Source organism: Cyprinus carpio, chromosome B15 (genome assembly GCF_018340385.1).
Source record: "Cyprinus carpio isolate SPL01 chromosome B15, ASM1834038v1, whole genome shotgun sequence".
Classification (NCBI taxonomy): domain Eukaryota; kingdom Metazoa; phylum Chordata; class Actinopteri; order Cypriniformes; family Cyprinidae; genus Cyprinus; species Cyprinus carpio.
The window spans coordinates 14,834,317-14,906,405 of record NC_056611.1 but is presented as its reverse complement, the minus strand read 5'-3'; the positions used below and the strand labels follow the sequence as shown (position 1 = coordinate 14,906,405).

Below are 72,089 nucleotides of genomic sequence, written 5' to 3'. Positions count from 1 at the left end.
AACTGGTTCCTATGAAGGCCACTGTGAAAAAGAGGTGCTTCTGTGGTAAAGAAGAGAAGAGTACAGGCTAGAGGACAACAATAGTATTTCTATTTCCACAGTAGTACTTTCACTGAGGGAAACATATTAATAAATGTCTGAATGGATGAGTCATATGAATCGAAATCAGTTCCTCTTATCTAAGCAAACAGTCTTTTGTTGAGCTATATTTGCTTTCTTTTATAATGGGACTATAAAAAGGATTTGGTTGGTACAACAGGCCAGACAGGCAAATCTAAGTAGAAGATTCAACTTTGAATAAGATTGTCTCATATCTAAAACAGGAATAATATTCTCTTTACATAATCTAAATTTACTCAGTGAGGAATACCATTAGCCAATCATGATTACAAGCCAGATTTATGAATTAGGGTAAAACTTTCAGTCTCATCAAACATATTCCTATTTCCTATAATGGAGGGAACAATCAAAATAATGAAAATATGCAAATTACTTCTGCGATACAAAAGCAAAAAAAAAAAAAAAAAAAGTTGCATGAAGACAGTTTCTCACTACAAATAAATCTAAACTCAGACCAGCATTTATAGCAAAATGTATAATCAAAACAATGGTCATCAATTGAAGCGCAGATTTCTCAGGGGGCAAAGGGTGATTTTTTTTTTGGCAGCAAACTGAAAGAAACCCACCAGCTAAACTAGTAATACTGGGTGTGACATTGCAGATGGTGTGTTTTGGGGGAGGGGTGGAGAGAGAACAAAAAACAGATGCCGCACTAAACTACTAGCTGTAAACTGAGTTTGGCTCTTAAGCCAATTTAGAAGACAAACAGTTACAGGCGTAAATTAAACAACATCATCTGCTTAGAATGTTACAAATCACAGGATAACCATTATATGTAAATTTTTAAATCATTAGAACGATAGTAAACTAGTTGCATTGCATTGAACAGTAATAAAACGTTTCAATATTTAATATTTTTAACTTTTTAATTTTAATTAGTAAAATCGAACTAGACCACTACTAGTTTAAAGAAGTACACTCTTTGTTTCTCACAGCTAAGGACAAGACAAGACGGTCACAAATCACAACACGTTTAAGTTTGACCCTCAACCCAACAATCTTTCAGCACATCACACTATCATTACGCTTTTGGTCTTCCGGCCCAAAAGGTGAATGAGTCTCTTTAAAGTCGTATTGACAGACTGGCTGGTGCCTTACAATAACAGATGTTTACCAGCCGGGCTTTTGTGTCCTTTATTTCATTACCTGAATATACAAAGAAGCACGAAGATACAGGCTCAAAACTATTATTAATTAATTTTAACAGCAAAAGTATCAAGGGTAAAACATGTAGCCTACAGCATAATATATTTTTTTTGTTCACTAGCGAAACAGGTGCAAGCAAAAGGTAGTAAAAAGAAAGGGGGCGGGGACAAAGAGAGCGTTTCTAGAAATAAATGTTACTTTTATACAGAGAAAACCCTTCGTTAATTGATATTTTGTTTCTAATAAAGATAGCATATTATAACTGCATCAAATTAAAGGCTTTGGGAAGAATTCCGAGTGAAACTGTGGCGCGCGTTTTCCCTTTAAAAGACTTGATATATAATTTCTTAACATGTTTGATCATTCTCAGATCATATAAGTAACACTGCTCGGTTCTTTCATTGGTCCACCTCACTGTAAATGTCAGAAGATACGTTCTAAAATAACGAAAGTTCTAAAATTCAAATGAAAAAAAAAAAATCGAAAATGAATTTTCTGTTACCTTGATTCATCAGTGATACAGTGAGCAGACACGTTAAAAGGGCGATCCGGTGCATCTTTCGGCAGTCTGGGTCTCTCAAGCTCGAGAAATAAAATCCTTGCGTTAGCACGTCCTTGCTGGATATTGTTCTAGAAAGCGCAACACACGCAGCATGCGTCAGTAAATTAAAACTTTTTAGGTTGTTCCCCACGTGTTACATTTGTTGAAGCCCTGGAGGGCGGTTATAGGTCTGTCTTCAAGCTCCTCCCCTGCCCTGTGTAATATCTAAACTAATTTAACCTACTAGAAAACATTTGATGACACATCCCTTATCTTATCTATGATCTTCTGCGGTTCTACTTTACAGTATCGTTTTCGTAATATTTGATTTGGATGTCCTGGAAGACAACATGGCTTTCATATGAAGAGTTAGGGTTAGGTACTAAATGCTTAGTCTTACAAGGTGAAAAACTTACAAGGTGGCTGCAACATTATATAGAATTATTTAACCTAATTAAAACACTAAAATCGCAGTATAATTGGCCAAAATGTTGACCTAAAACATGTAAACGTGATTTGCCATCCAACTGCAATTTTCTTACCACACCCAGCAATTTTTCAAACTGACTGTAAAAATTTGAATATTGGCTCAAAGAATGGAAACCTTGGAGTTAGATTGGTTGAAAACCATTAGTCTAAGGATTTTTAAGCAACACCTGAGTATAGCTACTATTGGTTTTATTTGTTAAAACAGTCCAGTATCCAGCTGTTAACGAAATGTTTTGCTGAAGATCCTAATAAGTTCTGAAAACAATTATTGAAGTTTTTAAAAAAATCTTTTTATATATATATATATATATATTTTTTGGTTACATGAATGTTAAGAGAACATTACATTTGATCATTTTGCATTATTATAACATTAAAGAACAGGTAACTCTGAACATTTGTTCATGACAAGTCAACATTCTGAGAACATTCCTTATAAAGTGTTATTTATTGCTTGACAAACCAAAAAGCATAACATAATTTCCAATGGCTTTACATGTCTTGACATGCTTTTTACACCTCAAAGTTTTGTGTGCCTAAGGCTGCAATAGTATAGAACTAATAATATTAGCTATATGCTCGTTGTTTAATTAATCAAATCATGGACAAAACATAAAATCAGTCAAACAGGTTAAACTGGTAAAGAACCTTTAGATAAGAGAATCTCTTTTAAAGCCTGATCAAATCTGAACCTGGTACATGAAGAGACGTGAATCATTTGCATCTTTCTCTTTCTTTCTTTCTCCCTCCATTATCTATCCCTCCTCCCTGTTAGCCACCAAGCCACTTTTTCTCCTCTTTTGCATTTTATTGCCCCAATATTAGCTGAAATCCCCCTCACACACACACTCATCTCAGTGGCAGGTGGGCTCAAGGGGTGGGGTGTTCCCTTCCCTCATCTCATTGGGTTTGTATTGTACTTCCTCACACCTCCTAATGGCCTGCCTGATAGATACGAGACTGAATGCATGAAGAACAAAGGCAAACCATGATGATTCTCTCTCAAAGGAGAGCCTATGATAGCTCAGAGAGAGTTCATAAACAGGGCACTATTTCATTAACATCTTAAGGTGTTTTACTGGTTAGTTTTGTTACTAATATAGCAGGTCCCTTACTACGAGATATAATTATGCAAATAAAAAAAAGATTTTTTTTTTTTTTATTGCATGCATTCATCTGGTATTAAAGTTACATTTTGATGTCAAAAGCATAGTTTGCGAGCATGAACTCTGTGAGGTAAAGATTTGCCTGAAGCAAATGAACAAAGCCATGAAATTTTGCATTAGACAAAGTCCTAAACAGTCAACAAAAAGATGGGTGACACCTCAGATAGGGTGAAATGAAGCTGACGAGGAGCGTTTGCTTCAAATTAGTACAAACCAACAAGAATTAGATGCTTAAAAAATGTGTGAGCTTCGTCTGCAATTAAAAGTGAGAGAGGGACGCTCTCCTCCAATATGTTCAAAGGACATTCACTCGTTCCAATAATGAGTCTCTAAGCAGCAGAGCCTCGTTATATTGAATGCATTGGAGGGAGGGGGCCGAGAGTGGAGGATGACACTTTGACCCTGACGTAATCTACAGGTCTGTGGGAGGTGTGGGTGCCCTTCATGACCTGCTCAGTGTCAGTCAATAGCCAAACTCAAACGCATGAATGCTTCATTAGTTCAGCTGTGCTTGGCAGTGAAGACTGGCTAGAAGATTGGCTTGGTCTTTTACATTTGCTTTTAATACCACAGAGTTGCAAAGAATATTTTATTTTATTTTATAGTTTATTCAAGAATTTATTTTGTGAACAAAGATTTGTATTTTTTTGCATTTGCATATGCATTTATATATCTTATTTTTAATTTTAATAATTGTATTTTTATCAAATTGACAATTTTAAGATGTTCTCTGTCAAATGAAAAGGAACTCAAATAATGAATCTATAGAAATTATTACCTTTATTTATTGATTTACTTATTTACTCAAATCAGACCTTCAAAACCCTGTTTATGAGCTTATTTATAAAGGGAGGGATATTTAAACTGAGGTTTTTGTGACACTATTCAGGTGTAACCAGTACGTGATCATTACATCATCCTGCAGAAAATGACCTCACAGGCCCTGAAAAAGTGAAACAGATCATTTTCACAGGGCCTTTATGGTCAGATAATCGTTCACCCTTTGAGGCAGAGACATGTTAAAACAAAACAAAAAAAGAGCTTCAGAATAAAGGTTAGCCTACTTACCCATCTTTCTTTGGGGCAGGGAGTTTTGGTTCTTTTTTTCTCCTTATTTTGATGTGGTTTGAAGAGTTGGAGAGCTTAAAATAATCACATTATTGTGAAAAATGACAGGTTCATGAGGCAGTTTCATGAAATGACTTTCTTGTGCAAAAAGCTGTTGAATTGTACTGTTTTTATTTCTTACTATTGTGCTGTGAGCTCTGAGGGACTGATCCAGCACAAGATCTGGTCCAGGTGATGTACAAATCTCAAAGATTAGAGCCCACAGCCTTGGGCTGTCTTCCAGTTTCTGTGTTTTTCAGAAAGAGACCCAGCGAGAACGACTCTCACCCTCAGGTTTGAATAACAAGGTGTCTCCCATGTGCACATGCTCCTTTTAGCAGTGCCATTTTTCAACATATTGCTTACAAAATATTTTGGTGTGTAAATGAGGAAGGAGGAAACTCAAACTGGAACAATCGGGTCAGAATGTACATGTCTTCATAACTTGAGTGAAGTTATCTAAAGCTATACATGAATGTGTCTGAACCACCATTAGGGAGAGTATGTGAATTTTACATTATTGACTTTAGAACTCATAAGGAAGGTAAAGGAGGGCCAGTAATTGTGTCCTTTTCAGTAACATAAGTAATTTAAGCTTCCTAATGCTTACAGGAATCAATCAATTTGTGGTCCGTAATGGTTGTGGACCATCTCACAAGTTGTGAGAGCTTTAGCATGACCCGGCAAATGCAAAGCGTCCATTAACCTAAAGCGTCAGCTGAGAGCCCCCACTTTCTCATGCTCTATATATGAGTTTATAGCCCCACTTTTCCCCAGGGTTCCCTTTCCCCCTTTCTTCTCTCTTATATAGATTGTAGCATATCAAACAGTGCCATTATAACATTTTCAATGAAGAAGGGCTTTTTATTGAACCTCTTACACTACAATTATGAGGTGTTTTCCTTTTCGGTCATTTATTTTGCATTTTAAATAGGGCTGAATTATATAATGTAACATAAAACAGTTTGCACTTCCTTTGTAAAATGCTAAAGGGTACAGAATTCGTGTTTTTATTGTTTTTTTGTGGTGAAGTAATATATGAGAGCCTTTTATGAGAGGATTATGATGGTATGGGCATGTAAATATTTGATAACTTCTAAAAGGACCTAAAAGGCAGACCACATGTAGAGAAGCTTTGATTTCTTTGATGTTCTGAAACTATAAAGTCATCATCCACTTATTGACTAGTCATAATATTAACCTACGTACAGATCGCGTTCCGTGTTCCTCTCGGTAAATCGCGTTCCGGGGGGTCCCCCTCGGTAGAAATCACATTTCATCATCGGGCCCTGAGAATCATCCTAACCCAACTCCCCCCTCCCCCCTTACAGCGCCCCTGCTTGCAGCTAACTATTTCTCCTTCTCCACATCAAACCAAGTTTAGCTGCAGGTAAAAGGTTATCTTTTTTTAAAAGCCAGATTTTGTGAGAAAACCTCAAAGGCATTGTGTAAGGGGAGTGCTGTATCTCTGCGCAACTTGGTCCTTTTTTAAAAACCCAGACTCATTTCATAACAATCTCCAGAGCCACTAAAGCCCATTTTCGAATCATTCTAATGAAACACCCGGATGACATATCAGTCTCCTTGATCCCACACATTTACTCTGGATAATGTTTATCACTCTTGTTGTACATCAAAGCATGCGAGAGATTTCAGATGCTCTGGTTTCCTGATAACTGGAATCCTGGAGTCTGTCAAACCAAGACCAGACGTCCAGACAAAGACCTAATATCTGAAACCGAGATCAAGATATCTGACAAAAAAACAGGCAGAGGCCCAAATGAACAATAATGCAAAGCAGTCTCAGTAGGAGGGTGTCGTTGTTGTCGTTTTTCTTTGATTAGCACCCCCTTTTTTTAGCGACAGAAACCAAGACCTACATGACAGAGACAACAAGCCCACTGATCACAAAGATCTAGACATGAGAACCTCAGTAGTTATACTACTTAGTAATGAAATGTTTAACTCCCTTTAACAATTTGAGACTCATACAACAATGCTTAGATAGCAGGGTGCGGCTAAGCTAATAAAAATAAGCAGAAAACAAACACTATTACTGTTGGGATTAATTGACAGGCTGCGATACCCTTTATCCCACATGCATTTTACCACAATAAATGCACTGAAAATCAAGATAAAAAGGCCTGAAATGCATTATTAAGTAGCTTTAGTCATAACACAAATGAAATGAGCATCTACAGAGGAAGCAAAGAAGCAACTTGTCAAAGAGCATGTTGTTCCTGTTTAATGGAATGGATTGAATCATGGTGGGAGGTTTAAGAATTTCTTAGAAAATATGAATGCTATGAGTTTCCTCCCATTCAATTAGCAAGATGCAGAACAAAGTCAAAAAATATCAAAAATGATAAGAGGTTAATGGCTACATTTTTACTCTTTAGGATAACACTGGAATTCGCTTTATGCTTTAAATTGCAGTGACACAGAAACTGAGCAGAGCAGAGACTGTGAAGGATCTGAGGATGTACAATACACAGTGTTATTTACTGAAAAAAAAATAAACTGAAATATATTGGATGAAAAACTTAAATGAAAAAATAGAAGTGTTGCCTGAAATAACTGAAAATAAATTAAAACTATATAAATATTAAAATAAAATGAATACTGAAAATATAAGAATAAAAATGAATTCAAAATATTTTATTATTATAATGAAATTTTAATATTATGTAATATACAATATTAATAAAAATATAAAAGAGTATATAAATAACACTGCATACAACTTGGTAGGAAACAGCATGAAAAACGTTGTAAAGATTAAAGGAAGATGCAGATGTTGGTTCTGCTGAGCATGTTTGGTCCTGTTGGGTTTGTAAATCTTAGCAGGTCTCTGTTGTGGAACTATGGAAGTCTGTTTGAGATCCTGTCATGCCATTGACTGAATTTCACAAGCCCTTCAGCAGATTTTCAGACAAAAAACGGCACTTTGCGCTTTTCAGACATGGTCACATTCCAAGCGGGGTCAAACCGCTCCAAATTTCCAAACCCCAAACACATCCGCAGCCAAAAAGATCTGCCCAGACATCATCACAATTGTCACTTGTCAGTCACAAAACACCCCTCCCCGTCTTTCAGGCTCAGAGTGTCTCTTACAAACATCATCATTATTAGATAGCTTTCATATGTCCATGTAGACAGACAATTTCCTCTTGCAGAATGTATATGTATCTAAACCTTTGTAACTACAAACAGGAGTAAACCTACAGCGTCTGAAAGAAACTCAGTAATATAAGGCACATATTCTTACTGAATACCCTGGACAATACTGGTGTTTGTATTCTGAACTGAAATGTCTTTGCGTCTCTTGAGGCTATAAATCTTTAATGAAGTGGTTGTCTCTGACTCAAAGTGCTCAGATCCCTTCAGTCTTCACAATAAAAGAGTGTCTAAGCCGCTTTGTGAACCAGTAAGACTCGTATTGAGTGACTCACAATGACTGCATGAGTTACTGCTTAGAAACATAAGTCCGTTTGAGCACTGTGACTAACTTAATGTACAAAAAAGGTGATGTTCCAGTAAACCGGATGTAGGCCACATTTGCCTGAAGACAGTTCAATGTACTAGATTTGTTCAGAAATGAACTGTCTGTCATTATTTACTCACCCTCGTCATTCCAAGTCAATTCACATCATGTTTTTATATAACAATGCAGGTTGTTTCAAAGCAGCTTTACATTAAGAAAATAGTAGTATAAATGTTGCAAATTAATTCAATTTCAGATGTGAAACATCTCTAACCTGTTTTTGTCTAAAAAAAATTAAAAGGAGTTCACTCCAAAATGAAAATTTGCTGAAAATCCCATCACTAACCAACAAAACGATCCCCTGCAGTGAATGGGTGCCGTCAGAATGAGAGTCCAAACAGCTGATAAAAACATCACAGTAATCCACAAGTAATCAACACCACTCCTGTCCACCAATAAACATCTTGTGAAGTGAAAAGCTGGATGTTTTGTAACAAACAAATACATCAATAAGTCATTTTGACTTTTAACAATTCCATACATATTGCTTTGCCAAGTGAAAAAGTGAATCAGGAGAGAAATCTGCACAGATCAAATGACCGTACAAGTGAAAAACAGTTATAAACGTATACGTATGTCAGTGGACCTTTTCAGATAAGCAACTCATTTTTTGGCCAGAAGTGATGGTTTAATGTTAAAACGCCTTAATGATGGATTTATTTATTACAAACATGCAGCTTTTCACTTCACAAGACATTAATTGATGGACTAGAGTTGTACACATTGTGGATTACTGTGACATTTTTATCAGCTGTTTGGACTGTCATTCTAACGGCACCCATTCACTGCAAGAGGATCCATTGGTGAGCAAGAGATGTCATGCTAAATTTCTCCAAATCTGTTCCTATGAAGAAACAAACAAATATTAAAAATCGAATTTTAATTTATTTTTTGGGGGGTGAACTATTCCTTTAAAGTCAAAGTTAAGAACAACATGAAGTAGACGATGACATGACATTTTACAACACAAGAGCATATCTTTTTAGTTTTATCCATTTGGTTAAATCTCATGTCCAGCCTTGTGTATAATTCAGCATGGTGACAGTTTTATGCTGACTTGACGTGTTATGTGTGAGGAGCATTTTCACAAATCATCTGGGTCACCACAATACAAATTGACATTTGCCCTCTTTCCCAATCACTCAGTGATTCAGAGGCCAGACCTTTGCTTGGTCTGAAGCGAAGAACATAACATATCCTATGCATAATGCAGCATTTTTTACATCATAGCACAGGCTGCAGGCAGCTGCATTGTGTCTCGGGTCTCTGTAATGAATTATGAAAGATGAGCAGCTCCTCTACAGCTGGAGCAGGTCAGAAGACGTGTGTCAGGAGCTGGTCTGTGCTCAGCAGGGGGTCTGTTATAGGATGCACTCAACCGTCCAGTCCCCTACTGCTGGTAGTATCTGGCACTTCTGCCCTGGTCTCTCCTGTACATCTGGGTCAGAGGGTGTAAATGGCACTGCATTCCACTGGTGCAGTTTTTCCTGGTGAAGCTATACCCTTATGTTGTCCAAAATCAGAGCAATTTAAGATAAAAAAAAAACAAAAAAAAAGTCTGATTGCCAAAAAGTCGGGGAGGCATTTCCTGTCTAATTCATAACTGTAAACACCAATTTCTACACTGACGATAAACACGATTTCATGTTTCAAGCATGGGAGTGTCTATAAAGTTACACAACTCCTTGAACAAAACCAGCTTTTCCTAGACAGCTTTGTACATTTCTTCTTCACAGTTTTTGTGCAATATCTAATTGTAATTGTAATATTTAAAAAAAAGAAGTTTCATTAGTAACCTAGCCATCAAAATAAAAAACTTGGTGCATTTTTAATGTTTTAAAAGGTCTTTCTCCATGAAAAGGTACATTTTTACAAACATGCTGCTCAGAGGCACATAAATGCATTTACAGAAAAATAACAATTGTTAATGCAGTTTTTAAACATTACATTCATTAAAGAATTCTGAAAAAATATATATAATTTATAATTTATATCATTCTTTCCACAATAATATGAGGCAGTACAACGGTTTTCAAAATTGATGATAATAATAAATTAGCAACACATCAGCATATTATAATGATTTCTGATTCTTCATGTGACACAGAAGACTGGCATATATTTAATACTCATAAAACATTAAAATAGTAAACAGTTTTTATTAAATTCTAAAAATATTTCACAATATTTTTTATCAAATAAATGCAGAAAAAGAGACTTCTTTCAAAAACATTAAAAATCTTACTGATCACAGTAGTGAACAGAAATGTCATAAAATTAATGTTTTAAGTCTGACATTATAAATATATATATGCACTCAGGAACTTGAACACATGAATAGAAATGTGAAATTAAAAATGATAAAATATATGCTCTGTCATGACAACAACAAAATTTAAAGCTGCTGTTCTCTCAAAATCTAAAGCAAAAGCTACTCTGATTCATCATTTGAGCAGAACAACAGGAGCATGTGCATTTAACAGGAAAAACAAAGAAAAAGACTCTTTGGACAGAAAAATGGTTAAAAAAAAGCTTTCCAAGTGTTTTAAGAGCCGGTAAACTTTTGATACCATCATCATTGGTTTCTCAAACCGATTAACCCTGGTCTTAAATTAAAGGCTGTTTTCAGAGGGTACTCTTCATTCACATTGTTATTTAGTCTATGGGCTCTTCGTCTGGGGATTTGGCCCTTAATGTTTTGTTTGGTTAAAAAATATGAGTTAATTTTCCAGCAGCTGATTTTTTAATTTCCTCATACTCCGAACAAAACAATTGCCATTATCTTGCCAAAAAAACAAAAACCTTAACCCAACATCATAGCAATATTGCACAGTATCTAATAGACTGAGTGTTTCATTCACTGCTAATGTTTTACCCACAGTCTCCAGAGACAGACAGCGGCAGAAAGGCCCATCTGTCTGGATATGGTACAGTGCATCAATGTTTCATGATTCCTTTCCTGTCTGGTAATTTCTTGCAAACTCCATCTCCCAAAATGACATTACTTGTCTATTTTAAATATATCTTCTCCATTAATTAGCTTAACCCTGCCATGCAATTTAACATTACATGAAATTGCATCATAGAGAATTCCATTATGACACAATTAATCACCGCTCATATATTACTTTTAGCCATTGCAATTAGCACATTGCATGGCAGTTTAAATGAAGTCATCGTTCTCTCTAACTAATAAGGTCGCCCGCATCCTCTGAAGATCCTCTGCATGGCCTCATCTCACCAGACGAGATCCTTTCTAAGGTACTGCTCCTGATGACAACCTCACTCACACAAAATTAGAGATTTACCCACTGGAGGGCTGGCATATTTACTTCTCATATCCCACTGTCCCTCCTCATATTGTATTAATATCCTCATCACCATATAATGAAAGTCATTTTTCTATGCATTTATCATGACATACTTAGCAGCATGTAAATTTTTAATTTGCATTGGCTCTGACATTACAGCAAGACATCTCTAATATATCTTACTGTACTAACTGAATTAATTTGAGGGGATATATGCCGTATGAACAAACATTAGGCTAATTTACCTGTTTGTTCAGAGTGAATAGAGAGTTGGTACAGCACTGCAGGACATATGATTAAACTGCATTAGAATATGACTAAAGTGCTTTCATCTGAAACAAGAGCTATGCTTACACAGGCATCAATTATCAAACAATACTCCTCACTAACACAATAATCTAAAAAAAGGAAATCGCCAAAGCATTTTCCAGTTGCGTAAATATGGTCATATTTGTAATAAGAATGCAGAGATGCAAGATGCAGAGACTTTAGTTTTGTTACTCAAGTAGCCTACATATAATCTGAGGCTTTACACTAATCATTTTGGCACACCCTAGCACAGCAATAGCCTGTGCCTATACACTTAACATTTTGTATTTATTTCTATTATCAATTAATACATTATAAGAGTTTTTAGCTTTGTACTACTGTTCCTATTGTTAGCCCTATAGGCTACTACAATTCTTCACCGCAATGATTTAACTTATTTTTAACTTAATTTTGAATTGAATTGAATTAAATTAATGAATTTTATTGAACTCAATTGTAATTTATTGTAAATGTTATCCTGGCTCATTGTTTCTTATTTTTCTGGTGTCATGCGCTTCAGTTGTTTTCGTTGTACTGCTATTTTTTTTACCATATAATTTTAATTCATTGTCGTATTCATGAAAACATTAGTTTAAAATGCAAATAGTTTACTGTCTCTCACATATCACAGAAAAAGGCTTACTTCCGCGACAGAGCTGGTTGAGCTCTCATCTTATCGTAGATTCATCTTGTCTGTTGGCGCGTTATCAGATTCTTTGCTCCGAGATGATTATTTATTTTATTTATTTTTTTCACTGCGTGAAACGTTTGCGTGAGAACAATTCAGCTTAAAATGTGGCACCCTTGTGCCACTTGCAAAATAATGTATCCAAAAAAAATATAACAGGAGAACACAAATTCTGAATAACGTGTAACTTTTGTACTGAAACATTTTAAACCTTGCAGAAACGAAATTATAGAAAGTATGTAGGCCCTTTATGTAAATAAAACATAGTGTAGGCTACTTTTTAAAGTGGAGCAGCAATAAAACTATTAAAAAAATCTCCTAAAACAGTGCTTTGTCAAATTAACTGTAACACAACCATAAAGAAACACTTTTGCAACAAGACTAAAACATTATTCTAGCCAATGTGTTTTCTCAAACAATGGTGAGGCTCCCCCTAGTGGTGACTGCGTTTTAACAGGAGAGGAAGTCGAGACTTTTCTCACAATCCTACAAGCTTTTATTAATGACATTGCACGCAACAAAAGTACAAACTCAAAAAATAAAAACAAACACGTTTCACAAAACAACTGTCTGATTTTGTAATATATAGCTTATGCTGAAGCATCTGAATTAAAATAGGCATTCTTACAATCACTTTTCCGAAATGACACATTCTTTCCTCGTTAATAAGACTCAAGTTCACTAAATCAAAGCGAGGCTCTTCATGAAGCTGTAATAACTTCATGAAATGTTTTCTTTCCCCTGTTCTTTCAAAGCTGTCAATCCTAAAGCATTTAATCTTGCTGTAATGTGGCACAGCTTGAGCACAAATCCATTACCACAAATTGCAAAGCAGTTTTAAATGGATAAAATGTTTTATCTGCACAAATATCCACTGTTGATACACAAGCATTGCTCCCTTTGTAATCCTCTTTCTCACACCAAATACACTCTGTACATGTTTGCTTTAAAATAAAATGTTGCGCATTTAAACTTTTGTGCCTTAAGTATATAAGTTATTATATATTAATACATATTTTTGGTTGCAATATTTGCATTTCAAATGACAATCGTGTTGTCTTCTATGCCGACAAACTTTTTAATTGAAAAAGTCAGATATTAATAATATGGATCCCCAGTTCCCACCTTCACCAGTGCTGTTGTATTGGTCCTACACAAAAACAGCTCTGGGATCACAGGAAGTTAACGCAGCATCTTGAGTTTGCGGTGCGCGGTAAAAACGACACGGCCATGAGGGCAGCAACGGTGCCCACAATGACGAGGACGGCCAGAGCGACGCCCAGTCCTACAGACGCCCCATTACCACTGTCCTTCTGTGCGCTGCTCACCGCTGTACAGAAATACAAGGGACAGCATGTTATAACCAAATTTTTCTGCCATTCTTCTGTAAATGAATCACATTGATGAGGGAGGCTTACCTTCTTCTTTAGTGCTGAGAGCTGAAAGAAAGAACAATAGGCAGTTATTATTTACCTACATTTATGTGTCTTGAAATAACTTAAAATGCTTTTTTATATATTATGAGGAGGATAGTGAGGTGGAAAGAGCCATACGGGTTTCTGCTCTTGTCTTAATAGGTCCTGAGGAGATGAGGGTGGTGTCTGAGATGCCATCTTTAATTGTCGTTGTCTTTGTATCCCGTCTCCTCCTCCTGTTGCATTGCTGATCATTGAAAACGGATGAGGGTTAAACGATAAAGCAGGAAACATTTATCTGCTCATTCAGGTAAGACTTGATTCTTGTAGTCTGATAGGCCGGTTTGAAAAGCGTGTGTTACCTTGAACTGGGCGCAGGTGCTGGTTTCACAAAGCCTGGTGATGCAGTGGAGGTAGTAGGTGGAAATGGTCTGGTTCTGCTGCTCAATAAAGCGGAAGGCCGGGAAGCTAAAGCGAGCCTTCTGACTGTTTCCATTCTCCGACATGCTGGTAAACTGATCCTGCGAGCACCTGCGAGAAAAGAAGAGAAGGAGAATTTTTAAAGCATGACAAAATGGCTTTCCATGCTTTGTGGCTTTGTTGAGTTTATAAAATAATTCTGTAGAGACTCTAAAACAACAATTTCTAATTGATGAAGTGTTATTTAAATGATTATATTTTTATTTGAATTTAATTGCATTTATATATATATTATTTAGTAGAATAAAAAAAAGAAGAAAAAAAGACAACCAATTAATTTCCATGGTTTACTCATATTTAAAATAATTTTATAGATTATTTCAATTTCAATTGATCAAATATTCTTTAAAATGATTTATTTTGTTATATTATTTATTTATTATTTTTAGTATAAATACAGCATATACAAACATTTATTTCATAATGATATTTAAATTCTTATTATCCAATGAAAGGATACATTTTTGTGAATTTTTAAAATAAAAGACCAAAAGGATTAACAATGCAGATGAATTTTCACAGCCTTTTTTGATCATATTTACCAAGGGGGCCAATATTTTTGGCCACGACTGTATAAAATAAATTAGATGATGAATTGCATGGCTTTGTGGCTTTGTTTTGAAAATAACCTTCCAATTCCAATATATTCTTTTTTTTATTATATTAGATAAGTTATATGAATTATATTATATTTATTTAATTTAAATATAGAAATAAGTAAAATATAAAAGACATTATATTATATTATATTATATTATATTATATTATATTATATTATATTATATTATATTATAAATGTTGTTTTTAACATGACTTCTCTCAAAATTCCCTGATATGTTTTTTTAGACTTACGGGACGAAAAGGTTGAAAAAGGTTGAATTTGAGGGTAAGGCTGAGATGGAGGCATAGCATCGATCCAGCAGTATATGATACCTGTAGAGGACAGAATCAGTCAGTTTCTACATTAACTAATGGAGGCATATCTTAGAAGAAACATCAGCAAATGTTACTCACTGTGAAGTCAAGTTTGCTGCAATGACTTGCACGTAGATTCTGGTTCTGAGCTCAACACCAAGAGCAGGGATAACAAGTGGAGTTGTGTAGTTTATATCCTAGAGACACAATTCAAATATGAAGTCTTGGACACAGTACAGCATAGCATAGAAAAGCTATAGATTTTGGAAACTTTTTCTCTCGTAGCGTATTTACTTTGAAGAGCTGCATGCTTAGAGTGCTGATGAAGCTACCATTGTTGTCAACCACTGCAATGGAGGAGGATGACCTGAAGAGGGAGGCAAAGGTGACAGATTACAAATGATACATAGAAAATAATTATTCACTAATTAGTTCAGAATGTCAACAAGCTGCACACTAGTGTTCAAACTACTGTTTTGTTCACATTTAAAAAGTCTCTTATGCTCTTCAAAGTTGCATTTATGTAATCAAAAATAGAGTAAAATAGTGACAAATAGTGAAAGATTTTCACATTTAATATATTTTAAAATGTTATTTATTCCTGTATTGGCAAAGTTGAATTTTCAGCATCATTGCTCCAGTCTTCAGTGTCACATGATCCCTCAGAAATCATTCTAATACACTGATTTGGTGCTCAAGAAATGCTTATTCTTATTATCATCATCAGTGAAAACAGTTAAACAGTTTAAAGTTTTTCTGGAAATCATGATACATTTTTCATTTCGGATTTTTTAATGACTAGGAAGTTCAAAAGAAAAGCTTTTATTAGAAATCTTATGTCTTTACACTCACTTTTGACCAATTAAATTCATCCTTGTTGATTCAAAAGGTAAGCCAGAACATGGGCCAGTCCAAAAGTTCCCTAAAACTCTGACTAGACTGGAAGACTAAGTCCAGCTTAGGCTGGTTTAAGATTTTTTTTATTATTATTTCAGCAGAATTCATCTATTAAAAGAGTTAAAAGAGCTTACACATCAACTTGTGTATTGTTGATCAGGTACTGGAGAGGATATGCACAGGAGTAAAAATAACTCAGCTCGGCGTTGTAGGTCACTGTTCCTATTGTGGGGTCAAAAGATCTGACCACCCCACTGACATTCACCGTCTGGATGTTAGAGAAGTCCGAGAAGATCCCTGTCCCTGGAGCGCTGGTGGTCTACAAATTAAGACAATGAATAAAATGAATTAGACTTGCAGAGAGAGGTTACACAATACAGGGGAAATGGGGGGAACTAATCATTTTTTGTTAAAGTTTTTAAATCACTACTTTTCAACATGTTGAGTAACACTGAACCCTGTTGGTAACCTGTTGGTGCATTTTTTTTTTTAAACAGGCCAGTGCTCAAGTTCCTGATTTTAATTAGAGAATACTTTCAGTGTGAATATAGTTGAAGATGCAGTAATACTCACGCGGAAGATGCTGCCGCAGGCGTCTAATTGTGTTAGCGGGAAGCTGAAGCGCACGACCGGAGGACTGACAGTCGCGTCCATCTTCCCGCGACACAACGGGTCATCTTTGATTTGATTCAGAATCAACAGACTCTCGTTATATCCAGTGTAAATGACCGGGCAAACCTGGATTGCCAAATTTATAGACTGGGTCCCGCAATACACTGCGATGTCGGTGTACGCTGTAACACAGAAACAAGCTCCCTTTTGTCTTTCCTTTAAAACGGATTCATTGTTTTAGTTATAAAATCAGTTACAATAGGCTAATAATTGGAGACACAACCATGCAGTACAATAGGCCTACCTGGACGCCTGAAGGAAGTCCCACAATCACTAACAGTAAGAGCCAGGTGGCCTTTAACCAGTGCACCCAAAATCAAGAGGCTGAGTAGAACCATGTCAGCTACAGTATCTGCTCTTCATCAATGTCCAAAAATGACTGTTAAATGAGTCTCAGCACCCCGGAGAAAATCTCAAAGTTATCCTTGCTGTAAAAGATCCTTTATCATCTCAAAGTCACTGTTGGATTAACTCTGACAGGCTTCAGTCTGTTATTTATATATGTATGCGTGTGTAGGAGAAGTTAGTTAGAGGACTTCCGCAGGATTGGGCCAAAACAAGGTCATTTGCCATTTGGTATGGTTGCTCGAGTTCTCAAGAACAATTCACTTTTGTGGATAAGGTACCATTACCTTGAGGCAAACCTTGAAACTTTACACATCACCTTTATAGTTAGACCATAAACAATGACCACTGTCTTTGTCATCTTGTACATCCTGAAACATATTAACATGTAATTTAATAAACTAAGTACAAACTCTATTGTAGAAGTACACAATATATGAGAGATCCTGTCTTCTGTTTGGACCTACTGTAAATTCCATCGGTCTGACCTCTGAATTTCCATGCCTTTTAGAAGGTTTGTTACCTTAAAATCCTGATGGTCACTGCATGAAATCGCACGGTTTGTACACACCTGCTTTATTGATGTGATGATAGTCAAAGGGATCTGCTGAAGGGGTTCATTGTGGCACAAAAAAGATATTTTGAAAAATGTCAGTGTAAAATGCATTGGCATCTAAAACAACACTGGACTCCACTGACTTTCATTACATTTTCAATTACAACAACTGTTTCAAAGAAGAAAGAAAGTCATTCAGGTTTGGAACGACACAACGAGTAAATGATGGCAAATTGTTAATTTTTGGGTGAACTATCCCTTTTAGAGTAACAACACATCAGTAATTCTGAAGCTTTTCGAAGGTTGCATAAAAATGCTAGAGTTTTGGATTCTTCGTTGCTTCTTATCAACAGCTAATGATGTGAAATCTGTGAAAATCAAGAAAACACCAATGGAACTGTAACATGAACCTGTCAGCTGAGCTACCTGGGAAGGACAACACTTTTTCTAATTAGGGTCAAATCAGAGTGTAGGGTGTTGTCCTTCCTCTTTTGACAAGGATACAGAACCATGGAAAATGTAACAGACCTCATCATAATATGATGCTGGCCATGACGCATCCAGTTAAATATCTTAGCAAAACACACGCATAAGAACAAAGACATAAGAAACGAAAGGGAGATAAACAATCACTGCATCAGATTTATCTAGTTTTTGGCTGCAGTAATCTGGGATTATGTAGAGAAAGGATGAAGATTGTGAAGATCTACAGTGGCACTGTGAGAAATGAGTGGTTTGTGTCTGTGTCGTATTTTCAGTATCATTTCTTGTGGCTGAATTAAAAAGTGTGATTTTAGATAAATATGATATATGTTGCAAATCATCTGTAAAACTGATATAAATGCAGACAAATGAGCAATAAGTGTAGTGAAATTAATTAATTTTAATATTAAAACACTTTAAAAATGTCAGTTATGTGCAGCTGACAAAATCAGTTCGGGAAAAACATCAGGTTGTACATATTTACAATTTGAATAAAAAAAGATTATAATGGCACATCAATTTAATAACACTATAAATGTGCATCTAAAAATATTTCATTTAGATTTTAAACTATATCATGCAAATTAAAAACAAATTAACATAACTGGCTAGGTTAACAGCGTCTGTGTCATGCTGTTTATTACCATAGAAAATAACTGATTTGTCCCTCCATTTGTAAAAATAAACAAAAACTGTACTAAAAATCAATATTAATTGTGCAGTATTTTCTGTGGTATTCGATCTAATCTGTTGCTGCCAACTAATATTTAACTAGGAAAACGTCTGTCTAATTTTTTCATCACTTATTCTTCACGTATATATACACACACAGTTTAAAAGATCAACAATAATTCATAAAGCAAATAATCTGAAATCAAATATATGTGAACAATCTACATTTAATTTGCGCTCTGCACTTCAAGACATATAGGATCATGGACCCTGATACAGTTAACAAACTGAGGTATTTTAAAAGGCACTATTAGATTCATAGTTCAAAAGGGAAAACTCGTTTGACAAAGCCGCCCAATGGTAATTTTGTGACAAATGCGAGTGCAGTGACCAAATATTGTTTGACGTATTTCAGTGCACTCTGGATTTGGACATCATGGTCATTTGAAGCTGGGCTTCCAGACCCCTGACTGAAGGCCTGGGCTTCCTGAGCAGCCTGAGGGAGAGGATGAAGAGGCCCAGGCTCGTCACACCCAGCACTGCCACACCTGATATCAAGGCACTGGTTACAGCATTCAGATGCTGGGAGGATCCTCTCACTGCAGGGGCAGAGAAAGGGGTGAATGGGGGTCAGCAGAGGGTGTGGGGAAGAATGGGGTTGAGTAGGATGGGGGTCAGAATCAGACATAGCTCTGTAAATGGGTACCACAGTTGTCATGGATCTCATTTGCAGAACTTGACACAGTGTCCATTGTTTCAGTGTGAAAACAGAGCTGATGTCTCACAGAAAGGACACGGTGGGGTGGGGTAATAAAAACATTTAGCAGGCTACTTAAAAGAAATATTTTACCAAGTTGTGAGTTGTTGGTTGGAGATTCATCTGCAGAAAACAAGCAAGATACATTTTTAGAGGTTTTTGTGATAAATGGTTTTATGGTTTAATACTTCCTACATCAATTGCATCTAAAGCTTTAAGCAAATTCTACATTTGTTAAAGTACAAAATATAAAAATCAGAATACTACACAATATTACAACAATAAAAGTCAATTTCAAAGGTATAACAAATATATCGAATCTACTTAACATTACAGTGCAGGTTTGCGGTTTTGCAATTTACGGTTTGCTTTTACACCACGTTGTTATTGATTTAGCTGTCATGTTTAGAAAAATAATCCATTATCATGCTTTGTCCACCAAATGTTGAGGCCTGTGAGATTGACTGCATCTCTTGTTTCTTAAAACATATATTTTAAAAACATATTATGTATTATAAGGTGATGTTGTCTCACAGAAATTGAAACGTGCATTATATGGCTGTTTGAAATAACTTTTTTAAAGAAATGTATACTTTTCGGCATTAAACTGAACTGGCTGTAAGGATATTTGTAAAGTTACAAAAGATTTCTTTATTTATATGTATTTTTTTAACAATATTTATTGTTTATTTTAATGTTACTGTTTTATATTGTAAATATGTTAAATACTATAAATGTTATTTTTAGGGTCATCACATCACATTTGTAATGTGAAATGTTTCAAGTTGGGTTTACTCATTGATTTTATTCAATACAATGTCATAAAGGTTAAGTAGATTTTACTTTTATACTGTTAATTATTCAATTTACTTAACAACTAAAACTCTGTGCAACAACTTGTGAAGTTGGATTCAACAGACTATAAAGCTGAGGATGGCTCTCACCGCTCCTAGTGATTATGGGCCCTGCGGTTATGACGGCATCCCCTGAGGATGAACCTGATACAGCATGTTCCTCCACAGTGTCTCTCCTCCTGCGCTTTCCACAGATCTGCCATGAATGATATTACAGTCAGTGCTCTCGTTCAGTTACTACACATAAAATATATGATCAACCAAAAAATACTTCAGCATTATGACTGTTTACCGGCATTAGTATTGCGCAGTCATCAACTCGACACAGCTTTGTAATACAGTGCAGAAACACGGTGGACATCTTTTGGTTCTTATGTTTCACAAAACGGAAAACTTCAAATGCAAAGCGGCCCATTTGACTTTTTCCGTTCTCAAATACAGTTGTCTGTGGATCCTTGTAGCACCTATTTAAACCCCCACAAAAATAAAGCCTCTTTAAACTTGAAATCTGCTGAGATCAGATAATTTGATTATCTTCAGTCAGAGACAACTGCAACCGTACACACACACACACACACACACACACACACACACACACACACACACACACACACACACACACACACACACACACACACACACACACACACACACACACAAATGATTTCCTCTAAAAGGCCTTTGTGCATTGTATAGTTGAGCAGGTAATGAGGACTCACCGAGTTAATGTGCACATAATTTCAGAAAATACTAAATTACCCAAAGAAAAGGTTGTAGCGTATCCCATCATTAGGGTTCCCAGAGGGGGTGGCGTAACAGTGATCCATCAAAACGTTCCACCTGTGGGAAAAACACAGTAATTTCTGCTAAAAAACAACAACAGGGGGTTAGTTAACAGGGCCTAGAAGAAGTATTTACCCACGACTAGTAATGAGTTTCTACTAGTAATGAATTTATAATGAGTTTTGAATATATATAAACATATTTCTCTGTATGATATATACCTCCTGTCCAGATTTGTAGCCTTAACTGCAGCAAACACACGAGTTTTCAAGGACAGGCCAGACATTGGTATAGAGATCAGCTGACTAAAGGTTGAGTCCTGTAAAATATGAAACAAAGAAAATTAGCTACTGTAACGGTGGTCTAAGTCATTCTTCATCGCAACATGCCATTTTTTCAATTTTAGTACTACATACACATTTTTGTACACATCCACAATATGAAATTGATAATAATAGATCCTAAGGATAAATTATTTACAATCCAAATAAGTCAATAAGTGAATTAATTTCTCAAACAAATTTCTAATAATAATAATTAATTTTAATGTAATAACATTTTAAGTATACAACCATTAAGATTTAAAAATCACAATATTCCTAAAATAAAAATGTTTATGTATAGTTAGTTGCAAAGTTTTTAATAAATTTGTATTTTAATTTTTAAGAAATTATATGTAACTTGCGGCAACCCTTTATTTTAAGGTGTCCTTGTTACACATTATATGCACTTACTATTATAATAACAATATATTATGCATAATTACATGCAAGTAACCCTATAAGGAAAACCCTAATCCTAACCCTAACCAAACCATATAGTAAGTACATGTAGTTCATTAATATTACTCAGTCCTTAAATATATAATTACACTGTAACAACGACACCTGAAAATAAAGTGTAACCTAATTTACTAACTTTGTAAATTACATGTAATAAAAATGTGGTACAGAAACATTTTGTATTGCTACACATACTTTAAAATGCATTTTATTTTATGAACTACAGAGATCACTCACATTGTAAAGCACTAGACTGAGAGTGCTCAGGAAAGTACCATTGTTGTCTTTCACTGATATTGCAGCAGACGATCTGGTAAAGAAGAATGAGATTAAAACAAGACATTATGGCTGTATATTCACAGCAGAACATATAAGCAAAGCATTGATTATTTTGATAAATGCAGAGTTGTAGTTGTAGATTATTACATCAGAAAACACTCACGCTGCCAGCTGGCTGTTATTGAGCAGGTACTCCAGAGGATAACTACAGCTGAATTTATACACCAGACCTGGCAGGTAGCTGATAACAGTTGGAGGGTCTGGGGTGTCAATGTAGCCTGATATATTACCCATCTGTACCATGGAGATGTTCCCATAAGCATTAAAGCCTTGAGATGTAGAAACCTGATTAGAGAAACAGAGTTTTTTTAAACTCATATAATCAAATGCAAAATCAGTTATACTACATAATGAAATAGTTCACGCAAAAATAAGAATTTGATGGAAATTTACTTAGGCCATCCAAGGTGTAGATGAGTTTGTTTGTTCGTTGTAACAGATTTGGAGAAGTTTAAAATTACATTGTTTGCTCACCAATGGATCCTCTACAGTGAATGGGTGCCCTCAGTATGAGAGCCCAAATATCTGATAAAAACATCACAATAATCCACAAAAATATGTCTGTAGATTTTGATCTTAGAGGATAACAGGGAATGGACTTTTTCCACTAATTATATATTATGGATTGTTATTTTAGCCATGGAAGCAATGGTTTGAAGTTAAAAATGTCACAACGATGGACTTGTTTATCACAAACACACAGCTTTTCACTTACTTCACAAGACATTAATTGATGGACTAGTGTTGTGTGGATTATTGTGATGCTTTTATCAGCTGTTTGGACTCTCATTCTGACGGCACCCATTCACTGCAGAGGATCCATTGATTAACAAGTGATGCAGTGCTAAATTTCTCCACATCTGTTCCAGTGAAAAAGCAAACTCATCTACAACTTGGATAGCATATTTTCAGCAAATTGCCATTTTTGGGTGAACTATTCCTTTAACACAAACAGTGCAAAAAGTGAAGCTGGTGCAAGTTCACATAGACAGTTCAATAGTACTGAATGATTACCATATTCACACACCATGGTATTGCCATAATACATGTCCAAAAACGATAGCATAGTACTTGTGTTTAAGTGAATGTATCCCTCACCTCCAGCGTGTTTCCACAGGCCTCCAGTGTGCTCAGGCTGATACTGAAGAGCACAGCTGTGGGGAAAGTGTTGTTGTTTATGAAGCCTCGGCATTGGGCGTCTCCATGACGACTGTTCAGTGCCAAGTCAGCATCTTTGTATCCAGAGTACAGCACAGGACAGAGGTTAATCTTTAGTGTGATTGTCTGAACGCCACAGTATACACTGATATCTCTCTCACCTGAGGAAAAAAATAATAGAAGTACATGAAACCCTCATAATATGTGTTGCAACTGGAGACAGCATTCTTTGCTAAACATGGGCTTATAATAAAATACAGTACAGTCCAAAAGTCAAATAAAGGAAATGCTTCAATTTAGCATTGTTTTTTTTACACATTTTTCCATTACAACTGATATTATCAGTGTGACAATGTAAGTGCAAAGCTAAACTGAAATATTATTATGAATTTCATAAAGTTTTAGCATTTTGTTTGTCCCCCTTTTTCTTTAATGATAGCAGCACTTGAGCTCCATAAACTCCACTAGCAAGAATATTTCATTTAGAAATCATTAGATCATTTACTTCATAACATTTACTTGTTATAAATTTCTTTTTATTTCTTATTATTTCCACATTTAAATTATGCTGTAAATTCCAGATTTTCAGTGCAGACTCAAACTTTTGGATCCCACTATATTTAATAATATTTTCATTATCTTACATAGTTTTAAAAGACTGGGTATGGTAGGATTTTTAATGTTTTTCAAAGACATCTCTTATGCTCACGAAGGCTGTTTGTAAACAAAAATACATTAAAATTAATAATAATAATAATAATAATAATAATAATAATAATAATTACAACAACAACAATAATAATAATAATAATTACAACAACAATAATAATAACAGTAAGTAAAACTAAAATTTTATTTGTTCAGCATCATAACACCAGTCTTCAGTGTCACATGATCTTTCAGAAATCTTTCTAATAAACAGATTTTTTTTGCAAATATTTTTAGAAATTAAAAATTATTTAATCATTTGTACAAATTAAAAATTTAAGCGTATACATTTTTCTTTTTGAAAAGAACAGCATTTGAAATAGAATTTGTTTTAACGTTATAAGTGTCTTTAGAGTTTGTTTTAACATTGTAAGGGTCTTTACGATCAATTTTGATCAATTTAATGCATCTTTGCTGAATGGAGTATTCATTTCTTTTAAAACAAACAAACAAACACACACACACACACACACACACACACACAAACACACACACACACACACACACACACACACACACACACACACACACACACACACACACACACACACACACACACACACACACACACACACACAAATCTGTATTGTTTATTTGGCTCTTCTTACCAGGGAATCTGCTGTGGTAGCTTGGATCACAGTTAAATCCACTGAACTGTGTAAAAGCTAAATGAATCCCACAGAAAAGCACAAGAGGAACACATATCCACTCCATTTCAACACCTGGAAAGTAAGGAGAACTATGAAAATCTAAATTCAAACAATGACTGGCGTAACAGTAACATTTTTGACTTAACAACATGGCAACATAATAGCATAAAGTGTTGATTGAGTCTCCTACCTCAGTCCCCTGATGCAGGTGTGCTGTGCTCCATGTGTTTCGACCCACGGCCGCTGAGTGAATGGGCAGCCTGGCATCTCCACAGGGCCGCCCGCACCACGGGCCTCTACCGCAGCCAAAACAATGAGCCATTATCAGACGTCTCAAACAAAAAGAGCTGTCCTGGACAACATGGGAAAATCCATCACAATCTCAATGTGCTGAACAAATCTTTTTTATGGAGCCAGAAACATGAGCAGCTTTTATGATTTCCCACTCGTCTCCTCATGGCTTGATCTGCCTCTTTCATCGCTCAATAATGTCTGAGCTCAGTGTGGGACTGAAGGCAGGAATTATGTTTTCATCGGCAGCTGAAGTGACTAAAGGGCCTATTCTCTCTGTCAGTCCATCAGGGTTGATAGTGAGTGTGCTGCTATTGTCACTGTGGCCTCCCGGTTCCTCGCATTTATCTCAACCAGAAACACTCAGTGATCCACTCATTGAAGCTCACAAACTGCCCATTTTTGACATAGTAAAGCTAACAGATAATAGCAGATGATAGCTGCCATATTTAATACTCTGATTTAATCAGTTTATATTTCATAAATAAGATGTGTTATTATGCAATAATAACTATTTTAAAGCACCTTCTTACATTTACTATGCTGCCTCAAGAACATGAATCAGTCTAATATGTTGATTTGGTGCTCAAGAAACATATTATCATTATCGAAAACAGTTGTTCTTGCTTAATATTTGTGTGGAAACCATGATACAGTATTAAGCAATAATCTGTTTTAACATTATAAATGTCAACTTTTGATCAATTTAATGTGTCCTTGATGAATAAAAGCATTAATTTCTTTCAGAAAAACTAACAAAATCTTACAGAAGATTTTATGCGTAATTGCTTCCACAGGTTGGTAAAATGTCATACCGTCAAAAGTTTTTGAACAGTAATATGTTTTTAAAGAATGCTTTTTGAAAAAATATTTTTACTATTTTAAATAACTGTTTTCTGTTTGTAAATATTTTAAAATATAATTTATTCCTGTGATTTCAGAGATGAATTTTTAGCATCATTACTCCAGTCACATGATCCTTCAGAAATCTTCCTAATATTCTGATTTGCAGTTCAAAAACCATTTATTATCATTATGTTGAAATCAGATAGAATTTTTCAGGTTTCTATGATGAATAGAAAGTTCAGAATAATAGCATTTGTGACCCTGAACTAAGTGTAAATTTTTCGAAACTGAGATTTATACAATATTTGGCAGAGATACAGCTATTTGAAAATCTGGAATCTGAGGGTGCAAAAAAATCAAAACTCAGAGAAAATCGCCTTTAAAGTTGTCCAAACAAATTCTTAGCAATGCATATTACTAATCACAAATTAAGTTTTGATATATTTACCGCAGGAAATTTACAAAGTATCTTCATGGAACATGATCTTTACTTTACTATCCAAATGATTTTTGGCATAAAAGAAAAATTAGATAATTTTAACCCATACAATGTTTTTTTGGCTATTGCTTAAAATATATCCCAGCGACTTAAAGGGTTAGTTCACCCAAATACTAAAATTATGTCATTAATGACTCACCCTCATGTCGTTCCAAACCCGTGAGACCTCCGTTCATCTTCGGAACACAATATAAGATATTTTAGATTTAGTCCGAGAGCTTTCAGTCTCTCCATTGAAAATGTATGTACGGTATACTGTCCACGTCCAGAAAGGTAATAAAAACATCTTCAAAGTAGTCCATGTGACATCAGAGGGTCCGTTAGAATTTTTTGAAGCATCGAAAGTTGTCTTCTCTTCCGGGTCTGTTGTGAGCATTGTCTTCTCTTCCGGGTCTGTTGTGAGCGCGTTCACAACACTGCAGTTTAGTGATATCCAGTTCGCGAACGAATCACTCGATGTAACCGGATCTTCTTGAACCAGTTCCAACCAAATCGAACTGAATCGTTTGAAAACGGTTCACGTCTCCAATAAGCATTAATCCACAATGACTTAAGCTGTTAACTTTTTAACATGGCTGACACTCCCTCTGAGTTCAAATAAAACAATATCCCGAAATAATTCATTTACTCAAACAGTACACTGACTGATCTGCTGTGAAGAGAGAAGTGAAGATGAACACGAGCCGAGCCAGATAACGAATGAAAGATTGAGTCAAGAACCGTTTCTGTCGGACGCGTCCGATTCGAGAACCGAGGAGCTGACATACTGCGCAAAAACTGACACACAGGCGGGTCTGAACTGAGCTGGTTCTTTTGGTGATTGATCTGAACTGATTCTGTGCTAATGTTATGAGTGCGGGTAAAACCGAAGGCTTGAATCAAGGGCAATCATCGCCAATGAAGTCATTACGTCGAGCGCAAAAAGAACTGGTTTTTCTTCAACCGGTTTATTGAATCGAACTGTCCGAAAGAACCAGTTCGCGGAAAAGAACCAAACTTCCCATCACTACTAGTGATCTGAAAACCTGTGCAACCGGTTCTTGATTCGAGAACGTTCTTGATCCTGGATTACTCCGGGATATTGGTTTATTTTACATTAAAACATTACACATTAAAAAAAGTTAACAGCTTAAGTCATTTGTGGATTAATGCTTATTGTTGACGTGAACCGTTTCAAACGATTCAGTTCGATTAATAAAGTTGTAGTTTTTGCTATCCGGTTACATCGAGTGATTCGTTTGCGAACCGGATATCACTAAACTGCTGTGTTGTGAACGCGCTCATAACAGACACGGAAGAGAAGACAACGCTGAATAAAGTTGTAGTTTTTGCTATTTTTGGACCAAAATGTAATTTTGATACTTCATAAAAATTCTAACGGACGCTCTGATGTCACATGGACTACTTTGAAGATGTTTTTATTACCTTTCTGGACGTGGACAGTATACCGTACATACATTCTCAATGGAGGGACAGAAAGCTCTCAGACTAAATCTAAAATATCTTAAACTGTGTTCCGAAGATGAACGGAGGTCTCACGGGTTTGGAACGACATGAGGGTGAGTCATTAATGACGTAATTTTAATATTTGGGTGAACTATCCCTTTAAGACTGGTTTTGTGGTCCAGGGTCACTTTTTTCTGAAAAAAACATTTATCATCACTTTTGATCAATGTAAAGCATCCTTGCTAAATAAAAGTATTAATTTCTATAATTTCTTTGCCAAATGTTTAGATATATATATATACACACACATACTGACTCCATGCTTTTGAATGGTATAGTGTATACAGTAATGTTACAAAAGCTTTTTTTTTTTCAGATAAATGCTGATCTTTGGATCTTTTTGTTAATCAAAAAAAAAAAAAAAAAAAAAAAAAAAAGTACTAGCGAAGAAGATGAACATAAACAGTCTTTAATTAATCCACACAGAAGGTATCCACAGAAGGCGGGATGGTAACACATGCACAACTCAACTTTAACACTGGACGAGGGAACACAGGACAGACTAGAACTAAATACACAGGCAAACAAGGAAAATTAACAAAACACAGGTGAACTGAATGACACAATCAGACATGGGGGAAAACTAGGTCACAGAGCACACAGATCACCCCCCTTCTGGAAGGTGCGACCTTAGGAGGACAAACAAAGTGGAGAAGGGATGGTAACAGGGGACGGCGAGGGGTTGGCAGGAAGGTATGCAGATGACCAGGTGGAGGTTTGGGCAGAGGACGGACTCCCCGGGAGGAGGACGACAGACAGATTCCAGGAAGGAGACGATGGAGGGAGGAGCCATGGAGGAAACAGGAGGAGCCAGGGTGGATCACAGAGGGAGGAGCCAGGCAGGACCCAGATCCCAGTAAGGATGGCAGCTCATGGTGGAGCCGATGGAGGGAGGAGCCATGGTGGAGGAAGGGCTGACGGCTCCAGACAGGTAGAGAGTCCAGGGATGGTTCACACACACACACACCACATCGCGACTCCCAACACTGGGAGCGCGGTGAACAGGGGAACGACCTCCAAGGTCATTTCAGGACAGGCAGACATTTCAGGGCTGACAGTTCACAAATGGCCAAAACAGGACTGATAGAGTTCAAGGCAGACAGACAGTTCAGGGCAAGCAGATGATGACAGGAGAAGGGCTGGCAATGCACAGTCCACTGAGCTCAGCTCACCCTCAGCCATGGTGCAGTAGGCGGATCCTCCCTCCGCGCTCTCACTGTCCATAGCGCTCTTCCCCGTGGTGAGCACTGTAGCCGGCTCTCGCACCTGGTCTGGCTCCGAGGCGATCTTCAGCTCTGTTGCTCCATTAGGTGATGGCTCGTCAATCACTGGGTTCTGGGTCCTGTTGCGCTCCAGATCAGGGTAAGATGCTCTTTAGACACTGAAACATGGCATCCCTCCAGATCAGGTCCACAGGGCGATGGTAATTAGCCCTGATCCGGAAAAGGGATTTCAACGTGTCGTCGTCGTAAGGAGACGTGACCGCAAGAGGAGCAAATCCCAGGGCGAACTATACCAGGACAGAGAATTTCGCTTCCCAATCCAATCTTTTTTTTTTTCTTTTGAGGTCCAGTTTTCTGTCAGGGGTGCAGTGTATAATGAGCACATGAAGAATAAGATGAACGTAAACAGTCTTTGATTAATCCACTCAGAAGGTATCCACAGAAGGCAGGCAGGTAACACACAACTCAACTTTAACACTGGACGAGGGAACACAGGACAGACTAGAACTAAATACACAGGCAAATGAGGATAATTAACAAGACACAGGTGAACTGAACGACACAATCAGACATGGGGGAAAACTAGGTCACGGAGCACATGAGGGAAGAAACCACAACAAACAGTTCTGGGGTGTGGCAGTACTCAACTGTTTTAAATACTGATAAAAAAATTATTGAACAGCAAATCAGCATATTAGAATGATTCCTGAAAGATCATGTGACACTGAAGACTGAAGTAATGATGCTGAAAATTCTGCTTTGATCACAGGAATAAATTACATTTTAAAATATATTCAAATATAAAAAAGTTATTTTAAATAGTAAAAATATTTCATAATATTACTGTTTTTTGCTGTATCAAATAAATGCAGGCTTGATGAGCAGAAGAGACTTCTTTATAAAACATTACAAACCTTACTGTTCAAAAACTTTTTACCGGTAATGTATACTCTAATTATGAGTCATGAATAATATTGAAGTTGCTGGGGTGCCAGTGGTCACAAAGAGGATCAAATGGTGTCTGTCTTTAAAGAATCTTGCTCTTATTAGGCTGTGTTGAAATCAGATATGTTGAACTTTGGACAGGGCTCCAATTCAGACCAAATGGGATCAAATGGCCCCCTTCTCCTGAAATTAATACAGAATAAATCCTGAAACCACAACTATGTACTGTACTTCACAACACCCACCCATGAAATGACCCAGATGTACTGTCAGGTGACCATGTGCTCTGATTCATCGTGACGGATTACATGACATTCAATTGTTTTTAGTGATCACTGTACTGAGAGCAGCTGCTGAGGTCAGAGCTGTCAAGGACAGTATGTTCTCATACACTCTTAAAAATAAAGGTGCTTCACTATGCCATAGAGGAACCTTTTTTTTTGTCAAAATGGTTCCATAAAGAACCTTTGACATCTGAAGAAACTTTCTGTTTCACAAAAGGTTCTTTGTGGCCAAAGAAGGTTCTTCAGATTATAAAAAGGTAAGAAAGAGATGGTTCTTTAAAGAACCTTTAACTGAATGGTTCTTTGTGGAACCAAAAAAGATTCTTCTATGCATGGCATTCCTGTGAAGAACCTTTTAAGCACCTTTATTTTTAAGAGGAACAGTTTAAAGTGCACTTACCATTTGCAGAGTTAAAACCCTTAATTCTAGTTAAATTTACACAGATATCAAATATAAGCATATAGCATACTCATAGTTCATATTTTCCTCAGATGTTATATTACAGTCAGATCAGCCGCATGCAGACATTAAGCATCATCTAATTTGATTCATTGCATGGAATGGCATGACAATTCATTTCTTATGATTAGAATCAGCATGAAAACAATGCTTATTATTACCGTTAGCATTTTTTTACACAAAGGCCTTTAAATCTATGCCACTAGCAAATCAAGAAAATAGATTACTGATTCATTTTTTTTTTGTTTTACTATAACTTGTTTTTATTACTGACAAAAATATATAGTGAATAGCCCAGACCACTGAGTGAAATCTATCCGAAACAACTTAAAGTAAGGTATGAATAATAAAACCTTTGAAATGTGACTACTGTTTCAAAGGAGGACAAAAATGTCAGCTAACATTTCATGGGACAGGGTATTCATGTTATCCAAATATAAGCTTAGTGATGTTGGACCCTCCTACCTGTATTTTCCCCCTGTTTTTGTTTTATGTTATATTTTCTAAAGCAAAAGAGAAATTTATTTTGTTAAGCTGCTTGTATAAAGATAATGTATGTAAATGTATTTAATTACATTAATTTAAATTAATTCGTTAAATGCTCTCACTAGTTGATGTTTAGAGGTAAAGAAAATAAGAACTGTTTTGTTGTTCCTTGGGCTATATGATTAAATCGCATGGGTTTAGTCATTAAAAAAATCATTAGATCTAGATGTTTTAATCTTATTATTCATTAAACATAAGTATGTTTTATCCCCCACATGAAAGGGAAAGAAAATGCTGTTGAAACGCAGGATCACAGGCGCGTCTCCGTGCCATCGGCGTAATGTTTCGACTGCGCCCTCTAGTGTTCATAACAGGTGGCGCGGAGGCGTGCTGACTTGACTTGTGTCATTGCCATTAACTTGTACAGTCATACTGCTTCTTACATAAAGCCCATACATGCAAGCCACTATATCATTTGTTTTAAAATAATTTCTAAACTATTGTTCAGATTTGTTCTGAATTTCAATATTTGATTCAGGTGCATAAGTCAATCAAATTTCATCAAAGTCCCTACTCTTTAAACGTAATCTTTAAAAAAGATTGTCTTTATTCACATTTGTTTCCTCATAAACCATATAAACCCATACACATGTTTAAAAAGTGAAAAATACGTAAGTCCTTTTTAATATTTCACATCCTATGAGTTACGACATGAGTATTGGCTAGATTTATCATATGATGATATAATGATTTTACACATTATTTCTATATTTGATGATGTTGAACTGTTTATATATGGCAAGAGCATATATATCCTCAGTGTTGGGAAGGATAAATTTGCAAATGTAATAGGTTACAGATTATAAGTTACCCTATCTAAAATAAAATAAGTAGTGTAACTATTTCAATTACTTTACTAAAGTAATCTAACTGATTACATTTGATTGCTTTTTGATTACTTTCTGAAATTTTCAACTGTTAATCATTTTCAAACATGTAAACTATGGTAAACCTTATAGTACTCAACACTGATTAATGTAATTTTCAAAATCCTTCATCACTTGAATTAAGATTTTAATAATTTAATTTTAAAAGCACAGCTATACCACAAAATAAGACTAACTTTGAGATCATTCTGAGGTTAAATACAGATTTAAAACCATAAAAAGAAATAGTTTCTAGCTATGATAGTGTTTTTGAAATCAAATCTTTATGAAAGGAAACGCTGGCATCTAACAATGCCTTGGAAAAAATAAATAAAGCATATACATAAACCTAAATAGTAAAATATTCAATGTCCTAAACGGCTGAAACATTAATGTCTTATATTTTAGAGCAGTCACTGAAATTTATGAAAGAAATCAATTAATGTGAAAAAAAAAATCAGATGTAACCCCTTTTGTAATCGTTAACATTTTTATAAGTAACTGTAATTTAATTACACATTTTTATCAAAACTGTACCTGATTACAAATACATTTATTTTGTAATTAAATTACGTGATTCAGTTGCATGCAATTACTTCCCATTAACACCTTGTATATTAGAAACACACCTGAAAGGACTGCTTTCAACTCCGAAAATTTCATGTTTCTTAAAAACATGCAGATAAAAAATTGTGCAGAGGACCAGTCACTTGAAAAAACAGGAATATATAACTGTTGAATTGAATTGCTATCTTGGCATTCAGTCACTACTAATATTTAAAATAAAAAGAAATGTAAGGTTATTAATGTTATAATGTCCCACGCGCATTTGTAATGGTGAAGGCGTCTGCCTGATCCAGGATCAGCAGCAGTATCAGCGACAGTGTCCCATATTCCTCCAGCTCTAATGGAACAGCACAGGCCCGCCATTTCACTGAATGCCTTCGCTGCTCTTCAATCCTGCGGGTTTACAGAAATAAGACAGGAGGCGGCTGAACGGCGGGATTAGTGTCGGGACACGAGAGATGAATCACGAGCCTTTACAACGCGCGAGTGAAACCCGTAACAATGTAACAATTCCACGCGAGATATTCGCTAACATCATTTGTGGATTCCTCACCGTCTCGCGCAGCGGATAACTGTGTGCAAGGCTTCCCATCTGCCTCCTCTTGTCCGAGCAATCTTTGTCTGCCCTTATTCTCGTATCGAGGTCGGCCGGGAACTGTGAACACTACTTAGTAGCAGTGTGAATTTCAATATTCATACGTATTTTTCGATTGTCGGTCGCTGGAAAGCTTTGAAGATGTCTGGGCAGAGCATTACAGACAGGATAACTGCTGCTCAGCATAGCGTTACTGGATCAGCCGTGTCCAAAACAGTGTGCAAGGCAACAACTCACGAAATAATGGGCCCTAAAAAGAAACATTTGGACTGTAAGTATTACCGGCTGAGTGTTTAATATGATTGGCGATGACGAACGTGTGTACAGCTGCTGCTTTGATTGTTATGGCTACGATTTTAGGCTGTTGTACAATGGGCAGGCCCTGGTTGTGCTAAGCTAATGTGCTTAGACAGACACCTGTGCAATAATATTGAAACACGGGCCATTTATGACATACTGACATGCATCACTTTCAACTGTATTGAAGCAGGACTGTGCATGTGCAATGCTGCGATATTTATATAAGCAAGAATGCTGGGATTGTCATTAAGTTTGATCCCATAATGCTTTTATAGTGCCCAAATCTATTTTAATACAGTTTATGACCTCATGTAGACCTCCTCGGCATTGCCATGCTGGGTAAATTCTGGTTAAATGAATATGCCTTATAATGCACATTGGGCAGAAATAAATCAGTGCTATTGTTTTTCTTAGGTTGGTGTGCAGGGGTTATTGTAAGGAAGGTGTTTGGGGTGTATTTGAATTGTTAGAAGTTCGTTTGGATTTGATTGTCATATTCGTTTGGCGACAAGCTGGCAGGTGATGTCAGTGAATGCTGTGCACCTTCTTTAAGAAATGCTGGTCTAGTGCCAGTCTAGTAAGTCTGTGCTTGAGAATAGATCTCTATTTATGTCTGTCTCAGCCAGGCCTGACTACTCGTTCATTTAGTTCTTACAGTGTTATAAGACAAGCTATGACATGTTTGAAGGACTGTAGATAGGATTTTTAAAAAAGGAAAATGTGGTAATTGTTCTCTGCATCCTTAGAATTATTTGCACCTTCATACATAATAATTCAATTTCATTGCATTTTACTCAGTGCAATAAACTTAAAGGGATATGCAAATTCTGTCATTAATTACTCACCCTCAGGTTGTTCCAAAGATGTAAGACCTTTGTTCATCTTCGGAACATAAATTAAGATATTTTGATGAAATCCGAGAGCTTTCTGACCCTGCATAGACAGCAATGCAACTACCACATTCAAGGCCCAGAAAGGTAGTAGGACATTGTTAAAATGGTCCATGTGACATCAGTGGTTCAATAAATTTTCTAAAGCTACGAGAATATTGTTGTACGCAAAGAAAACAAACAGAATGAATTTATTCTAGTTTCTTCTCTTCAGTGTCTGTGTTCGATGCACATTCATTTTTGTTGAATTACTGTTGAATGAAGTCTTTTTTTTTTTTTTTTTGCGTACAAAAAGTAGCCTATTCTCGTAGCTTTATAACATTACGGTTGAACCACTGATGACACATGGACTATTTTAACGATGTCCTTCTACCTTTCTGGGTCTTGAACGTTTCAGTTGCATTGCTGTCTATGCAGGGTCAGAAAGCTGTCGGATTTCGTCAAAAATATGAAGGATGAATATCTTACGGGTTCGGAACGACATGAGAGTGAGTATAACAGAATTTTCATTTTTGGTGAACTATCTCTTTAGCAATTTTAGTCTTAAAGGGTTAGTTTAGTCAAAAATTTAAATTCTGCCATCATTTACTAACCCTCATGTCTTTCCTCTGTGGAACATAAAAGATTATATTTTGAAGAAACATTATTATTGTTAACTAAAACTTGATGTGCTAAAATAGCTGAAACTGAAATAAAAATAAATAAAATACATATACACTACTTCCAGTCAAAAGTTTTTGAACAGAAAGATTTTTAATGTTTTTTTTTAAAGAATTCTCTTTTGCACACTTAGCCTGCATTTATTTGATCTAAAATACAGCAAAAGGATTAATATTGTGAAATATTTTTATAATTGATGATTTTTTAATATGCTTATTTGCTGTTTAAGAAATATTTTTTATTATTATTATCATCAATATCTAAAAAAGCTGAGTACATTTTTTCAGGATTCTTTGATGAATAGAAAGAGCCAAAGATGAGCATTTATCTGAAATAAAAAGCTTTTGTAACATTACACACTATATCATTCAAAAGCTTCAGTAGAGTCAGTATATTTTTATTTTGGGAAAGAAATTAGAGATACTTTTACTTAGCAAGGATGCTTTAAATTGATCAAAAGTGATGATAAAGACATTTATAATGTTACAAAAGATTTCTATTTCAGATAAATGCTGTTCTTCTGAACTTTCTATTCATCAGTGAAACCTAAAAAAAGTCTACTCAGATGTTTTCAGCATAATTATTATAATAATACATGTTTTTTGAGCAGCAAATCAGAATATCAGAATGATTTCTGAAGGATCATGTGACTGGAGTAATTATGTTAAAAAATTTAGCTTTGAAATCACAGGAGTAAATGACACTAAAATATATTCAAAAATAAAACAGTTATTTTAAATAGTATATATATATATATATATATATATATATATATATTTTTTTTTTTTTTTGCTGTATTTTGGATCAAATGAATGCAGGCTTGGTGAGCAGAAGAGATTTCTTTAAAAAAACATTAAAAATATTACTGTTCAAAAACTGTTGACTAGTAGTAAAGATATATATATATATATATATATATATATATATATATATATATATATATATAATTACTGTAACATTAAATAAAAATTAAAACAAAAAAAGAAAATTAAAAACGAATTCAAAATATTAATAAAATCTATAATAGCATCTAAAAAGAAACAATGTTTTGAAGAATGTTAGTAACCAAACAGCTTTGGTGCCTATTGACTTCCACTGGACAAAAAACAAAAAAACACATACACTGAAATATCTTCTTTTACATTCCACAGAAGTTATACAGCTTTTACAGTCTTTGGGTTGAACCAACCCTTCAAGTTGTAATATATCACATAAATTATGCTTACTTATGGATCTTTTCACCAAAAAAAAGATGAACTGCTTTTGCCTGATATGGCTATAGCTGTAGAAAAGATAAGATCTGATTCTGAACATTTCCGTTGACATCTTTTGTGGCGAGGGCTTTGTTTCTCAGAGTAGGAGTGACATAACTGGACGAATCAAAGTTGGCAGTGTTCTGGAGGCAGCTGCTTTACACCAAACCAACCAACCAACCACACGACTGAAGTCAACCTCATTCATTCAGAAAGTAGCAGCTCCTCTGAAACCACACTACATCACTGTCTACACCACAACTGTTTCACTCCCCTAAGAATATTAGCAGAAGTGCAGTAAACATTTCATCTAGAAAGTCCACCAGCAGAGTTAGTAGAGGGCTATGCAATTCCTTTTACGTAATCCAGAATAAAGCACATTTTATATGTAGAAAAGCTTATATATGTGGGCTCTCTCCACAGAGTATTATTGTTCTCTTTTATGTTATAAATGCATGGTAATCCTTTGATTTTTACATTTTAAGCTCTATACCAGTGCAGTCTTTAGACTCAGTTCTTGTCTGTTCACCCAGTTATTAATTTCAGTAGTTAATGGAAATCTCTATTTCTGTTGTAGACCTGATACACTGTACCAATGAGATGAATGTGAACATTCCTCAGCTGGCAGACTCTTTGTTCGAGAGGACCACCAACACCAGCTGGGTGGTGGTCTTTAAGTCTCTAATCACAACACATCACCTCATGGTATACGGGAACGAGGTGCGTAACCGTGGGAGACCTGTCCACATTTTAATTAAAAAAATAGTTCCATGCGCTTATAAAGATCTGCAAATAATTCTATGCATTAAACCTTTTTTTTTTATTATTTTGGTTACAGCGATTTATTCAGTACTTGGCCTCCAGGAACACATTATTCCTCAGTAATTTCCTGGACAAATGTGGCCTACAAGGTACAGTATTGAACTATTTCACATTTATTTCAGGCTCTACAAAGGTTTCATTTTTCTTTTGTGCTCATCTTTGGATGCATTATTTAAATGGTTGTAAATTAAGCATTTATTTTACAGCATAACATTTTATATCATGTTATAATAACATTATTTTCTTTTTAAATTCATGTTATTTGTTTTATAATAGTATTTAACATTCACTTTATCACAGTTTTAATTTAACATTTCAAATTCCCTTTTCCTGATTGTAGCACTTTTCCTCTGTGATCCTTAGCAACTACTCCTTATCATTTGTTATAAATAAAATACTTTATTTCTTAACTGTGATATTTATTGGTATTTCCCTAGGTTATGATATGTCAACATTCATTCGGAGGTATAGTCGATATCTGAATGAGAAAGCAGTTTCATATCGACAGGTGGCATTTGACTTAAAATGACTTTGAATCTAGGTAGGATATTTTTTTAATACATATTCTAAAATGACTTTGAATCTAAAGGTAGTATCTAGGTCATGCTTTCTCTGGTGTGCAAAATTACACAATAAAAGCACAATATAAAACAAAAACAGATACATCATACCACCAAAAAATACACCACACAAAAAAAAGTTTTTTTTTTTTGCCTTAGCTGTAGTTTTTGTTCGAAATCATTTGAGAGGGATTTGTGCAGCACTAGGTTTGAAGTGCTTGCATTAAGTGCTTGAAGTCATTGCGCTGGATCATCCACTAAACCTCCATGCACTGATCCCCCTAATGTCATTTGACCTATATTTTAAAATCTTTTCCTTAAGGGTGGACGGAGTGATGAGAACCATGAACACAGAGAAGCTTCTTAAAACCATCCCCATTATACAGAACCAGATGGATGCCCTTCTTGACTTCAATGTAAGCTGACGGTTGATCTACATACATGCATTTTCACTGCTAAAAATGACTTCTGAATATATGCAATGAATATATACTCTGTAGAAGCAAAGCATTTGTGATTTAAAAATGTATTTTTTTGTGTGTGTGTGTCCAGGTCAATGCCAATGAACTTACCAATGGGGTTATCAATGCAGCCTTCATGCTTCTCTTCAAAGACTCCATCCGACTTTTTGCAGCTTACAATGAAGGGATAATAAACTTACTGGGTAGGTCTTTCAGGATGCTTTCATGTAAGCACACTCTCTTCACTTTTTCTGAAAGATGCACATTAAAGAATTGAGGTAAATATTTGTTTAAAGGAATAGTTCACCCAGAAATTAAAATTAGCTGAAAATCTACTCACCCTCAGGCCAAATCCAAACAGATTAAAAAGCTGTGTGTTTGTAAGAAACAGATGAATCAAGGCAATTTAACTTTAAACCATCGCTTCTGGCCACAATTCAAGTCTAAAATCTATAATCTATACCAAATGCAGATATAATTTACACATATAGATAACGGCATAGTGTTGATTTGTAATGCGTTCCTATGTACCTATTCATCTACCTCTTACAGAAAAGTATTTTGATATGAAAAAAGTCCAGTGCAAAGAGGGTTTGGACATTTACAAGAAATTCCTTACTCGTATGACACGGATCTCGGAGTTCCTCAAAGTGGCAGAGGTGAGATTCTCATGTGTTGTTGTGGTTAGCAAGGGACTTCATTAAAAGAGCGCTATGTAACATATTTGTTCTGCACACCTCACAGCAGGTGGGAATAGACCGCGGGGACATACCTGACCTGTCTCAGGTAAGACTACACTTTTATTCAGACTTTAACACCTGCACTCGTTCTGCATTTTTAACTATCCTGAGTATTCTCTGAAACTGTCCTGCTTTCTCTCTTACGTTACTTTGCACAAATGCATTTCTGACTTAAAGATGCATGCAGGTCATTAGGATGCGCATGTCACTAAAGATTTCTCAGCTTTTCCCTGTCTACAGCAAATAAAGGTGTTATGGGCTCAGTGGACATTTCAGAATAATAATTACAATAATAGAGGTAATAGAATCATGACTTCCACAGTTATGACAAGTATATTGACTCAGAATATGCAACTGGTTCTAACTCAGATAGCTGGAGCCATTTTGTGTAGGTTGTAAATTTAATTTAAATAAAATCTGTATGCCAGTATATTACTGCTTTAAAAATCTGTAGTAAGACCTTAAAATGTTTTTTGAAAAAAGTCTCCTATGTTCATTTATTTGATCAAAAATACAGTAAAAACAGTAATACTGTCAAATATGATTACAATTTAAAAATAACTGTTTATAGTTTTTTTATATATATAATAATATATTTAAAAAATGTATTAATTCATGTGATCGCAAAGCTGAATTTTCAGCATCATTAATTCAGTCTTCAGTCACTTTTGATCAATTTAATGCATCCTTGCTGAATAAAAGTATTATTTTCTTTTAAAATATCTTCAGGCCATTGAAATCTTAACATGATTTTAGAGTGAATATATATTTTTTCCGATTGTGCTCAGCTCAAAAATATTTCCTAAATATTTCTCGGCAAAGTTAGTGTACATTATTTGTCCAAAGGTACGAGAAACCTTCATATAGAGTAAAATTAAAGCACAAACACATTTCAGATGATGAGTATATTCCTGAGAGTTTGGGTTCATGATTATGATAATAATGTTGATGCATCATTCTATATAGTGACATGCGAGGCTTTTACACAAGCAGCAGTATTTGACACGTATACATTAACATCTAAGTCATAATGGCAAATGTTAAACATGGACACATGAAAAGGACAGATTATTATCTAATGCAAATACCATAGCCTTATATAAGAGCAGATTTGAAACTCGTGCATTATATGTCTGACCAAGACCACCTTTATATTCTGTATTTCCCTTTATCTTTCCACCTTCTGTCCACCTTCAGTTTACCGTGTGTGTAAGTACTTTTCTGACTCTTTTCTGCACTCCTGCACTGTTTAATTTTTATTGCAAATAAGCTGTTTACTGTCTTTTCATTGGAGTCTTGATGCAGTCAGTGCTTTATTCCTGAGTAAATGTTTGTGCATTCCCTCAGGCCCCCAGCAGTCTTTTGGATGCCCTGGAGCAACACTTGGCTTCATTAGAAGGAAAGAAGGTGAAGGACTCCACTGCCGCCAGCAGGTGGGCCATTCACGTGTCACATTCAGAGCTGAATACAAATTAATGAGTTCTAACAGATGCATTATGTTGACAGCACTTGATGGATTCTAACTTATAAGAGCTTGTTCTTGACAAATGCAGGGGTTCTGTATACTCTAGGTGTAAATGTTCTATTTGATACTCACAGAAGCCCAATTTATCTCTCCCCGACTTTTGTAGGGCAAGCACACTCTCCAATGCTGTGTCATCTCTGGCCAACACTGGCATGTCTTTCACCAAAGTGGATGAAAGGGAAAAGCAGGCAGCTCTGGAGGAGGAGCAGGCGCGATTGAAAGCTCTAAAGGTACAGAACAGGACACATACCAAAAATAATTTCACCCACCAGAGGAAAGGATATAACAACACATCTGTAGACAGTGGTTTAGTTAAAATCAGCGAATGTAACAAGTCTTTGGTCACTGTAATATTACTTTGATCAAAAATAGCAGATACCAAATGCATGAGATGGCAAAACTTTGCCGTGTTTACAATGGTGTCACTTATTGCAATTTTGAGAGTGAGTTCTGTTCTGTGTACACACAAAACTGTAATTTTGGGGAGTCTCTTACATATTTAAATACAGTTGTCGCTCCTTAAGCTTTACAGTGTTTATGTGGCCTTAGAAGACAATATTAGATTAATCATGGGTGTCTTTTCTATGCGTCTGAAGATCATAAACCATTCATAGTCTATATAATGCATATATTGCACACAATATTGGCAAGAGTTGGTGAAAACTTCTTATGTGATTGGCTGGCTACTTCCATAAGTCCAAATGCACAGGTTTTTTAATCAGAAAGCTTTGTGTACAACTTACCACGCTGCTTCAATTCACACTTCTGGTTATGGGATAAATGGTAGAAAAAGTTGTCAGACTGCCAGAATTTGCAAAGATTATCTGGTCTTTGAATAACATTTAACCAGTTTCTTTAAGGCGGATAATTGTTAAAACAATTATCTGAATAAGCTTGGTATCGGATTTCAAATTTATCCTCAAAACATCACACTAATGAATGAAATGTGGTTGGTAGGTTATCCTCCATGCCAATCAGATGGCTCCTTCCTGTCTAAAAGGTCTCTTGGCTTCTTGTAAACAGGAACAGAGGCTGAAGGAGCTATCCAAGAAGCCTTCGTTTGCCACGACCGACACTTCTCCAGTCTCCACCACAGCAGCATGCATCAGCACAGCTCCTGCCATCGACCTGTTCTCCACTCCCAGCTGCTCCAATGGGTTAGTCAATCAATTCACTTCATAGTGTGACATCTCAAGCCATCCTAGGTGTAATTTGACTTTTTTCTTTTAGACGATTACAATCAGAGTTATATTAAAAACTGTCCTGGCTCCTCCAAGCTGTATAAATGGCAGTCAATGGTGAGATTTTGAAGCCCAAAAAAGTGCATTCATCCATCATAAACAGTGCTCCACATGGCTCTGGAGGGTTAAGAAAGGCCTTCTGAAACGAATCAATGCGTTTTTGAAAAATTCCATATTTAAAACTACTATCTTCTGCTAACTGTCGTACGCACGTTCACGCGAGAGTGGCGTTCCAGCGGAAGATGTAGGACATAGGACGAGCATAAGCTCTGGTCAGAATATGCTAGTCTTGCGAGTTTCGTTTTGTTTTGTTTACAGTAAAGGAAAACCAGTCTCCACTTGGCTTTTATTGAAAGCCTTCAAAATTATTATTTTAATTTTTTAATTTTTTACAAATCCTTGTTTTGTACTTCTAATTCATGACATGACATGACATTTTTACACAAACGCATCGCTTCACTTCAGAAGGCCTTTATTAAACCCCGGTGCTGCGTGGAACACTTTTTATGATGAATGGATGCACTTTTTTGGGCTTCAAAATCTCAACCACTATACACTATTCATTGCCATTATAAAGCTTGGAAGAGCCGGGACATTTTTAATATAACTCCAGCTGTATTTGTCTGGAAGAGGAAAGTCATATACACCTAGGCTTGTGGGTGAGTAAATCATGGGGTAATTTTCATTTTTGGGTGAACTGTCCCTTTAAATCGGTTGGGGATTAAGACATTTGTTTTGTTTTCTGATCCTCAGTGCCCTGAAGATGGAGAGCGACCTCTTCGACATGCAGACTAACTTTCAGTCAAGCATGCAGCCCGGACCCTCTGTGGCCACGGCATGGGGAGGTGAGACCTTTTGTGAGACCATCTCAGAGATTCAGCATGCTGTAGCCTTCTCTGTGTTAACTCGAGTCTCGTTCTAATGTCCTCCTGTTCGACTCTTTCTCTCTCTCTCCTTTTGCCTGCTCAGATCCTTTCTCCTCTTCTGAAGCTGTAGATGACTCCATTCCAAACCTAAACCCTTTCCTAACCAAACTTGTTGTTGATGGTGCTCATCTACCCGTTATGTCATCAGATGGTGTTAGTTTCTCCTCTAGGACATCAGGTCATGAGATATTTGGTGGTAAACACGCTTTAGTTTCTTTCTTCCAAAACCATCCATCCACCCATCTGAAGTGTTTTATTAGTTTGAGCTTTTCTGGTCGCTGAAAGTCCCTCGTTGTTTCGCATGCACAGTATCCCGTTGTGTCAAAATCAGGAATCCTCTGATTAAGTTCGGTCACATCGTTCTTACAGTTGAGCTCGGCATCTGAGTAAGAATGCAGTCTGTAATTTTGAGACTAAATGGAGGTTAGGTCGGCAGTACTATAGATAACCCTCAAATAATGTTTGTACACATATAGCTTTGTTTTGGCTTTGTTATAGTGGGGCTGTTTCATTAATTACAGGTTTTATCTTGATTTAAAGCTAAAATTAAAGTGGTTGTAGGTAGTGTGAGACCAAAACAATTGGAAAAGTGCATGTTAACTTGGAGTATAGAAAGTCAGATAAACAAGATGATATAACTACATTCTGAATAGATTAGTTTGCCCAAGTTTCAACATATTTATTATAATATCTAAATTTGAAGAACAAAGAATAAGTTAAATACACCACCATTCAAAAGTTTGGGGTCTGTAAGAATATTTTAATGTTTTGAAAGTCTCATGCTCATCAAGGTTGAATTTATTTGATCAAAAATACAGTAATATTGTGAAATATTATTACAATTTAAGATAACTGTTTTCTATTTTAATATATTTTAAAATGTAATTTTTTCCTGTAATGCAAAGCTGAATTTTCAGCATTACTCCAGTTTTCAGTGTCACATGATCCTTCTTAAATCATTCTAATATGCTAATTTGATGCTTAAGAAATATTTATATTTGAATTATTTTTTATGAATAGGAAGTACAAAAGAACAACATTTTTTAAAATAGATTTTAAAACATTGTCAATATACTGTATTTACTGTCACATTTGATCAATTTAATATATTCTTGCTGAATAAAAATATTAATTTCTTTCATAAAAATAAAGGAACCCAGATCTTTTAAGGGTAATATATAAAGTAGGGCTATCAAAGATAATGCGTTAACACATGCGATTACTGAAATATTAAAAATGTTTATATAATATTTAATGCTCTTCTTTAAGACTTTGTAAGATGCAATTTTAATAATTATCAAAAAGGTCAGCAAGTGAAATATAAACCTGGCATTGACAAATAAATATTTAAATAATTTGACAGCAACTAATCATAATATATATATATATATTATTTATGAAACATTCTGAAGCGTTCTACAACAAAAGTTTGTCAGAAAATCACGCATTTCATTCCAGTTTTCACCTCAGTCTACCTTTGCTTTGTAAAGGTTTAGTAGTTAAACTATAAAGCTATAAGTGAATGATTGTTTTTCCTTTTCCACCATAGATCAGTACAATCCCTTTATTGATTCAAGTTCATCTGTATCAAGCAATTACAAACGCACTGTGCGGATAGAACACTTAATCTCAGGTACCATGATGCAAACCATCCCACCTATGTTTCCCCTCTGTCTGGAAACATAGGAGCACTGAAACAGTGTACAGGGACGAACCTGTGATGATCCCTGCTGGATGCTGTTTGCTTTCTGCACATGGCTGTCTTAATATTGCTGTTTAAATACGCGCTTTACTAATCCTCTCTGAATCTCAAATGTCTTTATGTCTGTAACACTTGCCGTGTTGGTTCTCCTTCTCCCCGTCTGCCTGTCAGACTCGTTTGGTCAGCCGTCTATGGTCCAGCATCTCCCAAACCCCTCTCCCTTCCAGTCTGAGCCCTCCACTGTAGCAGGCCTATTCAGAGGTAGGGAGCCTGTGGCTGGAGGTTGCCTTGTGTGAAACTGCACCCCTTTTTGATATATGTTTCCCTTTGTCTCTAATGCTGTCTGATCTAACATAATATAACATATTATATATCTCCCAAAAATGATGATACTGTCATCGTTTACTGACCCTCACTGTGTTTTATGGTGCTTTTAGGAGCTCGACAGCCCGAATACTCATTCATTTCCTTTATATTCTTTAAAAATACACCTTCTATGCTCATACGAAGTTTAGAATGACACAAGGGTGGGTAAATGATGACAGTTTTTGAATTTTGGTGAAGTATCCTTGTAGTTTTTCAGGATGTCTTGTGCGTGATTGTAGTTTACCCTCTACTAACTTTGTGACCATGGACGCTAATCCACTTATTGGCAGCACTTGAACTTAAATTTGGTATGGTTTCAACTTGTGTATTCTTCGGACTGTGTCCTAGTCTATATTGTGACTTCTGAAAGAAGGTTTAAATGGGTTTTTCTACCTTTTAAAGGATACGGAGCTCCACAGATCCCTCCTCCACAGAGCTCAGGGGAGCTGCATGTTGACTTTGAGTCTGTTTTCGGTACTAAAGCTGCCTCGACTAATAGCCTGGATACAGATGGTAAGGCATTTTAGGTAAAATCAAATGAAAACACATCAACATGTAATCAGACGTTTCTGAACTGACAGCATTAAAGGATTTTAAACTTGGCTTTTATGCCTGTATGTTTCTTATTTGCTTCATCCTGATTATGACCATTGTGTATCAGATATGCTATATAAATATACTCACCTGTCTTATTTGTGAATGTCACAGCAGGGATTTTGAAACCCACTGTGGCCGGTTCAAATCAGTCCTCCAATCTGCTCCCAGAGAAACTGGTGTCAGACGACCTGGATTCTTCCTTGGCCAACCTTGTTGGAAGTAAGTGTCAGTTATTCAAAAGTTTTGATTTGTGTTTGTCAGAATATGATGCTAAAAGGAAGATATTATAAAATTTATACAAAATTTAAATGTACCTCTTTAAAGTCTTCTAATATATTTTTTCTAACCTATAGATCTGGGCATTGGAAACGGTACCACTAAAAAGTAAGAATTTTGCCCTTTATGATGCTCAGTATGTACATTTTTCTTATTCTGATTTGGTGTTAATATTGGTAACTGTTTTCGCAGTGATATCCACTGGAACCAACCAGGAGAGAAAAAATTAACTGGTGGAATGAATTGGCAACCCAAAACTGCTCCATCTACTACATGGAACCCGGTCTCTATGGTACAGCTGTACTTTAAATTGATGAAATTGCTCTGTTCCAAAACCCAGTGAGCTGCGTCCATAAGCAGCTACCTTCTAGGGGTGCATCCTTACCTCTTAAAGCTGGAATACATTATATGACTTTTTGATTCTAAACAGATTTTAAAACACTAGGCATCATACACTTGCCAACTTTGTAAATGGTTACAGAGAAAAACTGGGCATTATTCACTAAATGAGTACCTCATTGCTATTAGACAAATAACAAGTGCAAACAGTGTGTTCTGAAATCAACTCAAACTATCAAACATGTAATCCGCTGAGATTTAGTCTGAAGAGTCTGTGCTCGTCGTAAACTATGCGATTTTCTACAAAATTGTCAACTCTGACTGAACAAAATATGCAGAATGGCTCTGACTTTTGATAATTAGTGTTGACCCCCCTTGACTGCAAACCTGGGCATACAATTAAAGTAGAACCACTGATGTCACATGGACTATTTTAACAAAGTCCTTACTACCTTTCTGAGACTTAAACGTGGTAGTTACGTTGCTGTCTATGGAGGGTCAGAAAGCTCTCGGATTTCATCAAAAATATCTTAATTTGTGTTCTGAAGATGAACAAAGGTCTTATGGGTTAGGAACAACATGCAGGTTAATAATTAATGACAGAATTTTCATTTTTGGGTGAACTATACCCTTATGTTCAATTTCTAACACTATATAGGCAGCAGAAACAAAAACACTCTACACAGGCGACTCACAATTGATTTCAGTAGCATTTGAAATGAGCATGTTGCTAAGCTAACAGTTCAGTACTCAAATATACAGCACACAAATATTGGTTAAAGTAATACATTGGCATTACATTAAACCGTTTTAATCAATCCTCATTATTGGAAAGAAATGTTTAAATCATAACTGACATTTTTCTTGCCTTGCCTCTCTTTTATTAACTGAGCTCACTGAAGTGCATTCTGGGATTTTGTCTTAAGTTTTTGGAACAGAGCAAATATAATGAAATGAATAACATATGAACTTAGTGTTCTTATTAGTCTTTCTTTGTTTTATAGCCTCCATCTATCATGGCTTTCCCTGCTACAACACCTACAGGAATGATGGGATATGGCATGGTTAGTATTTCTGCTGTGATTTTTGTATTTTATATTTTTTCTTTTAGTTATTTTTATTTAGTTTTTAGTGTGTCTATATATATATATATATGTATGTGTGTGTGTGTGTGTGTGTGTGTATCTATATATATATATATATATATATATATATATATATATATATATATAAGTATTTCGGTTTTATATTTATTTTAATCTAAATTAAAATGAGAAATGTTGCTTCAACAAGCTGCAATGTTTTTTTGTTTATTATTTTAATTAATGTTGATTTTATTTCAAATAAAAAGGTTTTAGTTTTTTTTGTGGTTTAAGTTCACTTTTAATTTGTTGAAATTGTCAGCTGAATGATTCCTCATGGTTGTGATTTGTGTAGCCTCCACAGTTGCCCTCTATGAGCATGATGACCCAGCCCACAATGATGTACACACAGCCGGTCATGAGGCCATCCAATCCGTTCGGATCAGTGTCCAGCGCACAGGTACAGCCCCTACAATCTCTCTAACCTTTCATGTACGTTATGTTGTTCTTGTGATGAATGTAGCTTTCTATTAACACTCTTTGTAATCATGGTCCATTGTGTTCTAATGGGCCATGAAGACAGAGAACTCCCTCCCAAAGTGCAGATCATTCCTGTCCTCCTCCACGTGTGCTTCTCCCTGTCACTCCAAGCTCTTTCCTTTCTCTCTCTGTGTTGTTCTCTCTGCATTAGCCCTCCGCTGCCTCTAGCCCTTCCAGTCAGAGTCCTCTCAGAGCCCCAGGACAAGACCCCTTTGCACAGCTCTCTCTCAAGGATTTCTTGTAGAGCTTCGTCTTTTGTCTAGGTACCGCATGTGTTTGTGATCACTGATGGTCCTGCATGCCATGGTCAGTTTCATCTCGTGCCTCTTGCTAGATGAAGACTGTACAAATAAATTGCACATATTATACATTATATTATACTGAGTGATCCAGGTAAAACATTTATCATTATATATATATATATATATATATATATATAAGTATATATATAATAAAGTTAATTTTTTTAATGTAAAAAATAATTTTATTAACATGAAATTGACAGTTTACTTTCTTAAAACATATCCCTGAGTGTACATTATTTTAAACAATTCATGCTACTACTAATTTAATTAATAAATAATGAATTAATAATAACAACAGCAACAACTGTGGGGAAAATTACGGAGTTCACCTTTAAAAATGTGATATTCATGCCGTGTGTGTGTGTATATATATATACATACACACACACACACATATACAGGTGCATTACAAAAACATTTGGTAATTTGGTCATTTAATGAAACTGAAATGTAAATATTCTAATACTTTAAGATACTGTATTTTTGACTTTAATGAGCTGTACACGAGTTACAAAAAAATAACTTTTTTTTTACTATATTCAATTTTTTTGAGATGCACCTGCATGTGTGTCTGTGTGTGTGTGTATATATATATATATATATATATATATATATATATATATATATATATATATATATATATATATATATATATATATGTGTGTGTGTGTGTGTGTGTGTGTGTGTGTGGTGTGTGTGTGTGTGTTTTAAAAATGTTAAACATATTTTAAGATATTTCATAACTTTCAAAATTATTTTAAATCTTATATTTTTTTATAGAAATAAAACTGACACTATTCTTTCTTAATATGTTTCAGTTAGAAGTATATATTAAACATTTAATTATATTTTTTAACAATTTATTTAATTATATGTAAAGTAACAGTAACAATAAATTAGTTCACCTTTAAAACTGTGATATTCATGCCTGAATTTATATTTGAAAAACCCCTGGAGATTTCTATAGGGATTTTTTTTCTAGTTAAACAGGTATTTGAAGATATTTCATTACTTTTGAAAAGTGTTTTAAATGACAAAATTATTTTCTAAAAAAAAAACTGACACTATTCTCTCTTAATGTTTAATATCAAGTATATATTATATATTTAATTCTATTTTTCAACAATTGATTTATGTCAAATAACAGTAAGAGTAAATGAGTAAATATTCAGCCCTCTGATAGTATATTTTAAAAAGTCATGGAAATTTCTATATGGAATATATTTTTTTCTAGATTTTTCAAGATATTTCATCACTTTTTCATGTTCTGTGAGTACAGTTTGTATAAAATAATTTTACATATCCAGTAAACCCAAACTGGAAAAGTCATGAAGTAGAACCCCTGCAAATTTCCGTAATACCTCTAAAAGGTTTCTCCTTTTCGTCTGACATCAAACCCTCTTATTTTTTAACCCCTCTCCTTCAAACTATCATACAGACTCTTCACTATCCAATCAGTTCCCAGTTCCAGATTTCATTCATAAATGTATCAGGGTATGGAAGCGACATGGGTCGCAAACACTGTTTCATGTAGACTTAACACACTGTTGTTTAAAGCATCTATTTGATCATACATTTAATTCTCTTTTTCCAGATGCAGTTTATGTAACACAAAATGAAGTTGCTCCCTGATGTCAAACCATTAAGCTCTGCCGTCTGTGCTGGGATGCTCTTCAGAGGACCGATCCCACGACATACTCAACGTCAAAGATGTGTTGAAAGACTGGGAGCATACTGCAATCATTTCGTAATTTGTTTAAGATGTCAAGTGATGCTGCTGTTTGACCCATAAAGGGATTCCTCATATATTTTATAATCTGTTAAGGTAGGTAAGGGCATTGAAAGACTTGGATATTTAGTGTTCTGAGAAGCTATAGTTTGATTTTCCTGCTAGGTTGGTTTTTTTTTTCTTCGACCGGGAACTTCTGATGAGAGGTCTTCTGGCGAACGCCGACCTAAATCGGAGTATAACTCAGCATCTGATATAGTACGTGTTATGAAATAGTAACAGTAACTTTGTTTCACACTTTATCTTTTAGTTTCGACTTTAATTGTATTCACCGGTAGACCTTTCTTGCGTGTCGTTTGTATTTATTTATAATTAATGCCTAAAAAATAAAACAGGAGAGTTTACGAAGTACATCGGGGGAAAATATAACACTATTCTTGGGCGTTGGATTGTATAATGAAGGATTAGACTTTTAAAATAGATATTATGTGAAAAATACACCTGTAAGCTTAATGATAGAGCACTAACTATTCTCTAAGTTTTATGTCTAGAACAACTTCCCGTAGATGAAATGTTTGGAGCCCAAGGCTATTGGGAGGGTAATCATTAGTGAATGGTTTGTTATACTGTTTAGTCGATACTGTGCTTAGGGGTTTTGCAATGAGATATTTGTTGGAGTAGAAAAGCACTTCCTCCGTGACTGTGAGGTGTTGCACTTGGGAAGGGAGGTGTTCTGCATTATGCATGGCATGCCATCATTTTCACACGGACCGTAAAGATCTGGCTGCCCCTGATCTGAATGTTTCAGACTTCTCGTCAAGTTAGACACCCTGCTCTCTAAAAGTCCAGGAACACTGAACGGGAGCTGGACGCTCCTCTAGCTATTGGTCACGGACAGGGTTAATGATATCACTGTAAATTTGTAGTGTAAAATATAAGAAACGCTGACTGGGAGACGGTTCGAGCACTGTTGATCGGTGCTTTTATGTATATATACATATGATCATGTAGGCAGCTTGTCCAGGGGTTGGCTAAGGATGGTTTGAAATATGAAAGCAATTCAATCAAATCGGAACTGACCTAAGTTTTATTGAATAATTTCTGTGTTGTCCTCACGGGTCATTTTTTTTGTTTATGTATTTAAAAGATGTAAGAACAATTAGTGAACTCTTTCTTTTTCAAATAAAGTGCAGCTTCCACAAATCTTGTGTACGTTTGGTTTATGGTCATGCATTAGTTTTTTCAGCTTGACATGATGGTTAATCATGTGCTAGTCTTTATGACTTACAAATACTCCTAAACATAGCTTATCTACCAATAGGAACTTATAAATTATCATTTGTATTCTATTAATCTAATTGGTAACAGTTTCAGTATAAAAATGTTTGACAGATTTGAGAGTTTGTACTCGCTTGCCTGTTTATAATGAAATCGACCCGTTTTAAAACCTTGCTCCCTACTTGTTAAACATAAACCAGGTTAAACCTGTTCGAATATAAACTTGTTGAGGGAATTAAAAACATTTTAATATTATTTTCCTTGAACGTACCAGGAAATAAAGTAATGTATACACACAGACATGTTGTGTTCCTGAATCTGCTTTGAACAAACTGGTAAATGATTCAATGATTCACTCATAAACACAGTAATTTGTCGCCACCTACTGGTGTATGTAACCTACAGAAAAACTGAAAAGTTCCCATCATTGACGCACAGACTGTCTGGAACAAAAACAGACAAACTAACTGATGAAATCAAAAGTCCCAGTGCTGTTGTATATCAGCATGCACTAATCAAATTAGGACCTAAACGAATCATTGTATAACAGCAGTACAGAAAACGAAAACGGAAGACTTGTGTAATGATTGTTGTTGTTTGCATAGACCCTGGCTGACTCTGAATTACTAATCACAAATAACATATTAATATCATTATGCAGACAAGTTTTACATGAGATGGTTGTGTAGCCTATCCATCATTCAGTGGATTTGTAATTTATGAGAACAAACTCAACTGGCCTACAGTAAGTATGCTATTCATTACAAATTCTCGTACATAAATGTAAAAACACAAATACAAATAAAGTGCATGTAAAAATGCAGACCACGTGAAATATGAACTATTTCAATGTTTGCGCATAGGGCCTTCATTATACTAGCCATTTACATTCTATAGGAAACAACTTTACAGTTTTTCTCAGTCGCTTTGGTACATTTCTCGAATCATCCTTGACATTTGCAAAACAGTAAGTGCATTTCTCAAAACTAACTTGTACAAATAGCAGAACATCATGGATTACCTGCAAAAGCCAGTCTCTTGCTCAAAATCCTTAGTTCATCTCTCAAAAATAAATATCTGTGTCAATGAACATGTCAGTGCCATCAGAATGACAAGTCTTTGTGTCACTGTGTACGGATAAGACAGTCAAATTACTTAGTCATGTTGTCAATATAACAGTGTACTCTGGAGGGATGTTCTAATGTAAACTATGGCAACATTTTGGATGACAGTTACTGTATTGAACATTATGCCATATGCTTATGTCATGCCATATATCCATTTCAAAAGTACAAATTTACACATTACTGTATGTGGGATATTGATTAAAAGAGACTGGATAAAATTCCTAGTTACACTTTTACTAGTGGTCTGACCAAAAAAATAAATAAAAACCCTTTACAATGTCATTGTGAAATAGAAAAGGAAAAAGAAATATGGGCACAAAGATGAAAATAAAAAAGAAGACCACTGTCAAAACTTGTAACTCTTGTGTTATCCTCTGTCTATGCTTTCCAACTGAGATGAACCTTTGAGCTATTTCAGAGAAATGCTTTATCATTGGTTTATCTGCATTCTCTTCATTAGTCAAGATTCACTTGCACAATTCATGCCAAATTTACAAAAAGTCTAATAATAATGTGTAAAAAAAATGTGCTTGGCAGTTTATGACAACTAGATGAAATATTTTGCATTCAATGACTTATACGATGAACTAACGACAAGATGTTTTGAGGGGTAAGACTACTGCACAGAAAACTATATAATACATTTTGAGCAACATGACATTAGCAACTGATAATGTGGGAAACTGCAGATAAATGTGCATAATCAATTACATGAATGTATAAAAGCAATCGCAACTTGTTCAAAAGAATGAGAAACTGGTTTTATGATGTGTATAAATGACTAGGATGATGTGGAGGTTGTACAAGTAGTTTTGAGAATTTCATTTCTGATTTGAGAAATGCACCAAAGTGACTGAAAAAAAACTGTAATGCGTTAACGTGACGCGAGGTGCTCGCGTGAAATACGCACGCCGAATACTTCCGATTGGAGCGTTCTATCTTGGCGCGTCGCGTTGAGCGCTCAAACGCAGTCTTTGATTGGTCGACTGGAAGCCGACGTCAAGTCTCCGTCCACCCCCCGAGAGACGCGTCGCTCATACAGTGAAGATGTTCTGTACTGCGCGTCAGAGAGGCGCTCCAGAGGTTCTGCCACGGAAACAAGGTGAGCTCAACCCTTTCATATCGGCATATATACCTGTCGTTGTGTTTGTGAAGATTGTTTTGCCGCTACAGAATATATACATGAGCTTCTAAAGTTTAATGAAATACTTATAAATACATTCTTCAAGGTTGTCATTGTGTTCGGTCTCGAGTAAACTAACGTTAACATGAAAGTAAAATGTTGCGATTGATAGACTGACATAAATCATATAGGCCTAAAGCTATATTTACAATGCATTTATAAAACGCGATTACTGATCTCCGGTTGGTTTTGATTATCGAAATGATTGTAATGTGAAGAAAAGTAGCCTAGTTGTGACAGGTTCTTGCCTTACCTGCTCGTATATGTAGCCTATCACTGATGAATGCAATGCATTTATGCCTTTTAAATATAAATGCAATAGGGAGGAATAATTAAGAGAAACAATAATAGAAAAAGAGCACATGAATCCACAGACAGCAGTGATTTTATCGCTGTAGACAGAGATACGCCACATTATCCTGTTTTTAAAATTCAATAACGTCTAAAACATCAACAACTGGACACCTAAAACTCCAAGGTGCTTCAATTATTTTACATATCCATAAAAAATACAATTTTAATTTATTGTTACTTGTCCTGTTCATTAAAAAGTGCAATTTAAGGTTGATGTGTAAATGTTTGTTTACTCAGAACTTATCCAATTGAATCCAGCCTAATAAAATTTGCAAAGAAGAGGCTCATTTGATAAGTCAGAAGACCTTTGGACAAGAAACAGGATTCAGGATGCGACACTGCAGCATCAAATAATGCAGATCAATCAGCATGTTAAATGCATTACTCATGTGCTCTTGATACATGGTTTGTCTTGTTTAATCATACCAAACACATTCATAATTTCAGATTCGAGTCAGACTCTCAAGAGAATACGTACAGTATTTCCATTCCATATTAAGCTCCTCACTAATGTAAAGCATTAACATTTCAAAGATATTTTATTGTTCGCTTGTTGTTTGTATAATGTTATGTATTAGGCTGCTTTTGTCATTTCTTTGAGACTTGTTTTGATCCAGGTGTAACCCAGAGTAAATAATGTTTCAGTGAGCTGTTTTCAAATATTTGCACAGTTAACGTGACACGCTGGTGTCTTAAGCATTAAATATGGTCATATGATCATGTAAGGAATTTGTTTTTAACAAATAAATTCAAGCGTGTTCTTATTTTTCTGTGCATAGAAACAAACCAATAATTTTAATAGAACATTAAAACCATTATCTGACAAGACTTTTAAATGGGAGCAGCATGCAATTTATGATCAATGGAAAAGTTCATCATTTGTTTTAAATGTGCTCGATCTAAAGGTCTGCCCCCTCTCATGGTCAACTGACAGAGCCGTCACATGTTTTGTCTAATCTCAGCGTTCTCTAAACAGGCTCTCACTCAGCTTCATTGTGCCCTTATTTAGAATCACATTTCATTCCAAATTACATCAAATTCAGCATACAAATTGGGTTACATCTGTACTTTCCATTAAATAAATGACTGAATAATACTCTAATTATTACATTTTCATAGAAAAGCCTAATCTGATGTGAATGAGACTAATGGAGAATCTCAGATGTTTTGGTGTGCTGATTGCAGGTGCTGTAATTGTGCATAAAAACTGAACTGAAGGTGATTCAGGAAGAACAACAGATAGCAGTGTGGACTCTGTGAGTCTCAGTACTAGAGTCCCCAACTGTGAGAAGAACAGCGGTCATCATGATAGACCTGAGCCACCTGAGCGAGGAGGAGCAGGAGATGATCATGACAGTTTTAAAGAGGGATGCTGAGTTGAAGAAAGCAGAGGAGGAAAGAGTCAAGTAAGATTGCTTAACCAGCATAATCAAACTTTCACATGTATAATGATAGCTGATCTCAAGCAGTAGCAGCAATTTTTTCTAATCAGTTTTAAGTTGAATTATTGTATAATTATTTTAAATGGCAAAGGCATTTATGATATCAACTGAAGGATTACACTGAATATTCATAAAAAACACATCTTAAAAATATTTTTACTCTGAAAAAATAATGTGAAATAAACTGTTAAAAGCAAAAGGTGAATAAAATATTAGTAAATCTGAAAATACACTTTCACTTGTACATTCACATACAATTTAACTTAAAAATATGCATTACTCTTCAAAAGTTTGGGGTTTATAATTAATACTAAATTGATCAAAAGTGACATTAAAAACATTTATAATGCAACAATTTATAATTCAATTTGAATCCTGAAAAACTGAATCAGAGTTTTTTTGCAAATAAGCAGCACAACTGTTTTTACCATTGATAATAAAGAAATGCATGTTTTTTGAGCATCAAATCAGCATTTTACAATGTTCTTTAAAATATTTTATAATAGATTTTTTTAAATTGTAATATTTCACAAAAATACAGTTTTACTGTATTTTTGATCAAATAATTTTTTAACATTTTCTTTGTGAGCATAAGAGACAAAAAATAAATAAAAAAATACAATCTTACTAACCACAAACTTTTACAAATGCACGTAATTGACAGTCATTTTAGACATATCTATTGAAATACAACATAATACAACATAAAAAAACAAAGACACTTGGGGGTTCACCTGCATGAACGCCATTGCACTAGCAAACTATTTGTTCTCGATTACGTGTTTATTGCTTTGAATGGAGACTGGTAGTCTACATGAAAGGAAGAATGCAGAATCTGGCCATGTCTGGGTGATTTCCCTGTGTTCAGCTTGCCTCAACGCGTACTCAACCTTATAAAAGGATTAAGTCTACCCTTGTGAAATAATTGTCTTGACCGTTTCACATGACCAACATAGTTTCCCCTCCTTCAAAAAGCAAAGATGTGTTCCAATGGTTGTTACCAAACACATGATTTTAAATCAAACAATTAAGAATCACTGCAAATGCTCACAATGTCTTTATTATGGGTTGTTTTGAAATTTTTAGCTATTTGTAGCTTTCAACATTAACCACCTCTCAAACAAGTCATAGTATAATGATTAGTTTCGGCCTCTTGAGATGTTTTTCTTAAGAAATCATTCAATAAAACTCCTTATCATTAGTGTCTGAATTACTTAACAGGTTACAGCTACTGGGAACATTGATAGTACCCAAGAAGCAGCCATTATGAGAGATTAAGTATGTGCAAAACAAACAGAGTCAGTACTGAACACAGTTTTGTGTATAGTCAATTAAGGAAGAGTTTGTCCTGACTCTTTGGTCATAAGGAATGTTATTGATTTAAGAGGCTCTCATAAAGGAGAGCTGTGTAATGTAATAAAAAAATAAAGTGCAATGAGGTACCGACATTTGGAAAGCTCAGTTTATGATCCTAGTACTCAAAGAACTGCCTGACACATTTGTACATAAAAAGAATTCAACATTTTGTGAGCAAACAACAGAGGATGTGATAAGTGCTGTGCTTTCTGTCCTTGATGGCTTATGGAGTAAAAACTAATTTGCAGCCTGTGGAATGCATGGTATTTGTCCAAATGACCATGCTGAGGTGAGACTATATTAGGTTAGATGGATGTTTGCTGGAACTGTTGATGATTTTAATTTTTCTCACCCAAGTTGAACCTCTCATCTGATTTCCAGACAGCTGCAGAAAGCCGTCCCAGAGGAAGACAAACGCAAATTTATGACAGGAGAATGGTTCTATGAAGCAAAGTCACAGAGACACCAGGACAGGATTCATGGCTCTGAAATCATCATGGCATCGATGAAGCAAAGGAAAACCCTCAGTTGTTGGTGAGACCAAAAAGACTACAGTTTTAAACATGCAACTCCTCTTTTTTAAATGCTTTGATAGCAAGCATATCAAACACCAGTAAACAACTCACTATCCTCCTATATAGAGTATTTAACCAAGTCTTGGGGTGGCAGATCCAGAAGCATTAGCCTAAAGGATAGTGATGGCATCATGACGTCACCTAAAGTAACACAAGACTACTGAGTCCTCAGAGCAGCTAAAAGAGAGGTAATGCTAAATGTTCAGTACAAAAAGCACAAATATCAGCACTCTAGGGTTCAGTGAGGTTGGAATAATCCTACACTGAATATTTAGACATGCATAGTATATCTCATCTTAGCTCTGTAGTCATTAAATTATCTGGAACAACCACAGAGCAATAACTGTTCACACTCGCCAGAACCCTTTGGTTTGCACTGTGTATGCAACCTCCACCCCTCCCAGGCGCTTTGTGTGCTTTACAGGTGTGGATACCTTATGATTTCAAGATCTTTATGACTCGACAAGGGTCAACAGAGGAGTTTGCACTATGCAACACTGTCCTCTTAAAGTACTCTGCATGTGAAGGTTTAATTAATCCTGGTCATTGCAGGATGTCTTGTAGAAACGGGACTTGTTTTTCTTTTGCTTCTTATGAAATGCAAGCATAAAAATGCAATTGCTATTTTTTTCTTCGACAATTAGGGAAAATGATGACCACATTAGAAGTCTGTCAAGAAAAGCTAAACATCGGCATGAGATCGCCATCCAAGGTATGTAAGTGCTCATTAAACCATAATCAGGGTCAAACCTGCCTTCATTAATGTATATCTTTTGGGGAAACACTTAAAGGGGTCATATAAATAAGGAATCAAAATTTCAAAACATCCTCTCCAGTCCAAAATATACCATTTATTAAAAATGTGGGGAAATGGTTCCTACTGAAACTTTCATGACTTACAGCTATCAAATGAATACATTAAAGAGGATGTCTGCTGCTATTTCATGCATTCCAACTTATTTACATTGCTAAAGAATTGGATTCTCATGCTAATAAATGACCAAAGTCGTAAAAAATCGAGATGACGTATGATGGAGTATTTCTGTGCCAAAGACACCCCTTCAGGGTCCGTATAAGTTTCTGGAAAGTTTTTTACTAGTATGGCCCGTGTACGATGTTATAAAGAACGGATTTCCATGTGAAGGCACTTCTCCAGGAAGAGTGTGCACACACAGTGACCAGAGTACATGGCTGGATCTGTATTTTAGCCATAGTTAATTTAAGTCAATAAAGTTTTTTGTTCCTGTTTTATTTATGCTGATGTCGCAGCTTGCAGACTATCGCTATGGAAAGCATAAAGCAAGATTTAGACATCAACAACACCTATCTGTACTTAGAAACTTGGACCCACCTGGTCAGTATTGTGGTTAACTAAGGAGGATTACTGCCACAGTATAACACAGGCCTTTGCAGAGAGGTGTCTGTTATTGAAAGGATGGGGCAGAGCAAACAGTATATAGAGTATATTGGGGACTCATCAGCCGACCTGCAGCTTGTGAGTAAACACAACTGTTTCTCATGTCCACATGCAACCAGGGGTTAGGTGTAGAGTGTTATTTCTATTTATTTACACGGTTCTGTGGAATACTTGATTCTGATTTGTCAGTCGCGACATTCCGAGGTATGTTATCCCTCGATAAACACTGGTAAAGCTGATAAACACAGGCTCATCCGGGTAACCAAAGTTGGCACTGTACTCTTGCTAGGAACAGTTTGGTTAAGATTTTAAAACATTTTCGTCTTAAGACTTTTATCGTCTAATTATTTATGTGGTGAAATGTTGTGTAATAAGTGGTTTGACTGCACAGTTTCCCTTAAATGTCCGTCTAGTTTTGAAACTTGCCGCTTGCTCGCAACTGCTGTTCCGGAACACGGAAGCTTTGCGGTCAAATATTTCAACTCAAATCAATATTTTGTGACTAATTATTTAGCCCTGTAATAAAAGTTGGATAAACGAACATCCAGCCAGTTCCCCCCTTCAGGGTGATACAAGACCCCTCCGTGGGGGTTATTCTGCAATAACAACCGGCTGGGATGTACATTATCCCTTACATATCAGATAGAGGGTGGAAAAATTGTCATGAATTGATCTAAAATTCATATCTTCAGTAAACACTACAGGATAAGGTAATAAATAAAATTACTTAATACAAATGTATGATATGACCCCTTTTAAGTCTAGGTCACTCTAGTGTGTTAAATTTTTTGAGTGAAAGTCAATGCTAATCAATATGGCATTAATAATGTATTTATTTCATTGTAAACTTTGTCTGTTTACCTGGTTCCAGCCAAGGCACAACCCCAATTTAACAGTGTTCCAGCAGAGCTTGATTTGAGGAAAACTGATATCCACTTTACATCAGGACCTGGTCTCAGGAGATCATTAGCAACAAGGCTCTGATTCACAAGGTTTATGTGGAAACTTGTGTTGTATAATGTTCAGCTTTGTGCTCTGACATTTGTAGTTTTGTGTTCTCCCATGCTTACAAGTCTCATATTTGCAGCAAAACATCAGGAAGCAAGTCATGGTGAAGTTAATAGTGAGGTCTTTAACACCCCCCAACACAACAAACCTCCTGGTATAAAGCCTGTGCCAAAGAAGAGAGGACCAAAATCAACAAACTGCAGAGCTCTGTCTCAGACAGCACCAACTCTGTGTCCAAGCCAGGGTGTGTCCACCACAGCAGGCTCAGGTATCAGGTCTCCACCACCAAGAAGTATCCCTAAACATAGCCTCCAATGAGCCCACTCTCAAGAGCCAGCTGCGACAACCAGCAGTATCCCTAAGCTATGTTCGCAAAAAACAGCAGTCAAGAAAAGGATCCTGAAGAATTTAGACTCTCTCTGGGTAGTACAGAAGGATCAGGTAGCAAAAACTGAAAAACAAAGAGCAATTTAGCTCTCCTTCACCACTGAAGTTGCCAAAGTCACGTTTACCCAGTTAGAGCTGCATACACAACTGATAAACCCTCCACAAGGATTACAAGAAAAGCCAAAAAATAAAACCACGTCTAAGTCTGAACTCTATCACAAGAGCAGATGATGGCAAAAAGTGGAAGAACTTGTAAAAACAAAGAAGAGAAACAAATAGTTGCCTTCCTCAGACATCAAGTATGGAATTAGATCACCCAAACATTTCTGGTGAAATTAACCTTTCCTCGTGAGAATGCATGTTTCACGTTGATTGACAACTCTGAAAAGCCACTGGATGAGATCACTGGCCCTCAACCTACAATGCACAAATCTGGGAATGTGGAAAATCATATGAGTCTGTACCCAAAATCAGAAACAATAGGAACTGAAGAAAATATGAAGAAAAACTGCTGTTGGTATGATCCACATTTTTTAGAAATGTTCAAAATTTGTTAAAGGAGAATTATGTTATTTACCCCGAGAAATATGTTATTTACACATCATCATGTCATTTCAAACCTGTACGACTGCCTGACTTCTGCCGTACACAGGAGATCATTTAAAAAGCAGCCTGTTAAATTTTGGGTGAACTGACAAATAATGGGCAGTACACTGGGTCTTACTTTAGTACCTAAAGCACCCAAGTGTGTCAGCAAAAATACACATTTCACATTTTGGTAAAACTACAATCTGATATTCAAGCAGTTGTACACTCATCCAGCTCTTCACAATCCAGTACATTAGGTGATGGAAAGGTTCACCCTTCTTCTGCTTCACCAAAAACAACCTACAAGGAACCGCCACCAATACTGATAATTCACACAATTGGATATTTATTACATTTTCTCCTTTGTGCATCCACTGCTGTGTTCTGCAGAAGAAAGAAAGTCATATGGGTTTGGCATGACATGCAGGTTAGTACTGTAAATAATAACATGATTTTCATATTTGGGTGAAATAATCTTAAGTTTAAATTTAGTTGAATTAAATTTTTGCTTACAATATGTGTTGTCTAGATTTTTCTGGCCATTCAATGCTACACATTTTTTTTTTTTTTTTTACAGATCAACAATTTCCCAGGATCCCTCAACCATAAATGATACTTTCAACAAGACAGATGCCTCTAGTGATCTGTGAGACCTGCCAGCACCCCCCCTTATCTTAAATATAAAACAAAATAGCTAATAACGTCACAACAAGAAGATGCCAAAATTGGAAGGTCATGACAGATGAAGATATTTCCACACCTAATGATGAACAAGGAGATTCCATTGCAAAGTATCTTGAGTGGTTTAGCAGAAGCTAATGACAGCAATGATAGGCGTGATGTGAGAGAGCAATTTTCCAAGACATGGAGGACGACACCAAGATCGATGACATCGACTTTGAAAGATGACATTGATTCAGAAGACGCCAAACCAAAGAGTAATGTGTACTTACAATCATACCACATCCAAAGCGAAGAGGTTTCCATCAGAAGGCAATACAATATTTCTACAACAGACAGATTGGGGGAAAGGAACAGAATGGTTGATGATCCTTCCCAGAATTCTACAACAGAGCATATGAAGATATGAATCTGGCTTCTTTATAACGCCACCTCTCAGTAAAAAAACCTTCTATTGACTCTGCCTCTTACTGCAAACAGTGTGCCTCCCGAAGCTCCCAGAGGTGAATACCTATGTAGGGGGGAAAATGCGGTCTAATGAGAGAACAAAATCACAGAGAGAGGAAGAGGCCAAAGTCCAAACGTGAACATCCAAGGAATCACGCAAACTCAAAATCCAGCCAAAAGAAAGTAACAGGTGCTGCAGAGTACCAGCGACCAAAGATTGCCAATTGAGAATTCATTCTGGAGAAAGAAAACTTGGTCCAAAGATTTTGATCCCAATCTAGTGCACCTGCTACAATTGAATACTTCATCCCAAAGTGAGATGAGCAGAAAGCCCAACTGAAGGGTGTAGCGGAACAACAAGAAAAGTGAGCAGAGCTTGAAAGTAACCATCTCACCGGACATCAGAAACAAGAGGAGTTGGAGAAGATGTAGCACATTGAAGCATGTTTTGGGGTAAGTGGTAAACACAACCTATGAAACCTCAAGTACCCATTTTCACAGATGACTCCACACCCCCATTGATCTCTGCCAATCGGAATAACGGACCCAATACAGGCAGGCTCTCCCTTATAGAAAGCTCTTCAAACATTTAAATCATCTTCGCCATCCCGTGACAGTGGATTCCTGGCTTGGGAGTCAAAATGGTGATCGCCGAGGCACCCATTAGCCCTCAACATTAATGATGCAGATCACACACTCCTCAAAAAGAATTGAGGGCAAAATCAGAACCGCACCAAGGAAAAATCAAGGGCCTTTGTTGTTAAGCCAGAATCCAGGGCAACGAGAACATGGCAGAGAGGATCAAGCAACTCAAGTCCTTTTTGGAAGAAAGAATCTAAAACACCAGCAGCAGCTAAACACAAAAGCGAACTACTCCTGCTCGACTGAACCAAAGATCTTTAAAAAGCTTAGTTTGATCTCAGAACAATCGGTACTGATTAGAATGATATGATGATGATGGTGAGGATAGTACTTCTGCCCAAGGTAGATTGTCTCCCAGTTTCTTAGTGCATCACAAACCCGGGAAGGATAAGCCAGAGGGTGATGGATGGTATGGCCACTTTACGTTTAAGACCCTCCGTGACTTCTGGGGAGGAACACCTACGAAATCTGGACAAAGGGCACCAGTTCTTGGAAAGTGGAAATCAAGAGCTCCTTACGTCCTGACAAAGCCAGAATGAAGAAGCAATGTCACAAGACTTTGTAAATGCAAAGCCACAATCGCAAAACATCCCTCACCAGGGGCCGAAAACCAGAGTTATTCCAGTCGGCCTCAAAGGAAGAGGATTATGTAAAGACGGCATCTGGATCAAAAACCCGATCAGGTCTCACATGGTAACAGGCGAATCATTCTCCCATGGATTATATCATTTTCTTCAGCAACAGAAAGGCTATCACAGGCACCTCTTTAGAAGCCACATGGTACCTAAACCTCAGGTTGGTCAAGAGTCCAAAACCTAAACATGCGTAGAAGAAATAGCAAAGTGCATTCTAAACGGGAAAAGGCAAATGCCACTGAGACGTGCAGCCAGCATGGGTTTAGCTGTGAAAACACTGCGGTTGACGGAGCAAAGCCAGGACTTAATCTCAGTCCAAGAAGTCCCAGGGCCCCAATCTGCAAACAGCGTTAAAAAGGCACCAGAAAACTAGCACCACACAGTCCAGGAAAAAACACAGGAAGCTATCTATACCCTGCCAAAAACATCCCAGAAATCTCTTGGAGGAGACAGAGACAAAAACACTCAGGAGAAGACCCATCACGTACCTCAGAGGATTCTGACTCTTCAAACCTCATTGCTAGATCCTTCATTCCACGGGACTACCAGCATTACCTTGGCATCACAGAGGACAGAAATAAGGTACACTCCACCTCCAGTTACAGATCAGGTGACGATTTTTAGTCTGCACTTCATTTACGTCATCTCCAGAGACACACCACAGCTGTAAATGTTCCCATGTGAAAACCAGTACTCCAGTACAGGGTTCCCCCCGACCTACAAACCAGGAGAGGGAGCCTGGGATGCCACTCAACTAACACAAACGTGATGGAAATGCCACTAAGGGGAATTTAGGCCGTGAGTTTGAACCTTTGACAGTGGTGTTGTTTATCAGTTATGGGTCTATTGTTTGAGCTACAGGAACACTTTAAATGTTTTCAATTTCATCAACTTGCCAGGTGTGAATCAGATCTATTTAGAAAAAAGTAATAATACACATTTTTCTTCTGATTCAGATAACAGTTTGAAGCACAAAAAACATGGCAGAGTTTTATATACTTAGGTTTATTGATTTAGAAAACGTTTTTTAACCATATAAGCATTGAGAGCATAAGGTGCATGAAATGTTGTGTGCAGTTTTTAACAGAGGCCAGTGGATCGTGCTGCACTATGTTGAACCTCAATCCCCTGTTCTCAAGAGGTGCAACTAGTGACTGTCACACTAGTGGGTGTAGTCTTTAGCCTCCTTGTTAGTGCGCCCACCTCCCATGCCATGAAGACCCATTTTCAAATTCATTAACATGACTTAAAAAAACTAACTGACCCCAGTCTTAAAAAATATTTACAAATTTAGGTATATGTAATTAAATCTGCATTGTATTAGAATTTCTCACAGCTTCCTTTCAAGTGTCAAATAGTAAGTGCTCACATTACACAGTAGTACTAGTAAAGGGAACAAAACACCAGCCACATTCCCTCTGCTTCTCAAATTAATTCTTTATACCCTCTATGGGATCAAACTTACACTGTTAAACCGGTGCAGGTGAAAATGAAAGTCCCATGTCAGAAAGCTTTGAGACGAGCCTTCATCTAGACCAGTGTTACATAAAAGCATGGAAGACATCCGCACTCTTCCTAGTAAGCATCAGTCCTCTCTAATCATGTCAAAATGTTTTTTTGAAACTGTATCTGACATAATTTATATACTGTTCATTATTAGTTTTTCAGCTTAACGTTCCATATCTGAATTGAGCCCTTCCTTTCAGGAGTTTATTTATTCACGCATTAGCAGCACAATGCTTCTTCCAGAGTACACCTTCAGTTTGGCTCTAAATGGAAAGCACAGGTGACAACAGAATCTGTTCTACTTTTTCCTGTGTTTTTTCATTGTTATCTTTTCCCTAAGGACAAGACCAAAAACAAACAAATGACTACATGCAGAGCAACTTTGATGGCAAGTTTGAGCTTAACTTCTTGATATGTTTTACAGTATATGGGACTATTTTTGTTGAACATCATATGACATTGGCATTTGCTCTGAATCTCACTTCTGATGTCTTGTTTTAAGACTCTAGCACAATTGTCCAAACTTCCTTTGCCACATCAGAACCCAGTACACCTGAAGCAGCTCAGTAAATCCAGTGCCTTCCATTCCTGCAAAAAGAAGTTGGTTCATTTTTTTTTTGTTATCTAAGATAAAAGGTAAGGTCAGAAAAAATTGTGGTGCTCAAAAGTGTCTGTTACTGTCCTGTCTTTTTTAGAGCAGTGATGGAGGAGAAAGTGGACTCCGAGAGCAGTTCTCCGCAGCGGTTGTACCCACAGTGGGATAACAGACAATTCACTGACCTCAGCAACTACTCTGGATCCACCTCACTGTCATCTGTACGTTCATATTCTATATATTATATACCTAACTATTTTACCAAGCACATGCATATAATATAGTATATACTCTATACACTTATGGAAACAGAACCTGTCAATTATTCCACTTGCCTCAGATATGATTTCTGTTATAGTTAATTTCTTTAAATCATCATATAGCAAAAATTCACAACCCAATTTACTTTTGTAACCAGATCATCGTAATCCAAATTAAAAAGAATTTCTAGGAGAAAAAAAAACAGTGCAGGGCTTTATTCTAACCAGATTACGAAGATGTACATGTTTTGATTAAGACCACTAATTTTAATTGAATTACTCTCCCTCTTACGTTCCAAACCCGTAAGATCTTTGTTCGTGTTAGGAACAGAAATTAAGATATTTTTGATGAAATCCATGAGCTTTCGACCCTGCATAGACAGCAACGCAACTACTACGTTCAAGGCCCAGAAAGTTAGTAAAGACATTGTTAAAATAGTCCATGTGACATCAGTGGTTCAACCTTACTTTTATTAAGATATGAGAATACTTTTTGTATGTAAAGAAAACAAAACCTGATGACTTATTCAACAATTATTTCGCTGTGGAATGCACCACACATGTGTCGTGGTACTGTCATTATTGGAGGTGGAGACTGACACAGAAGAGAAGAAATTCTTTATTTTTTATTTTTTTTATTGCACCAAAGTGATATTTTATTAACAAATTCGGGAGGAGCATGCGCAGAATAATAACACGGCCTTACAAACCATCATCAGTAATTACACCATCTATCCAACCAGCACAAGGAGCAGTCTTAGGTTCATTATCTCTAGTCTTCAGCATTGGCACATCCAATCGCCGCAACATGTCAGAGATGAATTATTCCCGGACGATAACTCCTTTGACACCACGGGTCCTCCGGCGTCTCCAGTCGCTGTTCAGCGCACAAACAGCTCCACAGGACACCACAATTGAGCCCTTGGCTTGCAACATGGGGTCACGGGCCTTCCCACGCCATCACCTTTGCCTTCCAGGTGTCAGCCACCTTCTCCAGCATCGTCCTATGCTTCAGCCCTCTCCCTCCGCCCCAGTGTGGAGAAACGGATTACGTCCAGGCACTCATTGTTCAGCTTCGGCATACAACGTCCAATGTCGGTTCACCATGGCGGATACATCCACGCACTTATACTTTTCTCCAACCAGGGGCACCTTCTAACTCCACTCCTCCATCCAAGGCCAGAATAAAGCAAGCCAAATACCCGAGCAAACCACCACTCCCTCGAGGACAGGCCTTCGGTCATCAGGCCACAGCAGAAGGTTGCGCCCAGATGCTGCAGCAACCAGCACGCCAAATACGCTGCAAACTTTACCCAGTTTATTATATGTAAGTGTGAACTTTAAAAAATTAAGGTTAAATTAAGGTTAAACCACTGATGTCACACGGACAATTTTAACGATGTCCATACTACCTTTCTGGGCCTTGAACATGTCAGTTGCATTGCTGTCTATGCAGGGTCAGAAAGCTCTCAGATTTCATCAAAAATATCTTAATTTGTGTTCTGAAGATGAATGAAGGTCTCATAGGTTTAAAATGACATGAGGGTGAGTAATTAATGACAGACTTAAAATTTTTGGGTTAACTAACCACTTAAGCACATTGCCTGTACTGGGAATTATTCAATACTGAATTTCCATCATCCTCAGGTTAGCGGCAGTGTTGTGAGTGTGTACAATAGTGACTACAGCAGTGTTGACGGTCCAAGGAAGAAGCATCCAGTTTTCACTAAACTATGTGCACAAATGCGGGAGTTCCACATCTTTTGTTGTTCAGTGCCAGAATCTAGCAGCAGTGGACACCAAGAGGAATCGATCTGACCCGTAAAGACTGCGATCTCAGTACACCCAGCCTTTCCTTCTCTAAATAGATTTTTTTTTCTCCATGGATAGCTTGTTCTTTTTCTAGGTATGTCAAGAGTTACCTCATTCCTGATCCCGCCAATTTGGGAAAAAGAAAAACTGCTGTGAAGAAGAAAACATTGAATCCTTCATACAATGAGATTCTTAGGGTAAGAGCATCACTGACAGAACAAGTCAGGGCCAGTTGTAGCATTTTTCATGCAGTTTAATGTTATGCATTTAGTAATTACATATTTGTAATGATTTGATATATTTGCACATCACATTTCACTTTGTTGCATTAATTGCGTACTGTTTTGCGTAATTGCTTTACTATTCATACCAAGCTGAAATGTCCTATAATAGGCTGTTTAATGGGAGATTCCATTGTGACAACATGCCCGTAGCCGCTATTGGGTGTGTTCAATTTACTATAATTTCTTCCAGGCTGTAATGGGGCAAATGCAGGCCCAGGTCTCCCCTATATGCATTTTACCAAATGCCTAATAATCTTTTTTCATTTTATTATTTAATGCATACAGTACAGAGTTCGAATGGAGTACCTGATGTCCCAGGTTCTCAACCTTTCAGCATGGCACAATGACACATTTGGTCGTAACAGCTTCCTGGGGTGAAAATAGAAGCTTGACCTCTCCTCTTGGGATTTTAATGACACGGAGTGGAAACTTTTACCTCTTAAACCAAGGGTATAGTATAAATTTGTGGATCATTTCTCTTACATGGCACTTATGATAGACAGCATTTTCAAAGTTAAATTACTTCATAAACAAATGCATGATCTCTTACTCTAATGTTACCTGGACAACCAATAGGTAACCGTTTTTTTTACCGATTTATTTTTTGGTTTACTAGACTTTCAAATTATTCCAAAACAGAAACATATGCCTTGTTGCATACGACAAATGAAAAACAACATGTGTCCTAAAATCAAAATATCAAAGATGTTTAAAATCCGCTGACTTGATGGAATGAGCCTGAAGCTAAAAAAAAAAAGCTTGGGCCCGTCATACACAAAGACTGCAATGACTTCTCTAGACTGCAAATTGAGACCAAAAATCTGTGCACAACTTGGGAGTATGCTGGAGTATGCAGTTATAGTTGTCATCTAGTGGAACTACAAAAGGTAAAAGCATGTTTTCAAACAACCTTTGCAGAAGCCCATTTTGCACATCACGTCTTCTCTAATTCTGACTGTTGAAAATCTTTTCACAACCTGATAGCAATCAATAATTAAAGAGGTGGTTAAATAAGAAGGTGTATATAAGAAGAGACTTTCAACCACTATAAAAAGAAACTGGAAAAATTTGCCTGCCCTAGCTTTAAATAATGACAGAATTTTTATTTTTGCATGAATTACGCCTGTAAACTGTTTTGTTCTGTTTCCACAATCTGTTTTCTCAGACCACAAACAGCCTCCAGCAATCTTGACTTGAGAGGACAGATGAGACCTGGCCGTACGTTTCCTGCCTCAGATTTCCCAATGTAAGGGAATGTAATAATTCACATTCATACACTGTAAAAAAATATTTTTTGAAAATGAAAGTTGTAAGTTACAGATTATTGGAGTACATTTTACCAAGTAAAAACTTTTCTTCTTCATTTCACCTTTAATTCAATGGTTTTCACTTGTTATTTCTATGTAATTTCTGAGTGAAAATGTGTCCTACACAAAAAAAAATATTCTCTGTACAAACTGAACTGATATAATGAAAGACAGCACATTATGTAACAGAAAAAGTCAAATTGTCAAAGTTTTGTCAAATGATCGTTGCTAATATATATATTTTTGTAATCCAGCAAAAAACACTCCTGGCTCTGGTGAGGTGCATATCTGGGTAAAAGACTGCAGAATCTCCCCTCTTATCAGAAGTCACTTGACTATGTGACCCATATGTAAAATGGTCCTATACTAATAAAACAATTCTATTATATTGTGATTGCATGGCATGATAAGCTATTTTTCTTGAAAACATCTTTAATGTACTACTAAATAATGGTTTGTTTAATTCCTTGCACAGCTTTGTACTCCCCGGACACCAGCAAAAAGAGCCGTCAAAAGACTCGGGTGCTGAAGAGAACAGCCAACCCTGTATTTAACCACACTATGGTTTATGATGGCTTCAAAGCAGAGGACCTGAAAGAGGCTTGTGTGGAGCTTACTGTTTGGGACCGAGACCGACTAGCCAATCACCTGCTCGGAGGCCTGAGACTCGGCATGGGCACAGGTGCAGTCCAGTGATGAATGTTTATGGATTCTGAGATCTATAAAACATAAACACATATAAAATACATATTAACCCAAAAATTATATGCAGCCCAATTTGTTGTACAGGCAAGAGTTATGGAGTACAGGTGGACTGGATGGACTCTACAGCAGAGGAAGTCACTTTATGGAGGAGAATGATGGGAATCTCACCAATGAATGGGTGGAGGGCATGTTGCCACTGAGGATGGTAACAGCAGCCTAAAAACCACATGGAAATGAGATTTACAGGGACATTTATAAAATCACATCTTTCAAATAATATTTGTCCATATATAATATCTCGCATTTGTTATGATTTATAGTATAATAGATTAGGTTTCTGTCACTTTTAGGACTCTTTGTGGCACCCATTAGACCTTTTGACATCAACATGAGTACCGTTTCCCAGCTATAGTGATATTCTCTAGCTGGATTTTATTTATTGCCTTCATTACTGTGTTGAGTAGGGACCTGGAACAGAGAGCTCAGATTGAATTTATTGCGCCAATAACATATTACATGAGATCATTTACCGATTTCAAAATGCTTTCCATAAAAGTAAGCTATAAGCAATGTATTAATGGTGATTCTTGTCTAATGTAATCTGTTGTTTTAAGAGGTTACAGATTTATATAGCTAATGAGAATCCCTTAAAACATCATCAATATATTTTGAGTCTAAAGACCTTATTAACTATAGTATATGTTCAAGACTTAAATAGTTTTTGATGAAGGTTGTTAAATCAGTGCTGAAGAAGTTTAAGGATACTATTTGAGGGGTAAAAAACACTAAAAAAACCAAAGCCATGACAAATGATTTAAACCAGGAAAGGAGGGAAACAGAATGTGTGTATTGTAACAAACTGTGTGTGGGGAATAGATTTGTTGCCAAAAATGTGCAAAGTGGGTGACTGCTTTATTTGTCAAATACGCCTGTACTAACATCAGTGCTCACAGTACTACAAAGCAAAATAATGCAGGATACTCCTAATAAACATGCCAAAAGCAAATGAATAAACAGAAAGTTGGTTCCACCATGATGAAATGTTTTTTTTTTGTATCTTACTATATCAAAGGTATGTGCATGGTGACAAATTTTACCTTAGTATGGGTATATTCTACACTATATAACACAGAATACACAAATTAACATCTGGCTATACCCAAGAAAGTGGCACAGAACTCCCCAGAAAATTGCAGTTTTAAAATCTGCTACCTTGTTGGCTACTCAATTCTGGATACAAACTGTTTTTAAGCCATTGGCAGTGCTGTATTGGACTTTGTGTTACATGACAATGCAATTTGACAAAGCATACAAATACAATACACCACTGTTGAGATCTGGTGCGAAAGAGCCAAGGCTCTGAAAGGAGGAGGTGAGACAAAGTCACGCTCGCAGAACAAGACATTTGTTGAATGTTAGCTCATAAAGATGACAACCAATAAAAGTAAAAAAAAAAAAAAAAAAAAAAAAAAAAAAAAAAAAAAAAAGTTTAAAAAAAAAAAAAAAAAAAAAAAAAAAAAAAAAAAAAAAAAAAAAAAAAAAAAACAAAAAAAAAAAAAAAAAAAAAAAAAAAAAAAAAAAAAAAAAAAACAAAAAAAAAAAAAAAAAAAAAAAAAAAAAAAAAAAAAAAAAAAAAAAAAAAAACAAAGAGCTCATAAAGATGAGAACCAATTATAGTCCCCAGTCCCATAATATTTGGATGCCTGATAAATTACATCAACTGTCTGATATCATAAGAAAGAAGTGTGTGAGGGGTTGGTTTGGTCCAGTATATTCTGTAAGTTTAAAAAAAGTCAACTTAATTGTATATTACAATTTATTACATAGTAATCATAATTTATGTGAATGTACACAAACATTACCTATATTAATTATCTTATAATGGATGATTCTATAATTGGAGTTACATTTAGGGAAAAAAAAAGTTCACTAACAGGAACTCTTATTGAAAACATATCCAATTTTAATAATTCAGAGCTTGCCAAACACAAGTTAGAAATCATGATTTTTAGGGTTGTAAGACACTTTTTACAGAAAGTATTATATTGTTATGGTCTGTAATCTTGTGATTCATGATGAGTAACAAATTATTAAAATAATTATAAACATAAGCATTTGAGAAAAGTAAAGGAAAAAAAGACTTTGGACACCAAATGTACACTCGGTTAGTTCGGGTAAAGTTGGGGTAGATATTCACAGATTCGACTTTTCCGGAACAATACTCACGAGCAAAACGTTTTAACCTACAACAAATGAAGCCTCTTTTCATTCGTAGTGATGTAGAAAACGAGCTACAAGCGAGTTTTCCTCAAAACAAGCTTTCCTCCGCTCTGAACAAAATAAGTTGATCTGATCTCAATGCGCTGGCAGAAGGGACCGTCTGCAAAAGTGCGAAACGCGAAAAATGTTACTAATAAAATACTCAAACTAACTTCACAGTAACATACTGTACTTTCTCCAAATTCAGTTCACACATCACTGCTCCCCTGCTGGTTTTACTACAACACATATTTTAAAAATTATCGCTTTTACACATTTTCTATGATTTTGTATTATGAAAAATAGTTAATAACATTGTTACTGGACAAAATATTTAATAACTTCACTGCAACACACTGTACCTTCACCAAATCCAGTTTACACATCACTGCTCTCCTGCTGGTTATACTAC

General features: G+C 36.1%; 4 protein-coding genes and 1 pseudogene across 10 annotated transcripts in view; 2 read left to right on the top strand and 3 right to left on the bottom strand.

Annotated features, from left to right (window-relative positions):
- Nucleotides 1-1,982, bottom strand: part of LOC109078493 (CD166 antigen homolog A-like) — a 19,503-nt gene extending 17,521 nt beyond the window's left edge. For 2 of the 4 annotated variants that reach the window (XM_042739384.1, XM_042739387.1), the window contains exon 1: nucleotides 1,769-1,980. In XM_042739384.1, the coding sequence (XP_042595318.1) occupies nucleotides 1,769-1,823 (55 nt within the window). In that variant the 5' untranslated portion in view covers nucleotides 1,824-1,980. Of the gene's footprint in view, nucleotides 1-1,768 lie in introns of all 4 variants that reach the window. The other 2 variants (XM_042739385.1, XM_042739386.1) reach the window with 2 other exon arrangements.
- Nucleotides 1,983-13,593: 11,611 nt separating this feature from the next.
- LOC122139869 (zona pellucida-like domain-containing protein 1) lies at nucleotides 13,594-17,279 on the bottom strand. The gene is made up of 10 exons (XM_042740059.1): nucleotides 17,045-17,279; nucleotides 16,702-16,922; nucleotides 16,263-16,447; nucleotides 15,526-15,598; nucleotides 15,331-15,428; nucleotides 15,169-15,249; nucleotides 14,199-14,367; nucleotides 13,975-14,083; nucleotides 13,840-13,860; nucleotides 13,594-13,751 (listed from the first exon to the last, which is right to left on the bottom strand). Exons 1-10 carry the CDS (start codon nucleotides 17,136-17,138, stop codon nucleotides 13,594-13,596), a joined length of 1,209 nt encoding a protein of 402 aa, XP_042595993.1. The 5' UTR covers nucleotides 17,139-17,279.
- Nucleotides 17,280-18,869: 1,590 nt separating this feature from the next.
- LOC109078487 (zona pellucida-like domain-containing protein 1) lies at nucleotides 18,870-25,607 on the bottom strand. Of its 2 annotated transcripts, none has more exons than XM_042739382.1 (11): nucleotides 25,078-25,607; nucleotides 24,846-24,959; nucleotides 23,470-23,690; nucleotides 22,475-22,656; nucleotides 22,270-22,342; nucleotides 21,472-21,569; nucleotides 21,227-21,307; nucleotides 20,760-20,931; nucleotides 20,558-20,663; nucleotides 19,707-19,736; nucleotides 18,870-19,455 (listed from the first exon to the last, which is right to left on the bottom strand). In XM_042739382.1, the coding sequence occupies exons 2-11, from the start codon at nucleotides 24,949-24,951 to the stop codon at nucleotides 19,268-19,270; spliced, it is 1,257 nt and encodes a 418-aa protein (XP_042595316.1). In that variant the 5' UTR covers nucleotides 24,952-24,959; nucleotides 25,078-25,607; the 3' UTR covers nucleotides 18,870-19,267. The 2 variants fall into 2 exon arrangements, with proteins under 2 accessions (XP_042595316.1, XP_042595317.1); XM_042739383.1 differs by having other exon boundaries at nucleotides 23,470-23,603; nucleotides 25,078-25,605.
- Nucleotides 25,608-33,114: 7,507 nt separating this feature from the next.
- On the top strand, nucleotides 33,115-50,645 carry LOC109103156 (phosphatidylinositol-binding clathrin assembly protein-like). Of its 3 annotated transcripts, XM_042739381.1 has the most exons (24): nucleotides 33,115-33,786; nucleotides 37,196-37,338; nucleotides 37,457-37,529; nucleotides 37,878-37,962; nucleotides 38,302-38,416; nucleotides 38,553-38,664; nucleotides 39,014-39,120; nucleotides 39,206-39,247; nucleotides 40,399-40,410; nucleotides 40,549-40,634; nucleotides 40,833-40,956; nucleotides 41,750-41,883; nucleotides 42,721-42,812; nucleotides 42,937-43,089; nucleotides 44,443-44,526; nucleotides 44,767-44,856; nucleotides 45,364-45,474; nucleotides 45,670-45,777; nucleotides 45,912-45,942; nucleotides 46,027-46,126; nucleotides 47,178-47,237; nucleotides 47,611-47,715; nucleotides 47,947-48,058; nucleotides 49,695-50,645. In XM_042739381.1, exons 1-23 carry the CDS (start codon nucleotides 33,657-33,659, stop codon nucleotides 48,037-48,039), a joined length of 2,190 nt encoding a protein of 729 aa, XP_042595315.1. In that variant the 5' UTR covers nucleotides 33,115-33,656; the 3' UTR covers nucleotides 48,040-48,058; nucleotides 49,695-50,645. The 3 variants fall into 3 exon arrangements, with proteins under 3 accessions (XP_042595315.1, XP_042595314.1, XP_042595313.1); XM_042739380.1 differs by lacking the exons at nucleotides 33,115-33,786; nucleotides 37,196-37,338; nucleotides 37,457-37,529; nucleotides 37,878-37,962 and having other exon boundaries at nucleotides 38,243-38,416; nucleotides 42,937-43,071; XM_042739379.1 differs by lacking the exons at nucleotides 33,115-33,786; nucleotides 37,196-37,338; nucleotides 37,457-37,529; nucleotides 37,878-37,962; nucleotides 40,399-40,410 and having other exon boundaries at nucleotides 38,243-38,416.
- Nucleotides 50,646-53,105: 2,460 nt separating this feature from the next.
- LOC122139868 lies at nucleotides 53,106-69,638 on the top strand (annotated as a pseudogene).
- Nucleotides 69,639-72,089: the final 2,451 nt, after the last annotated feature.

Excerpts from the sequence above, each read along its gene's own strand:
- LOC109078487 (XM_042739382.1), bottom strand. The coding sequence starts at position 24,951 with ATGGAGTGGATATGTGTTCCTCTTGTGCTTTTCTGTGGGATTCATTTA. Across the intron at positions 22,657-23,469 it reads CCTGTGGAAACACGCTGGAG|GTTTCTACATCTCAAGGCTT; the intron begins GTGAGGGATACA and ends TTCTCTAATCAG. Across the intron at positions 21,308-21,471 it reads GCTACAAATCTGGACAGGAG|GTGGAACGTTTTGATGGATC; the intron begins GTATATATCATA and ends TTTTTCCCACAG.
- LOC122139869 (XM_042740059.1), bottom strand. The coding sequence starts at position 17,138 with ATGGTTCTACTCAGCCTCTTGATTTTGGGTGCACTGGTTAAAGGCCAC. Across the intron at positions 15,250-15,330 it reads GCAGCAAACTTGACTTCACA|GTATCATATACTGCTGGATC; the intron begins GTGAGTAACATT and ends TGTCCTCTACAG. Across the intron at positions 13,861-13,974 it reads TAAGACAAGAGCAGAAACCC|CTCTCAGCACTAAAGAAGAA; the intron begins GTATGGCTCTTT and ends TCTTTCTTTCAG.
- LOC109103156 (XM_042739381.1), top strand. The coding sequence starts at position 33,657 with ATGTCTGGGCAGAGCATTACAGACAGGATAACTGCTGCTCAGCATAGC. Across the intron at positions 42,813-42,936 it reads TGTGGCCACGGCATGGGGAG|ATCCTTTCTCCTCTTCTGAA; the intron begins GTGAGACCTTTT and ends TTGCCTGCTCAG. Across the intron at positions 45,943-46,026 it reads GGAAACGGTACCACTAAAAA|TGATATCCACTGGAACCAAC; the intron begins GTAAGAATTTTG and ends CTGTTTTCGCAG.